Source organism: Tachypleus tridentatus, chromosome 13 (genome assembly GCF_004210375.1).
Source record: "Tachypleus tridentatus isolate NWPU-2018 chromosome 13, ASM421037v1, whole genome shotgun sequence".
NCBI classification, from domain to species: Eukaryota; Metazoa; Arthropoda; class Merostomata; order Xiphosura; family Limulidae; genus Tachypleus; species Tachypleus tridentatus.
This window is the reverse complement of record NC_134837.1, coordinates 58,715,320-58,787,408: the sequence shown is the minus strand read 5'-3', so window position 1 is coordinate 58,787,408 and position 72,089 is coordinate 58,715,320. Positions and strand designations below refer to the sequence as shown.

General features: G+C 31.9%; 8 non-coding genes across 8 annotated transcripts; all 8 read right to left on the bottom strand.

Moving 5' to 3' along the window:
• Nucleotides 1–37,562: 37,562 nt before the first annotated feature.
• On the bottom strand, nt 37,563–37,648 carry TRNAY-GUA (transfer RNA tyrosine (anticodon GUA)). Its single transcript is given in 2 exon segments — nt 37,563–37,598; nt 37,612–37,648. It is a non-coding gene; the product is annotated as a tRNA-Tyr (tRNA).
• A 3,774-nt stretch (nt 37,649–41,422) lies between these two features.
• Nucleotides 41,423–41,508, bottom strand: TRNAY-GUA (transfer RNA tyrosine (anticodon GUA)). Its single transcript is given in 2 exon segments — nt 41,423–41,458; nt 41,472–41,508. It is a non-coding gene; the product is annotated as a tRNA-Tyr (tRNA).
• Nucleotides 41,509–45,281: 3,773 nt separating this feature from the next.
• Nucleotides 45,282–45,367, bottom strand: TRNAY-GUA (transfer RNA tyrosine (anticodon GUA)). The gene is given in 2 exon segments: nt 45,282–45,317; nt 45,331–45,367. It is a non-coding gene; the product is annotated as a tRNA-Tyr (tRNA).
• Nucleotides 45,368–49,144: 3,777 nt separating this feature from the next.
• TRNAY-GUA (transfer RNA tyrosine (anticodon GUA)) lies at nt 49,145–49,230 on the bottom strand. Its single transcript is given in 2 exon segments — nt 49,145–49,180; nt 49,194–49,230. It is a non-coding gene; the product is annotated as a tRNA-Tyr (tRNA).
• A 3,765-nt stretch (nt 49,231–52,995) lies between these two features.
• TRNAY-GUA (transfer RNA tyrosine (anticodon GUA)) lies at nt 52,996–53,081 on the bottom strand. Its single transcript is given in 2 exon segments — nt 52,996–53,031; nt 53,045–53,081. It is a non-coding gene; the product is annotated as a tRNA-Tyr (tRNA).
• A 3,769-nt stretch (nt 53,082–56,850) lies between these two features.
• Nucleotides 56,851–56,936, bottom strand: TRNAY-GUA (transfer RNA tyrosine (anticodon GUA)). Its single transcript is given in 2 exon segments — nt 56,851–56,886; nt 56,900–56,936. It is a non-coding gene; the product is annotated as a tRNA-Tyr (tRNA).
• Nucleotides 56,937–60,706: 3,770 nt separating this feature from the next.
• On the bottom strand, nt 60,707–60,792 carry TRNAY-GUA (transfer RNA tyrosine (anticodon GUA)). Its single transcript is given in 2 exon segments — nt 60,707–60,742; nt 60,756–60,792. It is a non-coding gene; the product is annotated as a tRNA-Tyr (tRNA).
• A 3,775-nt stretch (nt 60,793–64,567) lies between these two features.
• On the bottom strand, nt 64,568–64,653 carry TRNAY-GUA (transfer RNA tyrosine (anticodon GUA)). Its single transcript is given in 2 exon segments — nt 64,568–64,603; nt 64,617–64,653. It is a non-coding gene; the product is annotated as a tRNA-Tyr (tRNA).
• Nucleotides 64,654–72,089: the final 7,436 nt, after the last annotated feature.

Genomic DNA, 72,089 nt, shown 5'->3' with positions numbered 1-72,089 from the left:
ATCATCTGTATGTAAGGAAGGCAACCAGTATGAGCTGTCAGTAGTAAACTATGCACCACATTACCCAGAAGCAATAACATAGCCGAAAATAGAAATAGATAAAGTTGCAGAAGCCCTCCTAGAAGAGTTCTGCAGAGTAGATTTCCCAGAAGAATTCTGAAGGACAGAGAAACCCAGTTTACCTCACAGTTGAAGCAAGAACTGTGCAGTCTCATCAGGACTAGTCAACTCTTAACCACCTCACACAACCCCAGGTGTAACACACTTGGTGAGAGATTCAGTGAAGTATGCTGAAAAAGACTTGACCGAGTAAGATACCTTTAAGAAGTGTTTCTTACTTAACAACAAGTCTCACAAGCAAATACAGGGTTTTCACCTGATCGAGTTGCTATACAAAAAAACAAAAAAAATACGTGATTTGATGTAGATTCTGAAAAAGATGTGGAAAGGAGAAAAAGAGTCAGATGTCAGAAACATATACCAGCATGCGTTAGACATCAGGAAGCGATTAGAGGAAGCCTTTCAACTTGCCCAGGAACATTTGTATGGAGCTCAAGGCATTCAGTAAAGGCTATCTGACAAAAAGACGAACAACTGACGTTTAAAAGCTGAACAGAAGGTCTTAGTTTTATTCTCTACACATAACAACAAACTCATGTTGCAGTGATTGAGCCCTTTGAAGTACTAGAAGTGGTTAAGGGAACGGACTGTAAAGTGAAGGTGGACGGAAGATCAAGATATATGTTACCAATCTGTTGAAAAGAAAATATTCTACAAGAGGGAAGAAGACATAGTAGTGGCAGCTATTGAGGCAAAGATAGACATTACAGATGTAGTTGTCATAGAAGTAGAACCAGAAAGTCGTAAATGTTTCATAAAATATGAAGATCAATTAGATATAAAAGTGCTGGGTAGAGATGGTACGTACACAGATGCTCAAATGAGTGAAAAAACTGACTGGCAAGCTGATGAGAGACCTACAAGTGCAACTCTGCCAGGATAAAAATGTCTTCACAGAGAGACCAGGCAAGACAGACCTCTTAAAACACAAGATCGGGACCATAACCAGTGATCCAGTCAGAGTAAAGCCCTATCATACTTCCTACACAATGAGAGACCAACAGGGAAACTGCAAATTTTGGTGCAATTGTAAATAGTGTAAAAAATACTGTAAATACTTTTCTTGAAGAGGGGTTTATTATAAGATATACACGACTGTTCCATTTAAACGTAATCGAGAATTATGATATAACGATTATTAAGTTTCGTATATTAAAACTGGCAGTTTACTGCAGGTTTGTTTAAGAATAATTAGCTGTGTAGTTAAATTGTTTTGAATTTAGATCGTGTGATTTGAATATTTTGAAATTTTCTCGTTGCTTTAACTGAGTATTGTTACATCATAATGTCTCATATTTTGTAAAAAGTCTAGGCCTCAGCTGTGCAATATATATAAATTACTTAGTTAGTGCAAGTAAGGAAGTTAAGTAAAAGTTAGTGAGAGATGAAAATATATATAGCCTTAGTTATTACAAGTTTGACCATAAACTGTGTATAGTGGTGACATTTAAAATGTAATAACCGCATATTGTGTTCTAATAGCCTACATGAGAAGAATAATTCATCTTGTCAAATAGGATCTAAAGTAACTGAAGCAACCTGTGTGGACTATTGTGTAAAAGAGAACTATTCAATGTTTTGAATTCAACTGTGGTAATCGACATATATATGTTTAACACATACACCTACTGTAAAAAGTCGAGGCCTTATACAGGGTGTTCGGAAAGTCACTGTGTAGTTTTGTAATCATATTTTATTCAGTCTATTTCAAGCCAGCAACTGATAGCAGTGTTTAGAAACAAAATAAGAAGGATCCAAGCCTGTATTGATGCCAACGGGTGTCACTTTCACCATTGTTTATAATTGTCATTCATATTTACCTCCTGTATTCTATATTGAAACATGTCTGTTAATAAATATATAAGTGCACAGTGACTTTCCGAACACCCTGTATATATTATCAGAATGATAATTCTGATATTTATAATATAAAACAATAATCTATTTGAAAGCTTTGTGATATTTAGAAAAATATCCTTCTATTACTTTCACTACGAGTGTGATCACAATTCATCGTTAGGATAGATACAAAGACAAAAATCACAGATGTTTATCACAGAATAACGACTGATAATCACCACTTCTATAGTTAAAAGTGCTGAATAACTGCAACTCTACCAACGATAGAAACGAGTCATTTGTATCATAAGCTATAATTTCAAATTATAATGTCTTGAAAATACTTAGATTTTAAATAAAAGAGTGAATAATAATCTATACTTCTCCCGACATCATCCTCTATTTATTTTAGTGAATGCAAGACAAAATACAAGATCTATAGAATTTTCCTTTGTTAAATTACAACTAATGATGACAAATAAATTATGTTACAACAATATGTTTGATACTGGTGCTTTCAGAAAGTTTAACAGAGTTAAACTTAGGTTTAATATTTATGTATTTATAAAGTGTTTTTAATGTTTATTTTTTGAATTGCTAATTAGCTATTTAATTCTCAGCCGAAAGCTGTCGGACCTCCAAACAGCTAAGTTTACTTTTTAACCATAAGAAAAGTTTGATAATTTATCGCTCCATATATAATGGCTGGGTAGGAGAAACAAATGATTTAGTTAGTCTGCCATGGGGACAGCACTATGATCAGAATCCTCATCTGAAAGAGAATGCAGTATAAATTGATATAGTATTCAGCAGGAAAGATTAATATAATATTGTATTTTATTAAGTTCACGTTCTCCACTAAGACAGAGGTAAGTTTTCGAATTTAGAATGCTAAAATCGGGGGTACGATTCCCCTAGGTGGACAAAGCAGATAGCCTGATGTGGATTTGCTATGAGAAAACACACACATACACTCAATACGTTTAGAAAGATGGCGTGACGGTGAAACAAACATAGGGTGTTGAATTTTAGGACATAAAATATGTAGATTAGTATACGGTAGGACTAAATACTTTAATATGAGAGTCTAACCATAGTACATGTTACTCTAAAATATGTAATTGATCATAATGATGGATAATAAATCTAAATTGTATGGTTGTACGTTAGGAAGGGACAAAAATATTCTATAATGGTGGAAAACCAATGGAGAATTGAAACAACAGGGAGAACAAATTCAGTAAATTCTACCGAACAGTTGACATTTGGAAATTTAACTTGTGAAAAAATAACATCTGTATACTTAACTGTATCAAAGAGCTTCAGTATATTTATTTCTTATGATTCTATTCCAGCTCGCGAGGCTGGCGGGACATCAAGATAAGCCAACAAATTAATGAGCCTCATGATTGATGATAAATCACGGACACCTAAACGTATCATTGAATACATAAAGACAGGCGTGTGGATTGTGTTACAATTTGGAAATTAAAAATTAACTTTATTTGTATGTAAAGACAGAATAATTTTAAAAAGATAGAAAAATAGAAACATTTTGTTAAACGAATAAGCAGAAACAAGTAAATTTCACATAATTAGGATCATCAACTCGTAAAGTAGGTAAATATTTTGCAGGACAATAGAAACAAATTAAAGAATGTCTTTTATGGCTGGGAGTTAAGAGAGGGAATTTGAAGGAGAAACACCTACAGTAACGAAATTATCAGATTTTCAAGGTGGTGTTCATCAGCATTTGTATGAATGTGTAGAATGCTCTAGCCAGAGATATTCATATGGTGAAAGTCTAATTTAGTACGTTGTCTAACATGTTGAAAACACCATCTAAATTATTTTATACACTTTATTGTTGGATGATTATTGTAGCACAGGCACCTATAGCAGCAAAAAGATTTGGACGTAAAGGTTTTAGAAACTTTCATTCGATATCATTACTTAGAGTTGGAAGTACAATTCTGAAGAAATTGGTCAACTACATCAATGGCTTCTGCTAAAACTTAATTAATGAAAGTTGGTCCATGATTATGTCAATGTTAATGTTTATATATTGGTTGGCTAATTCTTCCTTCAAGTAGTTCTAAAATTATTATCATGTTTTTTAGAAATAGATAGGAAAGCGATGTAGTTTAATGAGGTAAAGTTGTTGTTTCATATAAGTAGGTCCGAACTTTAAGATAGTAGCGTTTTAGTCTAAATTTGAAGTCCTCATTTTGGAACAAAGGATGAAAATTATATGTATTAACGATATTTCTCTCATGAATTAGTGCAAATAGGTGAATATCTGCCCAGATACAAATGCTCACGTATTCCCGAAAACAGCGTACAGCTCATATTGAATTTAGAGTTCATCTGAGATACGAAAAAATAGATAAGTTGGATACAGAACTGGTATTCATAGAAACCTATGTCGAAAGTAGGCTGGACTTTAAAAATGCTCTGGCTGAACTTGCAGTGTTTGACACTATAATAATAGAAGGAAGAACGTCAAGTGATGTTCGAGATGTAACTTTAGTATAGAATAGCGTGGTAGCAACTTCAATTATTGTAGTTTTGAATTTACTTAGAATCGTGTAGTTCCAGTGTAGCAGTCTATAAAGTAGCAGCATTTAAGGCCATAAGTTTTTGGAACCATTGTCACGCCTGGGATAGCTCTAATAGTAAGAAACATGCCTCTTAGTTCAGCCATGCCATGATAGACCACAACAACAGATAAAATAGATTGCGTCCATTAAAAATATAAATACAAACATTTAATGCCTAATGATCCAGATAAAATAATAAAACTAAATATGATATTTTAACAGTAGTAAGACAAACGTTTAGTTCACCAACAGGATAACTTTCTTCTGTAGTCACAATCGCCATTGATGTCTGATAAACTGTATAGAATGTTTCATGACGTTTAATTCCAGTGTTTAGAAAGAAACTAACATACCACCAGAAGTTTGTATCCTCTTTTATGGCTAAGAAAGTATTGAAATTGTAGGAGAGAGTTAGAAGCTACTATACTAAAGAAACAAATAGGTGAAGAAAAAGTAGACAGAAATGATAGTAACATTCATCATATATCCAAAATGTAACAACTCTCAATGAAAATTATAATGGCTTAAAATGCCTAGATAAAAGATGGCAGAAATAACATTGGGTAATTTCAACATTTGGATCATCAATTGGACGAGACATCAGATAAATGTTAAGAAGATACTGAACAGTTGGAATGAGCTTCCAGGGTAAACTTACAGACAAATCCAGCAAGTCTACAAGGATAATATTATTTATGAAGCAATGGTGTATGTAATTTTAACGAAGATAATGAAAGTATGAAATTTTGGTGGAAATATAAAGACAAATTAAAAAAGCTGATGTGAGATGAAACTCCAAAATCATTATATGATCATGATATCTAGAAGAAGCTAAAGCCCATGCACTATTAGCATTGCTGAAATATAGATGAATTAAAGGTTTATAAGTATAACGTAGGAGTGGAGAATTTAGTTTCCAGTAGGTTCCAAGTATAATGATCCTCGATCCTCTTGATGACTACTGAGTAGATGGCTGTGAGGCTAGGTTTTCATGAGACACTTATTAAAGTTAATGCTCAAATACCTGACAAACTTCGAAAGCGGAATGGTAAAATAATCATGATAAAATGGAAAAGAAGAGGTTCACAACAAGCCCGAAATTTCCTACGGTTTGGATATTAGAAGTGTTCAATGTAAGTTCCAGATTTTAGGCCATCAGAAAAAATGAATGACTGAACGATACTTGTGTAAGAAGATCAAAACTGTTTATCATACTGTTATTAAACTCAACTCAGGGTAAAGAAGAAATTAAGTTTGATGAAACTGTTAATTAGAGATCAGTTATTTTTTATTATAAACGTTTAACCGCTATTACTGATAAATTTATGAAAGTTTGTTTTCGTTAAATTCCACGTAAACCTACGACGAAAATATTTGCACTAATTTTGGGGTGATATAATAGGGGAGAGGCAACAAAATCCACCCCAACTCTTGGGCTATTCTTGTTAAACTGTACAATTGATTGTTACTTTTATGACGCACCGATAACTCAAAAGCGTTGAGTGCGAATTTTCTTTTTCTAGCAGTAATAGTAAGCAAATCATTGAATGCAATCGGCCTCAAATCTCTGCTAGAAAATATATTTAGTTATTTGGCACTTCGATAGAATTCCTCAAATTAAACAACAAATATTTTATTTGTTTATAAATAAGTACAAAGTTAAACAAAGGCTTATCTGTACTTTGCTCACCACGGGTATTGGGTATCGAAATTTGGTTTCTAGCATTGAAGTCCGCTGACATACAGCTGTGTAATTATTGGCAATATACATTGAATAATTTTATAAAAGTAAAGATACTTCATAAAGCTTGACAATTCTAAAACCACAAAAATTAAATCTCACTATTTTACAAAATGTTTACTTTTCTTGTTCCTGGGCAGAAAGTGTTATTTCCCAATTGCCTAAAGTAAATGGAAAAGACCTATTTTACTCTTCAAGCTTTACTTTTGTGACCTGGATAATGAAATTTTCAAATTTATCTATTTTCCAGAACATTCCAGGTAGATTCAGTGCTAAGTAGCTAATAGAGAATTTTCTCGAACTTTCTAGAATGTTGTAGAACTTACAAGAATTTTCAAGAACCTTTTAGAATTTTCTATAACTTTCCATAGTAATATATATACAGGGATTCACTACTCACCACTTCAGTTTAGTTCTCGCTGCCTAAGTGAACACATAAACTTATCTGATTTTATCAGAGATAGCATCAAGAAGCTGCAAGCATTCTCCAGACCCATTCTGCTATGTATATGACCAATTTATCAAGAAAAGAGCAAAAACGTACTCTGTGACAGCATGTGCTAAAATGTGTGGAGCCTACAAGGCATATTTCGGCATGTTTCTCGGGAATCAAGTCAAATTCTAAGCACCTCTTCATTGATAGCTCACGGGAACAAGTATCCGTCTCTTATCCTGGCTCATTCGGTGAACCTCAAAAATGAATACAACAGCGTCAAGACTTTGCTAGAAGCCTTACTGTATGATGAGTATGGCTGGGAGGTTATTGGAAACTTCAAAATGGTGGCATTCTTGATGGGTATCCAAGGAGGCTTTACCAAGTTCCCTGATATCTTTGCCTTTGGGACAGCAAGGACACCGCAGCCCACTATAATAGGAAGCACTGACCACAACGGACCGAGTTCTCTGTGAGGAGGCACAATGTCAAGTGTGAGCCACTACTGGACCTCCTGAAGCTGTTGTTCCCACCATTGCACATAAAATTGGGTCTTATGAAACAATTTGTCACAGCTCTTGTTAAAGAGTCTACAGCCTTCAAGTACCTTCGAGACTTTTTCCCTAAGCTGTCCAAAGCCAAGGTCAAAGCTGGTGTCTTTGTTGGACCACAAATAAAGAAGATCCTGGAGTGCACAGAATTTCCCAAGAAGCTCAGTAGGAAGGAAAGAAGCCTGGGGCAGCTTTGTCGCAGTGGTTTGGGGCTTCTTGGGCAATCACAGGGTTAAAAATAATGTGGAACTGGTTGAGGCTCTGGTGAAGAACAACAGCAAAATGGGCTGCAGGATATCCCTGAAAGTCCATGTCCTTGATGCTCATCTTGTTAAATTCAAGGAGAACATGGGAGCATATTCAGAGAAGCAAGGCGAGTACTTCCACCGCAATATATTGGACTTTGAACGCCGCTACCAAGGAGTGTGTAACGAAAACATGATGGGAAAATATATTTGGGCTGATACGTGAAAGCGATTTACATTAAAGTCGAAAAAGTCGAAATCTCGAAAAAGTACCCACTTCTAAACATTTATGCTCATATGTGTATAGCTTTAGTATAAATACACGTAAATCTTGATTCATATATTGTTTTATTTAAACCTTATGTAATGTGCAAATTTGCCCGTTTTTTACATAGAAAATAGGTTAATTTTTAAATTTCATTATCCAAGTCACAAAAGCAAAGTTTGAAGGAAATAATGACTATTTTCTCTACTTTTACAACATAAGCAATTAAGACATAACACATACTATCCAGGAACAAAATTTGTGTTACATAGTGTCTGCAAACTATCAATATCAAACTAACAAATACCGCTAGTATTAAAAATTCTAAAATCATTTTGCAATATAATTTATTTTCCAATTATTAGGTATCTTTTTATCGCAATAAAATTAGATAGATCGTGTATTCTCTGTCGTATTTAGTAAAGTAAAGTAATACATTGGAAAAAAGGTATTGATTTTTATGCAGTCCTTTATTTAGAATATGACGATTTTAAAGATATATTTTGCATAAAGGAAATTTGTTTGTTTGTTTTTGAATTTCGTACAAAGCTACTCGAGAGCTATCTGTGCTAGCCGTTTCTAATTTTGCAGTGTAAGGCTAGAGGGAAGGCAGCTAGTCATCACCACCCACCGCCAACTCTTGGTCTACTTTTTTACCAACGAATAGTGGGATTGACCGTCACATTATAACGCCCCCACGGCTGAAAGGGCGAGCATGTTTGGCGCGACGGGGATGTGAACCCTCAGATTACGAGTCGCACGCCTTAACACGCTTGGCCATGCCGGGCCTAATAAAGGAAATAGGACACCTATAGTGATAACATAAGCTTAAAAGTATTCTTAACTTCTCATTTTTTAAATAAAAACAAAGACATGATTAGGCTTAATCTATGAGCATATCTATGAGGATAATGAAAGTATTCAAGGATGTATTAAAGGATGGATTATTTTCTTTCTAGCCATCGTTATTTTTATTCGGAATACTTTTCCACGTTATGAACGTTTTAGGTTGCCTTATTTTATCTGACGAAAAGAAAAAGTTCTCGCCCCTATTAACAGGAAGAGTTTACCTTAATTTATCAATTTAAATTATTTCATGAAACTTAAAAAAGGTTTATTATGCTGGAAACTTGATTTCACTCAGAGCTACTAAAACCGCTAACTGTGAGAAATAATACTAAAAAACCGTTCAACTGTAACATACCGCAAATCTACAACTATTATGTTTTAAATTACCTTAAATTTTTAAATATGAGCGATAGTGTGATTACTTCCTAACAATTTAGTGTAGAAAATCATGGTTGCCTGTCCTCCCGTCATTTCAAAAGTTCATTGTCTGTGTGCGCAGCTTTTGAAACGGGAGAAAGATGAACACATGCAAAAATATCATGATTTGTGATATATGTACATAATATCTAGTAGTTAATTTTATAATATCCACAGATATGTTTTTTGCTACCTTGCCTTCTGAGGTTTAAAAAAGTATCCCTAATTAATTTGCAGTATTCTGTTTGAATACCGTGGGTGAACTGCAATGTGATTTTATTCACTACTCTCAGTAAAAGCTCATATCAGTAATGCTCAATCGTTAAAAACCTAAATATGCCTTGTTTCTGATTCTGCGGATGAAATTCAGTTTGTTTGTTGTGAAGGACAAAGCTATGTGTTCTGCACCGACTGCAAGTATCGAAACGGAATATTTTAAAGTTATAATTTTAAAGAATCACTCTGGGGCGATAAGATACTGATTTTATCGTTCTAAGTCAGAGTAAAAAAAGTTCGTTCATGTTTCTTCATTTTCTTTCAATATTCTCCCTAGCCACAAACAGGTAAAACCGACATATTGAACTAATTAAAATAATAAAGGATAAATAATGTAATGTATTAAACTCCATATGCATCTCAGTATCGTAGAACGTTAATTTTATTTCGATGTTGTCGACGTTATGATGTTTCCAGTAACTGTGGAAAAAACAACAACCTTTGTTCCATTAAGCAATTTGTGTGGATGACCTGCTCTCGCATTCATTATGATTTATACGGGAAAAGTAACGTTCAAAGTGTCTTTCTCTGCCGTGTTAACAAGTGAAATTAAAATCGATACCTTTTAGAGACCTCACAGTATTTCCAAGTGTTATGTTTACATAGTGACAGGGACACAATGACGAGGGGTTTTAAAGTAAGTTGGTAGTCAAGGCAGTATATTAACCTGCAATGCTCGTTTCCATGGTGATTAATCTTTCTTCACGGTCTTTGTGTTTCAAAGAAAACATAGGTTTGAATAGTCTGTGTGTCGTGTGACGCATTAACCGTTTATCCAAGATGAAATGTGATATACTGACGAGTTATAATCTACGTAGGCATTCAACTGGCTGTTATAAGTTGTTTTTTGATGGTTGCTTTTCACAAGCATGAATACTTCATGCGTGTGACGAAAGAACACCGTAAAAGCGTAACCCATTTGTCGAAACATTAATGGATTTCTAACTCTGTCGTGGTTGTTGGAAAGTTTCTACTTTCAGTAACTTAGAAACCAACCTTAAAAATTGGTTACTCCAATGAAACTTTTGTTAAAGTAATATTATTAATATTACATTACACAAAACAAACTTTCGCGACATATTATTAACACGCAGAATTTTTATCATTCGTATTACAGTATTTTACGCATACACTTAACACGAATCTAAGGTTAAATAAATAATAATGAAATGTTATTTAAGAGGCAGATTGAAAATACTCAGCAAGTAAGGTTTGTGATGAGCACCGTGAAAAGCATTTATCCTGAAAATTTTCCACACATCCTAAAAATAACTAGAAACCCTCCCCTCTCTATAAGTTTGTTGTATTTTCCATTAAAAATTACAATGTTTTTATGACTTGGCTTAAACATTAAATATTCAGTATTTTCCCTAACCTCAAACAAGTAAAACTTGAACAACGTTTCATGTAGTTTAATAACTTTTCAGAATTATAGATATAGTACACTTGGATACTCTATTGTTCTAGCATTGTTTCATACAATTTCTGGACTGGTGAACAGGCTGACGCCTTTTAACTTGTAGAACGTGACGAGGCATGATTTTACACCAAGTACAGATAAATTGTCTGAACAAAGCATTGATCTCTTTCGAAAAATATTATATCAAAAGAACATATTTACACACATAACAGGTACGTACGTGTGTTTTGATGAGCAGGTATTCAAAACAAGTTATATAGACCAAAATAACAATACATACATGTTTCTTCGATCACACGCTACCTTCTCTGTCACTACTTGATGTTTACTCAATAAATACTCATGCATGTAGACAATAACATCGATACAGAACAGAATACAAGTATTTTGGCAAAGACTGTATTATACCAGATAAAATTTCTTATCATATCTCAATTATTAACATACTAATTTTCAATTTTGACATTTTAAACGTTCTATCTCTCAGCGGATTAACATTATATATTCAGATTCATAACGTTAAAATTTTGGATTATATTTTTTGTGGTAAACAGAGTTGAGGTAGCATATTGCACAAATTTGGAGTGAGAAAACAACAGAGACACTTTAACAGTGCTTCTACAAGTTAGGAACCCAAGCTAAGGAACAAAACTTAATTCTTTAAGCCATTCCAGATTATTTGTTTATTGGCTAACAGTTTTATCAAAACCTGTTTGAACAAAATACAATCAATTGCTGCGCCCTTTGTGAAAACCGGATCCATGCATGATCACAAAACGTGTATCATGGGATTCAAAACTTGCAACTTAAATCTGCTAATGTTTTCGTAAAACTTTGTGTAGAACTTGAATTCAACATGAAAACGCTAATAATAGAGATTTAGCTCATTCCGAAATGATATTACATATTAGGGTCTGCCATACAGCCCAAATCCTGTGCGATTGACCTGTGGAAGTACTGTTAAAACATTCTAATTTTCAATGAAACTCTTCTACATAAAACAATATTAGCATTATCATCAAGATATTTCTCTCCTTTTATTTAAAGGAAAATTGACATAAATAAATCCCAGCACCAATGAAATATTTTAAAACGTCACAACTGAATGTTTATAGCATTTTCCTAAGTAGTGTTACCATTAGGCCTTCCATGGTCTTGTAGCAAGAATGATCGACTAGCAATCTGCGGGTGGCTAGCTTGTATCCTCCAAGTATAATGTTAAACAATAGTTTAATAGCCTTATGTTTTTGCCCTTTGTTTCGTTTAAAAACGTCAATGTGTTGTGATCATTGTAAGTGACATCAGTTTGTTATGATGCAGTTACATATACATTGAAATATTCTAAAGCTAATACTAGAGCCAAATTTTTTTTCTACAGTTGAAGTATGCTTCTGGTGACCATTAATCATCTTAAAGAAATAACAGACAAACCTTTGCCATCTTACTGTAATAGAATGGCACCAACACCACGATCGCAAAATGATTATCAAAGTCGGGTGCCATCTATACAGGGTAAGTGCACATTAAAGATTTGATCTTTTCAGAAACATCCTCCAATATGTCTTTGTACAAATATTCACTCTACTCTGCAAAAGCTTGTACATAATATAACCAAGCCGTCAGATTTGGGATCCAGTACACAAGATGAAGTCTAATCATCTCTATTGGGTTTCATAATACAGTTTTCCAGCATATAAGATATTTCATTAAGCATTTTATCAACTTCACTAGATCCATATGATATGGATGTTGTTTCACAAGAAAATCATCACCTATATCTATTATAAACAGCAATGTTGTTTGATTAGGAATATCCAGTAATATACATTCATATTCATTCCATAAATTAGCAAGTTGATTTTTCTTTTCCAGAGGCAAGTGATCGAGTTTTGATTCAAGATTGGCCAGAATGTCAGAATTACTCAGTTAGCTGTTGCATTAGTCTCCAAAATTTTCAAATTTATGGATGTCTGAGTCTAAGGAAATGTAATCAGTATCAGGAGAACAATCAATGGCTAAAATGTTTTTAGATGAATGTCAGATATGATAAGGCTTTAATATATTGATATGACAGGTGGTAGCCTTTCGACGATCATGTGTTGTTACAACACAGTCCACTTCATATACTTTATGAACGACCTCACAGGGAACTATGGTGCCTAGCCTTGAACGGATGTTTCCTAGTGGGTAACAATATTAAGACCATGAGATAAGTTTCAAGGAGCAACGGAAATTTTGTGGTTGTGTTTTCCGACTAATTGACATATATGACAAATTTTACAAAATTGAAAAAATCCTGTCTAATTTTGGACCAAAAGGAATATCTCATAATTTTGTCACATATCCTCTCATGTGGAGTTCATTGGCAACTTTCAATATTTCAGAACAATATGCTTTGGAAACAACTATCTAATAAGCTACAGTCCTGTCCTCTGAAGCTGAAACATCTGTGGGCTCCATTCTCTCATATGTATACCATTTTTGAAAAAAAATCACCATTTGGAACCTTCTCCAGTTCATCTTTTGGGAGTGTATATTTAAATAGTGAGGAGAAATGCGAATCATATATGTAAAAACGGCTCGTTTGGGTTGAGAAATTGTTTTGCGCAGCGACCAGTTCATTTCTCGCAAACAGAACTTCACTAGATGAACCAGATTGTTTACATCCATCATTGTCACTCACCAAGGAATTGTCAGTAGGAAAATCATTCACAAGAGCTATGTCAGACGAATGTCTGAAATGAATCTATAATATTATTCTCTGAATACATTTCTATTATTTGTTTTTGTCTTAATTTCTTAGTCTAAGCTCGAGTCACAGCACACAAGAGAGACACATCTGTATTCTTCTCGACGACAACACCATTCTTAGATAAAACAGTGATCGATTCGGTAACCATTTTCGGTTCGATAACAACTTTTCCCCCCGCCGAAAATATGGAATAAACTTCTTGTACTTTATCACTTGAAACACTCTGTAATAGCAATGACCATTTTCGGTGGTCCATTCCATGATTTTGGTAGTTTTCTCACAATCTGAGAAATAATCATCAACTTCATTTTCATCAAATGGTAATACTTTAATATATTGCACTGCACAACAAAGTTTTTGCTACTTAAACGCTGTTGGGTGTTCATAATAGATTTTTGGCTGCTGATCACGAAAATCACATCCAAATTTGCCCATCACGTGCCGTTTCATCGAAATCTTCAGTTTCACCAGGACATTGCTACAATGGTAAAACGATATCAGGACAACTGGAATCTGTCAATACTTGCTGACTACTGTTGGACACAGCAACGTGATGCACCGAACATTGAATACAAATGAAACTCAGGAGCAAAAAACTTTTAATTATGTTGAACTTAATAGCGTAATAGAAACATAAACGCAATTAAATGCGTTATAGCCAGTAAACAATTAACATTCTATTTCTTAGAGTTCCTATGTGATGAAGCAAAACCAAAACTATATTTGTGCATACCCAACAGGTACCTGCCACAATCAACAAAACCTTTTTAGGAAGCAAAACTTTAAAAAAAATTGTTGTGCAGTGTTGCCTAAATTTAAAGTTGTCATTTTGTTTTTTCGATCGGAGTTGGGTCAATTTTCTCTTCTTTCAGCGTAATTTCTTTCTCGGCTTTGATACATCTTGTTCCTTTTCTTTTTTCAGCTTAAATGCAAATTTGCTCTTTCTCGGCTTTAATACGAGATTGTTCAAGTCTATTTGTCTGAGATTTAGCTGGATTTCTAACTTATTTTTTATCACTCATCTCTGATTTGCTTGTGGAGATACTAGAGTATTCCCCTAATGCTTTCTCAGACAACACATCATCATCGTCTAGTATTTCGATAATACGCTTATTTATTTCATTTTTTATCTTGCTGAACAGGTCAGTACAATAGCATGAAACAATATTTTTAAATGAATCTGATATTCAAATTGAATTTAATATTAAAGAATGAATATGCATTTTATAATATAAAAAACATTTCTATGTTAAATAGACATGGTGATAATTCAGAGTTTTGGAAGTAAATATTAACTTCTTATGTGTACTATTTATACCTCCCTCATAAGTTACAGTGAGTTAATTCTTTATCTTATAAAACTACCTGCTTGTCATATAGTTCTTTTTATTCCTGATGTTGGTAACGTCAAACTATCAAAACACATAGTCTTTTAATTTTGGCCATCGGACAATTAAAATTATAGTTTACGTTTTAAACGTTGATCCTGTTCTCATTTTTAAATGTTTCTTAATTGTGCTTATAAATCGTTGTTTGCTAGCTTATTATATCAGCACAATACTTTTATACTCAAGTAACATGTGCAGCTTTATAACTAAACGTAGAGTGTTTTTATTACCGCCTAATGAGCACAAAATAACTGTTATTAAATAGAACGACAAACACAAATGATAAGATGATCTGAACAAAATTAAACAATTTATAATAATTAAAGGATTATTTGGAGGTTATTGACATATTCTTCATCGTGTAATGGGATAATAAATTAAAAACAGTGTAAATATTATACTTAGTATTTGCAAAAAAATGGAAATAAATATAGAAAACTTTATTACAAATCGTTTAACTTCAGAGAATGGATTTCAGACATTTGTATTGCTATGAGAGCGCTAGAAATTTTCATTGGTGAAAACCTTACGTGTGCTTAGTTAAGCAGCTAGCTACCATTCGAGTGAACTGTACAAATATCAACGCGAAATTTATTCGCTCATCGTGAACTAGGTATATCAGGTTATTCCAGATTGTAATACATAACACAATAATTTGTAAACTCAGCCAGGATAAATTATAATACACAACAGTATTTTATAGAGAGGTGTGCTGCCGTTGTGGTGTCAGCATAAAAATCCATCAGAACTTTACAATAATTCGAATTTATACAATTTTCTGATAGAGAGAGTGGCATAAGCTTTGTGTGCTTTACCAGTTGAAACACTGTAGTAATAATGAACATTTTTCGGTTGGTCATTCCATGGTTTTGACAACCTTTTCAAAATGTTGGAAATATTTATCAACTTCATTTTATTAAATTATGGTAGTTTAATATATTGCCTGAATTTGTTTGAAGATTACAAAATGTTTAACTTCGGACATTAGTATTGCTACAAGGACATTAGATATTCCTTTAGTAGAAGCAGTATGACAAGTAGTATGATAATGTAAATCCACCGAAACATATAGTATTTTAATTTTAGTAATCGGCCAAATAAAATTATATTGTACATTGTAAACGTTCATATATATCGACATTCGATGCATTTAAAAGATTGTTTAGAGGGTACTGACATACACGTATCTTCATCATATAAACAGATAATAAACAACGTATATCTAAGTGTTTGAATTATGAATGCTCATTCCATTCTACTAAAGAATAGACAAGTTGACCCTTCGAAATTCTGCAAAATAAAATGATTTTATTTACTTTATCATGGGAGGAAACATAGGCATGATAAAAATTTCTGACACTGATTGTGAAACTCGGTGTAAAATGTCGAGAACAATAAAAAACAATTCTTATTGCCAATCACAAGCAGCAACATGTATGCAAAATAAACGATAGAATAAGACTCCATAAGAAAGAGAAGGACACCTTAACCACCAACAAAGAAGGAAAACGGCACATCATCAACCTGAGACTGAGCAATGGCGACAATTTCGCAGAGACAGTTATGAGATTCGCAAGAAACATCAAGAACACAAGATGTTCGTCTGGTCCTTTCTGTTTAAAAATAGCTAAATATTTGCTCTATTTTCAGAGATACACATCGAACTTAGCAATGCCGAGTGGAGAAGTCCAGTACAACCGTAAAACTTGTTTGGCTATTAGGTTTTTATTGGTTCCATTAGTTATAGAATAAATTGTCTCTTTAAAAGTATTCTAATTATCAACGTAGTAATTACTGTTATTTAAGAAATGTAGAAACAATATTAATTCTTATTTTTCTACATGATATATAACTGCAGGTGTATACTGGAGCAGTTTTTAAAGATATGATGAAACATGCTATAAATCTATCTTATTTATAAAGTCAAATATTTATTAAACTATTTAACACTGCTTAATAATTCGTAAAATATTAAAAAACACAATAAATTTAAATTAGTAATACTACAGCATATAATATAATATTCGCCAATTTATACATGAATCATACAGAAATTTCTCTAACTGTAATAAGAAACATTTGAAAAATTAAATAGACGGATAATTTTCTTCAATTTAACTATATAAAGAAAGACGTATATAGTATAATAGTAAGGGATGTTTTATATTTTAAACAATTTTGTTTCTGTTCTACGAAAAGTATCTGCAAGATGGAATTAGAAATGAGTAGGAACAAACAAAACCGAAGAACTATAACACAATGTATCACAAATTTTGTTCCTGGATAGTATGCGTTATTTCTTAATTGCTTATGTTGTAAAATTGCAGAAAATGGCCATTATTCCCTTCAAACTTTGTTATTGTGATCCTGGATAATGAAATTTAGAAATTAACATATTTTCTATGTAAAAACAGGCAAATCTGCACATTTTCATTTACATAAGGCCTGAATAAAACAACATATGAATCAAGATTTACAGTCACGCGAAAAGTTAGGACATCCTATGAAAGCCTGTGTATTTTTGTAACATTTTTGGATATATAGATATTTAATCTAATTTTAACAATACTGAGAAATTATAGGAATATAACTAAACAATTAAAACTGAAGAAAAGACTTTTCAAGATCTTTTGTAAATGTAATTCTACAAAACTGCATATTCTAACTGAGGAAAAAAGTTAGGGCACCCCCACATTTATTTCCACTTAAAATGGCTCAACTCACACACAGGTGTATCTCACCAAATGCACATGATTAGAAGATCGTTACTGAGCATTTTGAATGAGGCTTGCCCTATTTAAATCTCAGACATTTAGTTTGATGTGCTCCTAACTGTTGAAGTGAGAGTGAGCACCATGGTGAGACCAAAAGAGCTGTCTGAGGCCTTCAGAAAGACAATTGTAGTAGCTTATGAGTTTGGTAAGGGTTTTAAAAATATCCCAAAATATTTTGAAATCAGCCATTTCACTGTCTGGAAAATAGTCAACAAGTAGAGGGCTTTCAAAACAACTGCCAACCTGCCCAGGTCTGGTCATCCAAGCAAATTCACCCAGAGAGCAGACCGCAAGATGCTAAAAGAGGTCTCCAAACACCCTAACATGTCATCACGAGACCTACAGCAGGCTTTGGCTACTGTTGATGTAAAAGTGCATGCCTCTACAATCAGAAAGAGACTGCACAAGTTTAACTTGCATGGGAGGTGTGCAAGGAGAAATCCTTTGCTCTCTAAGAGAAACATCAAGGCCAGACTAAAGTTTGCCATAGAGAATGTAGACAAAGACCAGGACTTCTGGAATAATGTTCTTAGAACAGATTAGTCCAAAATTGAATTATTTGGACACCAGAACAGAGAACATGTTTGGCATAAACCAAATACAGCATTCCAGGAAAAGAACCTAATACAAACTGTGAAGCATGTAGGTGGAAGTGTCATGGTTTGAGGCTGCTTTGCTGCAGCAGAACCTGGACAGCTCACAATCATAGAAACCACCATGAATTCTACTGTGTATCAGAGGGTGCTTGAGAATCATGTAAGACCATCTGTAAGAAAATTAAAGCTGAAGCGGAACTTGACCCTGCAACACGACAATGACCCAAAACATACCAGTAAATCCACCAAGAACTGGCTGAAAACTAAGAAATGGAGAGCACTGGAATGGCTGAGTCAAAGCCCAGATCTTAATCTTATTGAGATGCTGTGTGGTGACTTGAAACGGGCTGTGCATTCAAGAAACCCCCTCACACAACTCACAGCTGAAAGAATTCTGCATTGAGGAGTGGGGCAAACTTTCTTCAGACCGATGTCAGAGACTAGTAGATGGCTACAAGAAGCGTCTCACTGCAGTTATTTCAGCCAAAGAGGGTAACACTAGCTATTAGGGGTAGGGTGTCCTAACTTTTTCCTCAGTTAGAATATGCATTTTTGTAGAATTACATTTACAAAAGATCTTGAAAAGTCTTTCCTTCAGTTTTAATTGTTTAGTTATATTTCTATAATCTCTCAGTATTGTTGAAATTGAGATTAAATATCTATATATCCTCAAATGTTACAAAAATACAAAGGCTTTGATAGGGTTTCCTAACTTTTTCACATGACTGAACATGTATTTACACTAAAGTTGTACAAAATGAACAAAAATGCTTAGAACTGATTAGTTTTTCCATATTTGCGACTATAATGTAAATCACTTTCACGTATCAGCTCCCAAATATAGTTTCGGCATTAGACTTTGTTGGATTAAGATCTCTGACCAACTCATTGAGGTTTCTTTGAATTCCCGTCACACTAAACATTCTCAACCTGTCAGTCGTGTGGGCTTTATGATATAACAGTCAATCACACTCTTCGTTTGTAAAAGAGAAACACAAGAGTTGGAGGTAGGTAGTAATGACTAGCTACCTTTTTTCTAGTCTTACACTACACACCTGGGAACGGCTAGCGGAGATATCTCTCTTGTAGCTTTGCTTCAAATTCAAAAACAAACTTGTCTGGAAAAATTGATTACCCAGTTTATAAATGACTGTAAATATAACTTAAAATAGCTTCATTTTCAAAAAATAAGAGATTAATGATATTTGAATGTAGATTCAAATAATTCTAATAATAGTTTAAGCTAAGTTTCTATTTGTTGCGTAACTGAAAGTAACGGTAGATATTAAAACCGATTGTGGCAGATGTATTATATTTACAACAATGGCATTTTTGTATTTCGTGTGTCATTTAGTCGTCTTTTTATGCCAGTGATATTTAGATTCATGACCAAGGTGACTTTGCTTTTAGTTTATTGCATATTTTCGAAGAACTTACGTGATCACGTTTTGAAATATTCTTTCAACTGGAGAAAGGAAAACCAATGTTTGCTACTATTACATGATAATCTGGCAATCATTACAATAAATTATTATGTTGTTCAGAGGAATTTTCCAGTGCTACTACTAAACCAAAAGCGAAAAGAACATAATTCAATTGTCATGAAATTTAAAGTAAGAGAGATCAGGTGGAGAAACAATTTCTAGGTGGCCTATGTTGCCCTATGATTTTTTTTTCCGGGGAAGAGGTAAAACATAGTTTGTAAGCAACGTTTTGGCCAATCATCAGGATGTTATCTATTCAATTTCTGAAAACAGTGTTTGGTTTTATAGTGAATTTCATTACTGTGCACTAAAGATATTCCGACATTGAATTTGTCAAAGCAATACCTCAACATTGCCATGGTTACGTGCAGTTCGATAAACCAAATATTTTTGTCATTAATGATCTTTTGAGTGGAAGCTGGGATAAATATAATCAGTTTTATTAAAGTAGAGAAATCCATAATACAAGTTTGAGTTCTCGATATATTATTGTGCTTGATAATGTCAAAATCACAGCTCAGATGAACGTTTCAGCAAGACAAAAGTTTCTTACTCTTGTCAAATGTTTTGAAGAAATTTATAAAGATTTGACACAGCAATTCTGTGATTAACAGATGGCGTGCTGCATTAAACCCTAACAAAACTTAAAGAATTATATTTCACTGAGGCTTTAAAAGGAAGGAGAAGATTAGACAAACAAAACTTACATTATTAGACACCAACATTAATTCACTAAGTTGATAAAATTCCTCGGAGTCACATTCAACAAGACACCACACTGGACAATCCATTTCATCAAAACTTATAAATCAGCGAAACAACGCTTCATTTTCCTGAAACTGATCGGTGGCATTCATAAAGGGTGCTCACTAGATACCATCATAATCATTTGTAAAGCGTATATCAGGCCACTCAAAGAATATGGATGCATTGTCACGTGCATCATGTTCAGTTACCTCAGGAAACAATTAGAAAATGTACAATAGCAGTTAGTGAAAGAATAAAAAATTTCGCTAATACTACCATACGACCAGAATGAGAAACACACTAACGAGACGATTTCCAACACTAACCGAAACACCTGACACATGGCGCACTCACTTATTACATACGTATTGTTTACTATCGACAATACATGCTATTTTTCTTTTTTCAGACAAAGAGCTCTGACCAATATGTCCACTTCAAGCACATATCTCAGACAATTTCGGGAATAATCAGATCCCAGGGAATGAAAGTGAGTTTTCTTGGGATTCTACCGTTTCCCCCACATCAAAATCTTGGCATATGATCTACAAATCCCCCGCCGCCCTGAAAGACCCTAAGTCCCATATCAGTGGATGATCTTTGTGATACTCACTGGTCGTTACTTGTCATCGGTTTTTCTGTTGCTGCTTGCTTGCAAATTTAATGTAATTTAACCAAATCAGGTATTGAGAATGTACTACATGGGTTTCGTTTTTTATTTCAGATTTTTTTCAAAACTATAGCTTTTCCCACGAGCTCTAAATGTTTAGGTTCACAAAAAATCACCACCAAGCACCTCCTCTTATATCTCATCCTGAGATCCAACATGTGGTCAGATAAACAAAATATTGTCACTTTCTCTCTCTTTCCTGTGATTAAATGAAGCTACAAGTTCCAGAAAGCATGCCATAGAATTGTGGTGAATGTACCCAAGTAAGATAAAAGGTGATAGATACTTTACTTAGTATACGCACATTGATTAACACAAAAGGATAGAACTAGAACGATTTTAACTGAAGAACAGGCTTTGTTGATTAAAGATCTTATATTCAAATGTTTAATGATGGGAAATATAGATGCAGGTGAATGGGCTCTTTGCTGTATTCATTATATTTCCTGGGAAAGTGGAAACATCAACTAGCTATGGCCAGGGTGCTGAGAGAGAGAATTTCATAACATTCTACAATGTAAAGAGAAAACCAACATACTAGGAAACTTCCTGAACCGTGTATGCTATGATATGGAATTATGTGGATGTCCCTGTTTTAATCAAACCCCAGTATCAACTCTATTCCGTCAACATGAGTAAACATAGCTATTATTGTCTGAAAAAACTAGTAAGTATATTTAATTGGATGTACGGTATTGTATAAATAAATATACTTTCTTATCTTAGGTTTATTTTTACATGTAAGCATAATATATTTAATCATCAATACTTTTGAGAGTTATAAAACATCAAGAGATGCTCCACTAATTACCTTATAAAATATTAAAAGAGGAATAATGGTCACAGCTAAAATTGATGTTATTGTATGCATTTGTAAATGAGTTTGAGTGGTTCAAAGCATTATATTCGTAGGACAAACATACAAAAAAAACAAACTTAGTCGACACAGGTCATTCCCGAGAGACCTGGCAGCTAATAAAACTTTAATTAAGCAGAAAGTAAACTTATTAATACAGAAATGAGAGTTTCTCTCTACTTTCATTACTTAGTGATTTGGCAGAATATACTGATATTATTAGAAAAACTGTCAGAATCTAAAAATATATAATACATAAAATAAATAATTCGTGTTTTTGAAGAGCTCATTCATTCAACTTTCCATTCAACATTTATAAAAAACAAGTGCATAAAGTGTGAAAGTCACTAAACAGCGAGATACATTATGTCCTACAAAATGATATGTTACATATAGATGATACGGTGAAGCTAATAAATCGTTTGCAATAACATTATCAATCCTTTCATTTACAAGCTACATAGTCCACTAAACTCAAAATGTAATAGTTATCTCATGAAAAATTTAGAAATCATTGAAAACATTCCTCAAAATTATAAAAAGAAAGCTGGACACCTATTTAATAAAATCGACTCCAATACTTTTCTGTCATAAAATGATAAAAGAGAATTAATTATTATTGAAAGATCCATCTGGGACAGTAATATAATTGGCACTATCAACAGTGTCTTTTGCAGATTAAAAGTTGTAACACCCTACTCGATGGAAAAAATATGACTACTCCAGAAGAGTTTGTGAAACACACTAACAGATGGCAGCATATAAAGCTTGGAAATCTAGAGCAATCAAGATCTGAACATGTTTTATCTAAATGGGCTCCTAGTGTTAACTATTCGTTAGTGTTAGGCGGTTATCATGGATTGTTGTCGAACCATTAAGCTTAGTAGTATTTTTGAGTCGAATAATAATTACTCTCACTTGTTGTAATGGACATGTTAATACTGCTGGTAGAGAATGAATTGACGGCACGTCGGTACCTGCTGTTACATGAAATATTTATTTGAAGCGAGGATGTAGTGGTTGAATGAGCACACAAGCACTAACTCGAGGGTTTATAGCTAAACAAAGCGAAGAAATCTGAGACTAGGACTTCCAATAACACTTTTTATTTAAGTCATTAGACATTTAATATTTACACATATATGTATATATAGAGTTTATCTTTTCATGTTTATCACAGGCAATCATTTTAACTTTATTGACATGATGACTGATGTTTAAGAAAGAATGGCATTAAAAATACTTACAATGAGCTTGAGCGAGACATGATGTTTCAACTAACGGTAAGAGACATTTTTTCTCCTCCTATGAGATGAGCTGAGATGTGAATGATCAGACCAGTTTGGATTGCTTACTAGATTTTGAATATTCTGGCGTCGGTTCTAGAACCTTTTATACTACCTGAGGGAGGAAATGTCGGCCTATTCATAATACCATGATGTCAACTGACTTCCTGTTTGTGATTCTTAAGCTCATGTCGTAATAATAACTTATACTAATGCGTCGTCAAACGGTCAGAGTTTCTTCTTGTTTATGAACTCCAAAACATGTGAGTTACATTGGTTATCCAACCACCTTAGCCCATACTGTCACGTTGTCCCACTGTCCAAGGTTTTTTTTGGTTTCAACCTCCAAGTTTGCTTATCCTCTTTCAACCTCAATAGCGTCTATTCGCTTCAACTCAAACATACAACGGACAGTTTCTCATCTTTAGTTTATAGCTTGAATAATTCCTTCTAACCCTGATAGTGTCTATCTTTTCCCATCTAAAGAAATAGCGGATGTTTTTCAGCGGCTTGATAGCATTAGTTCTTCATAAACTAGCTATAACTTAATCACATGGCAACAAGTTTCTAGGCATGTCTCCTTGAGTTGTCTTTACTTTATAAACATCATTACCTTGAACGTGTTTTCTTATACTTCACTATTTTCTGTTTATTATTACAATTACTTATACGATTATCCACATATCTCGTGACGCCTCATTGGATTTGTTTTTGAGTTGTAAAAAAATGAAATATTCTAAGGACTCACCATCTTCGTGTTAATATATTCACACATGAGTCAGCGGCAAGTTTACTGACATAAAACGCCAAAAGTCGGGGATCGGTAAGCCTCTGCGGACAGAGTACAGATAATCCTTTGTTAAGTATTGCGTTAAAGTAACAACTCTTTTCCTAGTTTATTATCTGGATATTTTCAGAGCAAGTCGTATTATTTTACCAACTATAAACAAAATTTTACTCTTTAATATTAATTACATCGTCCATCCTTTATTTTATTTTATAGTTTTACCTGTTTTTTTTTGTTTCTTTTGAATGCATTTAGTGGCGCTCAGTTCCAAAAAATATTAATTTTAAAATTGAAACAATTGTGATAATGTATGGTCCGACACGTCCAGGTGATTAGGACTCTCGACTTGTATTTTGAGGGTGGTCGGTTTGAATCCCCGCCACACCAAACATGCTCGCCCATTCAGCTGTGAGGGTCGTTATTGTGTGACAGTCAGTTCGTAGGTAAAAGAGTAACCAAAGAGTTGGTGGAGGGTGGTGAAGACTAGTTGCCTTCCATCTAGTCTTACACTGCTAATTTAGGGAAGGCTGGAGAAGTTAGCCCTCGTATTGCTTTGCGCGAAAATCAAAACAAATTAATGGTAATGTTTTAGATGAAAATTAATTAGATAAACGTAAACCTTTATATACAGGGTGTTCGGAAAGTCACTGTACACTTATATATGTATTAACAGACATGTTTCAATATAGAATACAGGAGGTAAATATAAATGACAATTATAAACAATGTTGAAAGTGACCCCCGTTGGCATCAATACAGGCCTGGATCCTTCTTATTTTGTTTCTAAACACCGCTTTCAGATGCTGGCTTGAAATAGACTGAATAAAATATGATTGCAAAATTGCACAGTGACTTTCCGAACATCCTGTACTTTATAATCGTACTTTAGGAAGTATTATTAATTTACAGTAGTTTCTGGAAATAATATTATTATTAGATTACAAAATAAATTTTGATATCAGTAACTTAAGGACAAAGAAGTAGATTATGACTAATAGCACAATTTTTACTACATTTTAAAAATTTTCACGTCGCTTCGTGACATGTAAATGTCAATACAACCTAAGGTAAAATCTAACTGTCGTTCAGCAAAAGCCAATTTTTTATATTAAGCTTAATAATTCGAGTTTACTCAGGACCGTGGTTAATATAACACATAAAAGTGAATAAATCCTTAATATATATTTGTGTATGCGTGCGTTAAAATTAGAACACAAAAGAAAACTATGTGAAGTAACACAATTATTAGTTCTCAATAGTATCTAAGTACATTGGTGTTAGTTTTGTTATATTTTAACTGTGAATGTAGTAAGATGAAATGGGAATGTTGGAGAATACTACTCTTACTTTCATATCGTTTTTGGATGGAGCATTTTATCATTACAATTTGTTCCTGTGGAGAAACAAATGACAGCGAAAAAAAAATGACTGTGATTTATCTTAATTTCTTCTCAATGAACGTCTAGATAAATCTTTACTTAAATTAATGTAAGCGTTATCCTCGTCCCTCCATATGGTGAGAAAAGGATAAGTGGAAAGGTAGCTGAGGTACAGACACCAATATTGTTGTAAAATAAACGAGTGAAGTAATCAGCTGCAAGGAACATGATTTTAAAAAGTTGGTAGCAATTTCTTTAGTGCAGGCAATCAGATAAGTCATAGCCACCAAATTACTCTCAGGGTTTGATATAACTTACAACCTAGTTAAGCTTCATGATACAAATTAACCTGTGATACATGTTCAACTAAATCTAGTTGTGTGCATAAAATATGCATACATATTACTTAATTATAAATAGGTAAGAAAGTAGAACTACAAATCTGTAATTATAATCCATCATAACTACATTCAAATCACTCAAAGAACAGTTGTAAATCTGAGAGTTTAACAATTGGCTAATTCGTGGGAAAGATGGTAGAACAAACTAAAATCACAGTAATCCTATACGATTTCATAATTTTCAAATTCTCCATGGAGCTACAAAGATTTTGGAGAGTGACGAGCACGGAAACACCGCCAAAATGTTATTGTATCTTATTTCTTTAAAATACGGTCCAAACCGAAAACAAGACCTCCACTGGGACAGCAGTAAGTATACGAACTTACAACACTAATATCAGAGGTTCGATTCCCCTCGGTAGACAAAACGATAGCCCGATATGGTTTTACTTTAAAACACACAAATACACGCACTAAATACAAAGAAAGAACAATTAACTATGACTCTCCAAGATGATTTACCATTTATCATTTCAAGTTGCGCTTGAATATCAGTTGATGAAGATCATGTGCATGAAGAGTATGCACTTTGGCTTTGTTTGTTATTGTGTTTCTTTGATTTACTTATTCAAGACTCTTCAATTTTAGGCAGATTTTGATAATATTTTAGCTCTGATTTAGTTTCTCTTCGAGTGAGAATCAACATAAAAGTTTTCTTCCCTCTTCTCCAACACATCCATTATAAATACTTATCACTTGTTTTGTGTCATTGTGGTTGTTGTTTTGTACGTGTGTGTGTGTATATGTATGTTTAATAATAAAAACTGTATCGTTTACATTATTATATATTGGCTACATTTTTATTACAAATTTATTCAAAGTTCAGAAAGTAAGAAGTCCATATTTTCCAAGAAGGCTCTGACTCACTTCTCTGAGAAACTATGAGCACCAAAGTTTACTACAAAGTGTCGTTTCTGGGTGCTCAGGAACAGGTGCTATAAAACAAAATACTTTGGTCTGTAAACACAGATATTTTTATTGAATTAATGACTCGTGTTTCAGTTGCTTATTACAGCTGGCAATTATTTTCTTTCACAAACTAACAAAATTGTTTTAAAACAAAATGGCATACACATTATGAATAAAACAATTTCTAATAACAGCGGAAATTTAACAATTTGTGTAAAGTAAAGTCAGTATTAATTTTTAGTTAAAAAAAATTAAAAGGTCACAATGATGTTTTTAATCTCCAATAACAATTTTTTCTAGCATCACCTTACCTGGTTGTCACTTAAGGTTCCCGGAAAGACGTCGCGAAAATGATGTCATACGATACTTTCCAATCAATGACGTATTTTCCGAGTGTCTAACTATAGCACTTATGTAAACTTTATTCTATTTTAACATATATTTATTATCATCCTAAATACAGGTTCTCATTTTATCATTATAATTTCTATTAACTATGAAAAGTGCAAGGACTATACTTGTGATAAGACAATTTTTAAAATTGGCTTAGTAAGAGTTTACTTTGATGATTAAAACTTTCTGGTCAATGATAAATGAAATTAACCGAAACCAAGAAATTAATAAAAATGTTAACTTTTAAAGGAAAACACTTTTATAACAAATATTCAGTTTTTTTTTCAATCAATGAGAATCTTTGTACCGTAAAAAAAAAAAAAACTTCTAGGAAGAATGTTGTTATTGTTTGCTATTAAGCACGAAGTTGCACATAGGGCTCCATGTGTTCTGCTCACCACTCGTATTGAAACACGGTTTATAGCGATATAAATACGCAAGCACACAACTGTACTATTGAGGGGCTTCTTGGAACAAACTGAATACATTCACTTCTAATACATTTTTTCATCATTTTGAATATAATGATAGTACTGATAATACTGTAAAATACATAAATATTTATTGAGAAGGACAAAAGCAATTTATTTATACAAATCATTTTAATTCTGGGTTAACTTTTTCAAGTATAAGTTAACTGTTGACCAACTTATTTGTTACATGTTACAATTTCAAATGGTCTAAAACTGAGTTAAACTGTAATTTAAATTTACAAGTTAAATACATGTCAATACGTATGGAATTTATTATACTTCCATCGAGATTGAAACACGTAGTTCTTCGTTATAAATAAAAATAGAATGTTAAACTATAACAGGAGACCGGAGATTATCATAAAGGTTTGTTTGAGAGTATAGTGAGCATTTTCAGTTTCTGTTTAACTAAATTCTCTATATATAATACACAACAATGGGTAAATATATACCAAGACTAAAATACGAACCCTATTAAGCGCGTATAAAATATTAGTAGTAGAAAAGCGGCCTGTTCAAATAAAACATAAGCCTACATGACGTTATTAGAAGGGGCATGATTATATGGGTATACGTCCCGACTATGTCTTTACCGTTAGTACTGAAGATGGTATCACAGGGCACTGAAACATAGGTAGCGTGTTTTTAGAGTAAGTTCTTGTTTATAATAACTCTTTATTTTGTAATGATTTTAGTGTTGTATTCCTTTTAATTATAAATTAAACAAGTACTTCTAAAACATCGCTTTAAATAAACTGTCGTGTATTTTAAAGTAGTTATTATATGAATGTGTGTAATAAAATGTAATATCACGTTGACTGATTTTATTTTACTCCTTAAATACGCCGATTGTTAGTGTACAAAGTATTGAGTAACTACGTATTACAGTATTCTAATGTTCATTTATTTTGGCTGGTAATTCCTGTTTTACCTTCTACGTAAGCTTTTTAAAAGAACAGCAGATATTTGTAAGAAAAGTTAACATCAAGCGGTAGTGATGTTGTTTGTTGTTTTTGAATTTCGCACAAAGCTACTCGACGGCTATCTGTACTAGCCGTCCCTAATTTAGCAGTGTAAGACTAGAGGGAAGGCAGCTAGTCATCACCACCCACCGCCAACTCTTGGGCGACTCTTTTACCAACGAATAGTGGGATTGACCGTCACATTATAACGCCCCCACGGCTGAAAGGGCGAGCATGTTTGGGGCGATGAGGATGCGAACCCGCGATTCTCTGTTTACGAGACTTAACACGCTTGGCCATACTGGGTCAGAGGTAATGAGATCGTTATTTATCATAAAATTATGTAAAATATAAAAGAAACAAATCAACTTTTTTGTCAATAACCCTAGGACCTTCGGAGTACTTTATTTAGTATTCTACAAAAGGATTTCTTGTGCGCTGGCAAAATAATAATAATAATTACAAACTGTCGTTTTGAGCGGATTTTCTTTTCCTTGTAAGTTTAACATGCGTGTTTTTTATTTCCACTTTTTTATGTGTACAGCTCTAGTATTCAATAGTAAAGGTTTCAAAGTGTAGTTTGAACGTAATCTTTATTGTTTAAGGTACTTCTTACGCGAACGTTCTGTCAGGGTTTTATAGTTTAAAATATAATAAAACATATTTAGCTATTTTGAAACGACAAATTTCATTGGAAAAATTACAGTTGTGAACTTAGTTTAATCACTTAACACATATATCATAAGTTCAGTTGTCGTGGTTACAAAAAGGGTTATCTCAGCTAACTGTCCTTATTTTGAACAGATACAACAAGAAGAAACTCACCGAAAGGCGAAATGTGATTTTGTGAAAACAGGTCTCGAAAAATAGACCCAGACTCACAACCCAGTACATAAAGTACAAGGTAACGTCCATTCTCCACAAACAGAAACTTCTGTTAACAACCAGAGTGGCAAGTTGAAATGGTCCCTCAGTGAAACAGCGGTATGTCTGTGGACTCACACAGCTAAATACCTGGTTTTAGCACCCGTGGTGGTCAGAGTACAGAGAGCCAATTGTAATTTTGTGTTTAATACCAAAAACAAATAACAAACAAAACAAGTTGAAATATTAAAATCGATTACTTGTTAATATTTGTTTGGCCAAATCAAATAACTGAAAAAGAAATAAATGGAATAAGCAACAGTTATTGAGCAAATTTACAGAGGGTTAAGTACGTTATATTAAAATGTTACTGAATATGGAAATCAGCAAATCATGTGATAACTACAGCTGATATAAAATCGTGAAGCAATGGCAGGTACTAAAATTATATTTTGACATTTTAATACACTTTACAGATTTTATAGTATGTAAGATTAGTTTTTAGAACAGGTGTGATCGATGGTACGATCACTATCAAGTACACAGTGATGAAACTCACGAACCCCTTGCATAGCCATGACACGTGAATTTAAGGCAAATGACTGCTTAGAAATTTACATAAATTATTTATTCTCAAACATGGTTTCTATTGAAGCGAAGGTATTTTTTATTTATTGATTTGTATGTTTTTGTAGTTTTATATTGAGTTTGTACCACAGTTTGTGCCACAGATCATGGATCGATCTTCCTCCTATAGCTTTACAACACAAGTCTCTTTAAATTGCTACGCAATTTTGTATTTAAATTTTATATTGCTTAATATAAATTGTTTACTTATTCAAGTTAACTATTTCAGTAATATCTGTAATATAAAAAGGTTTCCAAAATATAGTTCCTTTCTTCGAATTTTGATCATTAGATATATAGAAACGACAAAAGTACTTACCAATTGACTAATTTTCTTCATTTTGGAATTTTAGAGAAAATGTCACCGACAAAAAGCCATTCAGATTGCAAGCTCAGCTTACTTAACCTTTTGAACACATAATTAAATGTTTACTGACTTGTTCTTGAAAATACTGTTTATAAGTCACATTTATTTTGATAAAAATGGATTGAAGAAAATTTAAATAATACACCATCCTATTGTAGACTTTAGAATCTTTAAATTAAATTAGCTTTGGAATTTTTTTTGTTTTTAAATGAACCACATAATTTCATTATCAACTTAATGATCTAGGCTTGTAATAAAACATTCATTTTAATATTTATCCTTGTTTTCAGACATTTAGCTGTTATATATTATAACAGTAGAAATAAATCTTTCAACTTGAGAATAACATAATGCTCCGACTGATAAGTAGTTGTATCAAAATCAAAGAAAATGCGAACAGAAAATTGTAACTTGCATTTCAACTTGAATGACAACTTATTCACGCGTGGACTGAATGTTCACGACCCTCCAGTGGCTCAGTAAATCTGAAGGATTATGACGCTAACAAATGGGTTTCGATATATTTTATGAAAACAGTGCGGTTACCATATTTCGTAGTTTAGTGCTTAAAAAGAAAAAAAACAAATAAACATCCACACCACACATTCTGTGGTTGCGTATTATTTCTTCTGAGTATTGTATTAGTAACCTGAAGAAGTGCAACTAATCAGCAGCACTTGTCACTACAAGGGTTTTGAATTGAATAATCAGGTTGATTATCTTTTTACGACGTACACATAGCTCACTCTGTAATGTGTTCAGACAACCTTAAATTATTCAATACGCAGTTTAGCACGCTAATGTATCATTAGCTAAGAGACAGTATAAAAAGAACTATATTAACAATGATAATATTATTTATAGAGCTAAAAAAAGATTTGACACTTACATACGAAAACACATATTATTGACCATCTTCTATAGTTAAACAACGACAAACTTATACCCGAATGTGTTTCCAAATAAATTAGAATGCATAGATATCATAATAAAATAATTTATGTTTTTTTTTGTCTATAATAATATCAGATATTGGCATTTATAATCGCACTTTGGCTGAATTTTTCAGCCAAATTGAAATGTATTCAAGATGACAAATAATGAATTCACAGTTCAATATAGTTTTAAGTTGTATAAAGCCAGATTTGATGTAAGCTCTCTATATCAGTTTTTCCTTTGCAGAAAGCAGTCGATATGTGCACAAAATAAATTTTCTGGTCATCAAGCATAGTTACTTTATTTTAGAGTTGACTTTTACAGTTGAGGAAATATGTTTTATGTTTAACGGCTTTTTTATTATTAATATCATGATTTAAAATGAAATTAAAGATTGTCACTGCCATTCTTGAATAAGTATTTGAAGATATTATGAGAACACAACGATTGAAAAATGTTTTTTAAATAACTTTCTTTTCAGAAGTGTTATGTCGAAAACGTAATCATTTTTCAACCATAAAGTTGTGATAATTTCTTTTGTTTTTTGTAGTATTAAAACAGTAAACTAGCAAGTTTATATTTATCTTTCAGTCTTATATAAATATACATTACATTTCGTTAATGCATTGGATAACGATCAGCAAAATAGTTTTGAAGCTGATAAATAGTATTACCAAAACTTATGGAAGTGTTCAAATGATCCACTCACATAAGTATAAAACAATGAGTAATTGGAACTAAATGGTCAGTTTAACATTTGTGCAATACATTATTACAAAAAGAAAAAAAAAATACAGAAAAGAAATTATTTCTGAAACACCAATAAATTTCGTACTTATGGTACAATAAGTTAACAATGTACAATTTTGAAATAATTTTAAAATGTCATGTATTCTTCCTCATAAATTGTCAAGTTGTTCAGTTGCTCTTTTGACCTTCTCACTTTTTATAGAAGCTCATGATGCCTTAATAATATTTGTATTTAGATTTTACACAGGCCAATGCCTCACAGATATCGTTTCACCACATTTGTTGCCTGCTTGGATTCACTGTTTTGCTAGAAAATGAGACTTGTTCTTGAGCCTCGTTCATTACGGATAAGAAAGAAAATGTACCTGTCAGCATTCATTATACTATTATTTCTGGAGAGTTCCACTACAATTGACTAGAATGCAGCCCACAGTTGTACTGGTCCTTTAACAAACCTCAAGGTAGCTGTAGTACGTTAACATTATACCATGTCATCGAACAATCTAGATTTTGTTTCCAAGCAACTTAAATTTGGTATCAACTGATGAAAAGTACTCTCCTCCAGTTCTATTCATCATATTCTTTCAACTTTGATGATCATTTTACTCTTTTGTTTAGATTATTTTTTCTAAGCAATGGTTTATGATCAGCTGTTATTTCTCTGAAGCTACTTCATGCTATTTTGTATCATACTATTTTGGAAATAGCATTCACTACTGTACTTACAGTTTTATTATTGAATATATTTCTATAAAATTGTCTTATTACTTGACTGTATTACCTAACATCACTTTTGAGGAGTTGACTCCCTCTACCTTGACTGCTTCTATTATCAACATTACCAGTTTTACATATTTTTTCAAAGTTTCCATGCAGCTCCTTCTGAAGCATAAAATTTATCACATGAAATTTTTATCTTACACCAAGCAGAACATAGATTTCTACTTGTCTGTCATGTGGTATTTTTCCTTGAAGCCATGCGTGAATGTATTATACTAACTCTGGAAATAATATGATTATTATTATGACTGCAGTGTTCGAGTGGCACTGCTTGATTGATTAAATGACAATCGTTTACATTGTAAAATGTACTCTAGTGCAATACATTATCCAACAAAAAAGAGAAAAATTCCAATATTATATGCATTTTATGCCTTTCATTAATTTTTTATGACTACTTCAAATATAACATAAACTAACGATTTGTGGCTACATGTCCATTTTGATAGGTTTGCTTAGCCTATCTTTATAGTTAATTTAGAGGAGATTTTAATGAATCATACTTAAATTGTTCTAAATAATTATTCTTTATTTTAAATGTATTTGGTAGAAAGCAATACTTGTAAAATCTACTATATAATGATGAAAAACTATCCGTCTCTTACGCCGATATTTCGATTTTTGCGATACTTGCGCTAAACGACAGAAACAAGACAAGTTTGTCTTTTTAATATTACTCCAGTGGAGAGTGTGTGTGACTTTGGGCATATAATTAGATATGGATGTATATTTATAGTGATCTTGATGAGTAATGAAGTAGAATCTGGTATACTCGTGTGCAAAAATTCTAATCATTGGCTGAAATTCACCATTATGTTTGATTTGTTGTCCAAAAAGACATTAACGCAACATTACCCAATTTTGTTCAATCTAAACCCTCAACTATAACTATAATAATCCGTATGTGTTATAAGCATATTCCGAATGTGAAAATGCTCATATGATTCTTCAGCTCACAAAGCCAAAACAAGGAATACAATCTAGAATGATTTGTTTGTTTGGGAATTTCGCACAAAGCTACTCGAGGGCTATCTGTGCTAGCCGTCCCTAATTTAGCAGTGTAAGACTAGAGGGAAGGCAGCTAGTCATCACCACCCACCGCCAACTCTTGGGCTAATCTTTTTTTACGAATAGTGGGATTGACCGTAACATTATACACCCCCACAGCTGGGAGGGCGAGCATGTTTAGCGCGACGCGGGCGCGAACCCGCGACCCTTGGATTACGAATCGCACGCCTTACGCGCTTGGCCATGCCAGGCCCATCTAGAATGAAGATCCCAAATTTCATAATAAAATTCACTTGTATTTACCATCACATTTAATAATTTGCACATTCCGACAGTTGACTAAGTAAGAATATGTTTTTTAAAATCTGTTTTTCGCATTTTTCAATTTTAAGGATTAATCAAAAAAACTTTGTAACATAACTTAAAATATTCAAAAGTGAAAATGATAATCAGGCAATAAACATAAAAATGTTTTGTTTTAAATACTTGAAATAGGATAGGCATTCCTTATACGTATATTATTACTAGATAATGCGACGGATATGTTATTACATATTTATTTAAATACTGATGGTTTTTTTCAGTTTAATATATATTTACAAATGCAGGTAACTTAAACTGTATTACAAAATCATAACCTATTCACCAACTAATGTTGTGGAAGATTCTTGACTATAAGAATCAACAATGTGTATGCGTATATAAAAGCCATTATTATTGTATTAACTCAAATCCCTAGAATGTCACCTAACGCTTATAAAAGGTAACCAACGCAAAGTGCGGAGAGACAGTATATATTAATGGTTTATTACAGTAGGTACAGTGTAAACATCGGAAGTTATTACTGTGATTAGCTTCAGATATCTGACCAAGAAAGTTTATATATTTCGAACATCACAAATCGTTGACTTCTGCGTATTGACGTTGGATGTAAGTATTTTCATGAAGACGTTATATAACTTCAGCTGTGACAAACTCACGTATGATCAGCGAAAAGCCAACTAGCTCCCTGTTAAGAGAATTTTACCAATATCAACGCGAAATTAATTCACCAATCGTGAGCCTTGCATAGGAAGTTCCAGATCAGGTAGGAGACTCAGTATTGTTCATAAGTTTTAAAACTTTTCAAAATAAATCATTATTTCTAATAACAGTTAAGAGAAATTGTATTACTGTTTGTATATAATAAATATTTTTATTAAGAAAATACTGTGTGTATCAGTTTTCTTAGGAAATATCATAAAAATGATACATATCGAAATTTATTTAACTTCTCAATCTAAATTACAATTTAACTCAGTTTTAGGTTATTTGAAGTCGTAATACGTAACAGTTATAACTAATATTTGGAAAACATATCCAAAAACATTTATTTAGCAATAAGTTTCTTAAGAAAAATATTAATAATTATTTTCTGTCACATTACATGTATTCAGCTCATGTTTGATAAACTGACTATATGGAATTTAGCAACTAAAGTATATTTAACGAAAGTCTCAGGGAAGAACCAAAATTTAAAGTAATTCAATTTCAATCTTAAATCAAGCATAAATTTGGATTAAATGACTTAAATTGACATTCAGTGGACTTTAGAAGCGCTGATATTTGAGAATAACCAAATGATCATTGTGTTGAATATAAGAGTGATGATGTGATATAATAACTCAATAACTTAAACTGACATTGAGTTGAATAAAAGGACATTAAATCAATTTTTTTTCCAAAATTTTAGTTGTGGTTGTTTATGTTAAGTCTGTCTGTATAAAGCATCTCGCAAAGATTCAGAAATGCATATATAATATTTGCTGTGGATATGTTCTATTCATCTTTGTCACAACGTTTCAGCGTTATTTATTACGACATATCAATATATTTCTGTAATTTTACGTTGGTTTTATTCATTTAAACACAAACTTGAACAAATTACCGTTGGTGCCTAAGTCTGTATGTGTATAGTTTTATTTTTTACATGTGATATATATTGTTGACTGTGTATTGCTCAAGTCCCGCCTTTTCTCGAATTGTTTAGAACGTTCGTTAGTGTGCGTAAGAATCGACAATGTACTAGGTGTGTATGAAATACCAATAAATGAAAGTATTGTCGCGAACTTTGATGAAGGTTCTTAAGTGAATTTGTTCCGACATTAGGTATACTACGAGGAATTAAATATCTCTCTCGGCAAAAAGTAGGTTTTAACGGTACAAAGCCAACCGAACTAGCTATTTCAAGCGAGATGCAACAATATCAACTCAGAATTAATTTGCTCATCGTGGACTTGAATCAACTATAATATATTTAGTTCTAGACTAGGTATAATATTCACTGTTGTCTGTAAATTTGTAAAACTTGTATATAAACTAAAACTATTACTAATAAACGTTATTGTAAATTGTATTATCTTCATATTTCTATAGTAAAAAATATGTGTCAAAAACGAAAATTGTGTGAATGAATCTCGTTGAGAAATATCACAAATTTAATACATATTAATAGATTTGATTAACTACTATTAAAATTTCCGATTATGTGAAGTAGTATTACGCAACGTATGTAACATAATAAATCCGAAACTGAAATACGTAACAGTACACGCATACTGTGCAAAACAGTTAAAGAATAATCGTAACTTGTGAGTCTTAGCTATCGCAAAGCCAAACCAGTTATAAAATAATTTTAATCATCCTCGCTTTCCTTTGTTTATTCTTATGCGTATTAAGTTCCTGCTAATTACTCATGTGATAAAATTCGAACAATTTATTATCCAGCTATAGGGTCTTCCCTACCATCTTATTTCTTAGTGTAATGAAAACGAGTGATAATTTAAAAATAGGATATATTTTAAAAGTAGATTTAGAATATCCAAAAAATCTACATAACTATCGTTCAGTTATAACCCTAGCACCAGAAAACTGAATAGCTACTAAATGTATAAAACGACAATTTTATTTGATAAGAATAATTACGTTCTTCACTATAAAAATCTTAAACGAGTTTTATCAATGAGAGTAAAGCAAAAAAATGTTAGGGTTCAAACAGTCTGATTGACTAAGAAATATATTAATCTAAATGCATAAATTATAACCAAATGTAATTATAATTTTCAAAAAATAAATAAAATGTTAAATAATTATCTGTTTGGAAATACTGTGGAAAATATCAAAACACGAGTTGATACAAAAACGTGTTCCGATCCAAACAAAGTTTAATAATTAATAACTACACCAAACTTCAGGGACAGAATAATATTTACAGAAGGTTAAATAAACAAATTTATGTTGGTATGAGCATCATAGCTCTTTCGAAATCACTTAAAATTGATATATCATGTTGCCTATTCTTATATTTAAGAAATCGAAATAGATGATCTCTTTTTTTATTGTAATACGAAGGCTATAATTTACCAGTGTTAGACTAGAGAAAAGGTACCTAGTCATCAACAACCACCGCCAGTTTTTGGGCTGCTCTTTTACCAACGAATAGTGGGATTGGGCGTCACGTGATAACGCCGCCTCGGTTGAAAGTGCGAGCATGTTTAGTGCCACGGGATTCAATCCCGCGACGCTCGGATTTCGAGTCGAACGCCTCAAAACGCTTCGTTATGCCGGGCAAAACAACATCCGACGAGGCGGATTTGAACCACCGACCTATGGATAACTATAAGCCTACTACAGTCCACCGCTCTACCAACTGAGCTATCGTCGGACCGTCAGACACAAACACTACCATTTGATATTTCTAATTAACCCCGTAGGTATAAACTCTTATTTCATCTGTCATTATTTTTTATGATTTTAAAGCTTTTTCCTATGGATTTGTCTGATATATAATGAGCACCCAATCCATTTGTTTTTGGGTTTTCATATTCTTTTCTATTAGATTAGGAGCTCACCCAGTTTTTGTATATTCATCCGATGAATCAGGTTCTAATATTAACTCATTAATTAAATATATTCAAATTTATTTCTTTTGGCTTATTTAAGTCCTTCCTATAAAATCAGATTTTAGGTTATGCATCATATTTCTCCTTTCCCAGTCTATTACACTTACAAACTCGAATGTTCACTGTATAGATTAAACCATTCCATCAATTCACCACTCCATCTAGCCAATTTTGTCCCACTCTATTAGATTTATGTATAGTACTCTTTACCATCTTATAAGTCTTCAATTACACTTTTACTTCTTATAATTATCTTGTAATGTACACTTTACAATACGTTTTTGTGAAAGAAATAGAAAAAACACCGCATGGCACCATCCATAAACAACAAAGTAGTTTATCGTTCTCGGAAGAAGCTTAAATGTTAACCTAATGTAAATGACAAAAGATTCGAATTAGAAAAGACGTGTTTTTTTCTCCTGAATAAAGTAAACAATCTTTCTTGTTGTGCTTTGAAGAAGTTATTTGAAGTGCAAGCTTAGAATTGAGTTTTATTATGCTTTTTACCTTGTTATTGTTTTTATACTGTATTATGGTATAATTAAATTTTTTGAATTCTTTTGGCTTTTTACATGTTTTAAACGTTTTTGTGGTACGCAAAATAAACACAACGATTAACACTGCGCATGCAAGTAGTGACTGCGCATGTTGTTTGATTTTTATCTCTTATGATCGGGGATATCTTATGCAAGTTTAGGGCAATAACAAAATTAGAAATACACGATAGATTGGCAAGTTTTATTTAAATTAGCAAGCTAGATATTAACGAAACATTACAATTCATTCTGGGAAACGAAAATAAAACCTATGTTTATCACAGAATGCTAAAGATCAAAGCATAAAAAAATTAAAACTTATTGGATGCTTGTAATACATTCTTCAGAGATATAAAAGGCTGTTATGTGTATTAAACACAAAGTTCTCTAATAACCAGCTGGGTAGGACAGACTAAAAGTATTATAATGTACTATAAAATAACGGAATAATAAAAACAACGGTTCATTGGTTTTATCTCAGGGATGGCCAGTAAGCATTATGAAGCATTATCCTATTGGAAAAAATATTCCACGTAAGAAAAAATACATATATCATGTGGCCCTTATGAGTTCGACGAGAAGAGTATATCCATGTCACCAATACGGCCGTTCTATTTCTTAACTAAACAAATATGCTATCTACCTTGAATCACATAGTGTCAGACAGATGCTAACGAATGTCCATTCCACTTGAAGGATCATAAAATCGCTCTTGCACAACGCTTACATACAGATATGATTAATAATAATTGTGCACGCAAAATGATACTGCTGATGGATATCATTCACAGCCAGTGAATTGGTAAATTTTCGTATAATAACCATTCAAATTATATTCCCACAGTTCTTCTGACTTAATTGGTACTTAGATCTAAACACCTACTAAAATTAATTTCAGATTTAATAAATGACGTCAACAGATTCTAAAACACAATTTAAACAATCATTAGATGAATAATCAAATGCAAATTAACACGCAATAGAATTAATGCAATTCTTTTTTCTGTTTTCAGAATACTTAACTGGAAGGATATTAGCCTCAGAGAAATAATCAACCAAAATGACTTTTATGTATAAAAGATATATCTATACACACTAAAGAATGAAATAGTATTAATACAAGAAATTCTATCCTCTATAGAAGGTATGTATTTATTTCTGTGCTTATAAATAAAACAAAAACATTGCCAATCGAATAGTAAACATATCTTGACGTTTAGGGACTATTAATTTATTACGATAAATCAATATATTTCTGTAATTTTACGTTGGTGTTATTCATTTAAACACAAACTTGAACAAATTTACCGTTGGTGCCTAAGTCTGTATGTGTATAGTTTTATTTTTTACATGTGATATATATTGTTGACTGTGTATTGCTCAAGTCCCGCCTTTTCTCGAATTGTTTAGAACGTTCGTTAGCGTGCGTAAGAATCGACAATGTACTAGGTGTGTATCAAATACCAGTAAATGAAAGTATTGTCGCGAACTTTGATGAAGGTTCTTAAGTGAATTTGTTCCGACATTAGGTTTACTACGAGGAATTAAATATCTCTCTCGGCAAGAAGTAGGTTTTAACGGTACAAAGCCAACCGAACTAGCTATTTTAAGCGAGATGCAACAATATCAACTCAGAATTAATTTGCTCATCGTGGACTTGAATCAACTATAATATATTTAGTTCTAGACTGGATATAATATTCACTGTTGTCTGTAAATTTGTAAAACTTGTATATAAACTAAAACTATTACTAATAAACGTTATTGTAAATTGTATTATCTTCATATTTCTATAGTAAAAAATATGTGTCGAAAACGAAAATTGTGTGAATGAATCTCGTTGAGAAATATCACAAATTTAATACATATTAATAGATTTGATTAACTACTATTAAAATTTCCGATTATGTGAAGTAGTATTACGCAACGTATGTAACATAATAAATCCGAAACTGAAATACGTAACAGTACACGCATACTGTGCAAAACAGTTAAAGAATAATCGTAACTTGTGAGTCTTAGCTATCGCAAAGCCAAACCAGTTATAAAATAATTTTAATCATCCTCGCTGTCCTTTGTTTATTCTTATGCGTATTAAGTTCCTGCTAATTACTCATGTGATAAAATTCGAACAATTTATTATCCAGCTATAGGGTCTTCCCTACCATCTTATTTCTTAGTGTAATGAAAACGAGTGATAATTTAAAAATAGGATATATTTTAAAAGTAGATTTAGAATATCCAAAAAATCTACATAACTATCGTTCAGTTATAACCCTAGCACCAGAAAACTGAATAGCTACTAAATGTATAAAACGACAATTTTATTTGATAAGAATAATTACGTTCTTCACTATAAAAATCTTAAACGAGTTTTATCAATGAGAGTAAAGCAAAAAAATGTTAGGATTCAAACAGTCTGATTGGCTAAAAAATATATTAATCTAAATGCATAAATTATAACCAAATGTAATTATAATTTTCAAAAAAATAAATAAAATGTTAAATAATTATCTGTTTGGAAATACTGTGGAAAATATCAAAACACGAGTTGATACAAAAACGTGTTCCGATCCAAACAAAGTTTAATAATTAATAACTACACCAAACTTCAGGGACAGAATAATATTTTTAGAAGGTTAAATAAACAAATTTATGTTGGTATGAGCATCATAGCTCTTTCGAAATCACTTAAAATTGATATATCATGTTGCCTATTCTTATATTAAAGAAATCGAAATAGATGATCTCTTTTTTTTATTGTAATACGAAGGCTATAATTTACCAGTGTTAGACTAGAGAAAAGGTACCTAGTCATCAACAACCACCGCCAGTTTTGGGCTGCTCTTTTACCAACGAATAGTGGGATTGGGCGTCACGTGATAACGCCCCCTCGGTTGAAAGTGCGAGCATGTTTAGTGCCACGGGGATTCAATCCCGCGACGCTCGGATTTCGAGTCGAACGCCTCAAAACGCTTCGTTATGCCGGGCAAAACAACATCCGACGAGGCGGATTTGAACCACCGACCTATGGATAACTATAAGCCTACTACAGTCCACCGCTCTACCAACTGAGCTATCGTCGGACCGTCAGACACAAACACTACCATTTGATATTTCTAATTAACCCCGTAGGTATAAACTCTTATTTCATCTGTCATTATATATTTTATGATTTCAATTATTTTTCCTATGGATTTGTCTGATATATAATGAGCACCCAATCCATTTGTTTTTGGGTTTTCATATTCTTTTCTATTAGATTAGGAGCTCACCCAGTTTTTTGTATATTCATCCGATGAATCAGGTGCTAATATTAACTCATTAATTAAATATATTCAAATTTATTTCTTTTGGCTTATTTAAGTCCTTCCTATAAAATCAGATTTTAGGTTATGCATCATATTTCTCCTTTCCCAGTCTATTACACTTACAAACTCGAATGTTCACTGTATAGATTAAACCATTCCATCAATTCACAACTCCATCTAGCCAATTTTGTCCCACTCTATTAGATTTATGTATAGTACTCTTTACCATCTTATAAGTCTTCAATTACACTTTTACTTCTTATAATTATCTTGTAATGTACACTTTACAATACGTTTTTGTGAAAGAAATAGAAAAAAACACCGCATGGCACCATCCATAAACAACAAAGTAGTTTATCGTTCTCGGAAGAAGCTTAAATGTTAACCTAATGTAAATGACAAAAGATTCGAATTAGAAAAGACGTGTTTTTTTCTCCTGAATAAAGTAAACAATCTTTCTTGTTGTGCTTTGAAGAAGTTATTTGAAGTGCAAGCTTAGAATTGAGTTTTATTATGCTTTTTACCTTGTTATTGTTTTATACTGTATTATGGTATAATTAAATTTTTTGAATTCTTTTGGCTTTTACATGTTTTAAACGTTTTTGTGGTACGCAAAATAAACACAACGATTAACACTGCGCATGCAAGTAGTGACTGCGCATGTTGTTTGATTTTTATCTCTTATGATCGGGGATATCTTATGCAAGTTTAGGGCAATAACAAAATTAGAAATACACGATAGATTGGCAAGTTTTATTTAAATTAGCAAGCTAGATAATAACGAAACATTACAATTCATTCTGGGAAACGAAAATAAAACCTATGTTTATCACAGAATGCTAAAGATCAAAGCATAAAAAAATTAAAACTTATTGGATGCTTGTAATACATTCTTCAGAGATATAAAAGGCTGTTATGTGTATTAAACACAAAGTTCTCTAATTACCAGCTGGGTAGGACAGACTAAAAGTATTATAATGTACTATAAAATAACGGAATAATAAAAACAACGGTTCATTGGTTTTTTCTCAGGGATGGCCACTAACCATTATGAAGCATTATCCTATTGGAAAAAATATTCCACGTAAGAAAAAATACATATATCATGTGGCCCTTATGAGTTCGACGAGAAGAGTATATCCATGTCACCAATACGGCCGTTCTATTTTTTAACTAAACAAATATGCTATCTACCTTGAATCACATAGTGTCAGACAGATGAAAACGAATGTCCATTCCACTTGAAGGATCATAAAATCGCTCTTGCACAACGCTTACATACAGATATGATTAATAATAATTGTGCACGCAAAATGATACTGCTGATGGATATCATTCACAGCCAGTGAATTGGTAAATTTTCGAATAATAACCATTCAAATTAGATTCCCACAGTTCTTCTGACTTAATTGGTACTTAGATCTAAACACCTACTAAAATTAATTTCAGATTTAATAAATGACGTCAACAGATTCTAAAACACAATTTAAACAATCATTAGATGAATAATCAAATGCAAATTAACACGCAATAGAATTAATGCAATTCTTTTTTCTGTTTTCAGAATACTTAACTGGAAGGATATTAGCCTCAGAGAAATAATCAACCAAAATGACTTTTATGTATAAAAGATATATCTATACACACTAAAGAATGAAATAGTAGTAATACAAGAAATTCTATCCTCTATAGAAGGTATGTATTTATTTCTGTGCTTATAAATAAAACAAAAACATTGCCAATCGAATAGTAAACATATCTTGACGTTTAGGGACTATTAATTTATTACGATAAATCAATATATTTCTGTAATTTTACGTTGGTGTTATTCATTTAAACACAAACTTGAACAAATTTACCGTTGGTCCCTAAGTCTGTATGTGTATAGTTTTATTTTTTACATGTGATATATATTGTTGACTGTGTATTGCTCAAGTCCCGCCTTTTCTCGAATTTTTTAAAACGTTCGTTAGAGTGCGTAAGAATCGACAATGTACTAGGTGTGTATCAAATACCAGTAAATGAAAGTATTGTCGCGAACTTTGATGAAGGTTCTTAAGTGAATTTGTTCCGACATTAGGTTTACTACGAGGAATTAAATATCTCTCTCGGCAAGAAGTAGGTTTTAACGGTACAAAGCCAACCGAACTAGCTATTTTAAGCGAGATGCAACAATATCAACTCAGAATTAATTTGCTCATCGTGGACTTGAATCAACTATAATATATTTAGTTCTAGACTGGATATAATATTCACTGTTGTCTGTAAATTTGTAAAACTTGTATATAAACTAAAACTATTACTAATAAACGTTATTGTAAATTGTATTATCTTCATATTTCTATAGTAAAAAATATGTGTCAAAAACGAAAATTGTGTGAATGAATCTCGTTGAGAAATATCACAAATTTAATACATATTAATAGATTTGATTAACTACTATTAAAATTTCCGATTATGTGAAGTAGTATTACGCAACGTATGTAACATAATAAATCCGAAACTGAAATACGTAACAGTACACGCATACTGTGCAAAACAGTTAAAGAATAATCGTAACTTGTGAGTCTTAGCTATCGCAAAGCCAAACCAGTTATAAAATAATTTTAATCATCCTCGCTTTCCTTTGTTTATTCTTATGCGTATTAAGTTCCTGCTAATTACTCATGTGATAAAATTCGAACAATTTATTATCCAGCTATAGGGTCTTCCCTACCATCTTATTTCTTAGTGTAATGAAAACGAGTGATAATTTAAAAATAGGATATATTTTAAAAGTAGATTTAGAATATCCAAAAAATCTACATAACTATCGTTCAGTTATAACCCTAGCACCAGAAAACTGAATAGCTACTAAATGTATAAAACGACAATTTTATTTGATAAGAATAATTACGTTCTTCACTATAAAAATCTTAAACGAGTTTTATCAATGAGAGTAAAGCAAAAAAATGTTAGGGTTCAAACAGTCTGATTGACTAAGAAATATATTAATCTAAATGCATAAATTATAACCAAATGTAATTATAATTTTCAAAAAAATAAATAAAATGTTAAATAATTATCTGTTTGGAAATACTGTGGAAAATATCAAAACACGAGTTGATACAAAAACGTGTTCCGATCCAAACAAAGTTTAATAATTAATAACTACACCAAACTTCAGGGACAGAATAATATTTACAGAAGGTTAAATAAACAAATTTATGTTGGTATGAGCATCATAGCTCTTTCGAAATCACTTAAAATTGATATATCATGTTGCCTATTCTTATATTAAAGAAATCGAAATAGATGATTTCTTTTTTTTTGTAATACGAAGGCTATAATTTACCAGTGTTAGACTAGAGAAAAGGTACCTAGTCATCAACAACCACCGCCAGTTTTGGGCTGCTCTTTTACCAACGAATAGTGGGATTGGGCGTCACGTGATAACGCCCCTCGGTTGAAAGTGCGAGCATGTTTAGTGCCACGGGGATTCAATCCCGCGACGCTCGGATTTCGAGTCGAACGCCTCAAAACGCTTCGTTATGCCGGGCAAAACAACATCCGACGAGGCGGATTTGAACCACCGACCTATGGATAACTATAAGCCTACTACAGTCCACCGCTCTACCAACTGAGCTATCGTCGGACCGTCAGACACAAACACTACCATTTGATATTTCTAATTAACCCCGTAGGTATAAACTCTTATTTCATCTGTCATTATTTTTTATGATTTTAAAGCTTTTTCCTATGGATTTGTCTGATATATAATGAGCACCCAATCCATTTGTTTTTGGGTTTTCATATTCTTTTCTATTAGATTAGGAGCTCACCCAGTTTTTTGTATATTCATCCGATGAATCAGGTGCTAATATTAACTCATTAATTAAATATATTCAAATTTATTTCTTTTGGCTTATTTAATTTCTTCCTATAAAATCAGATTTTAGGTTATGCATCATATTTCTCCTTTCCCAGTCTATTACACTTACAAACTCGAATGTTCACTGTATAGATTAAACCATTCCATCAATTCACCACTCCATCTAGCCAATTTTGTCCCACTCTATTAGATTTATGTATAGTACTCTTTACCATCTTATAAGTCTTCAATTACACTTTTACTTCTTATAATTATCTTGTAATGTACACTTTACAATACGTTTTTGTGAAAGAAATAGAAAAAAACACCGCATGGCACCATCCATAAACAACAAAGTAGTTTATCGTTCTCGGAAGAAGCTTAAATGTTAACCTAATGTAAATGACAAAAGATTCGAATTAGAAAAGACGTGTTTTTTTCTCCTGAATAAAGTAAACAATCTTTCTTGTTGTGCTTTGAAGAAGTTATTTGAAGTGCAAGCTTAGAATTGAGTTTTATTATGCTTTTTACCTTGTTATTGTTTTTATACTGTATTATGGTATAATTAAATTTTTTGAATTCTTTTGGCTTTTTACATGTTTTAAACGTTTTTGTGGTACGCAAAATAAACACAACGATTAACACTGCGCATGCAAGTAGTGACTGCGCATGTTGTTTGATTTTTATCTCTTATGATCGGGGATATCTTATGCAAGTTTAGGGCAATAACAAAATTAGAAATACACGATAGATTGGCAAGTTTTATTTAAATTAGCAAGCTAGATATTAACGAAACATTACAATTCATTCTGGGAAACGAAAATAAAACCTATGTTTATCACAGAATGCTAAAGATCAAAGCATAAAAAAATTAAAACTTATTGGATGCTTGTAATACATTCTTCAGAGATATAAAAGGCTGTTATGTGTATTAAACACAAAGTTCTCTAATTACCAGCTGGGTAGGACAGACTAAAAGTATTATAATGTACTATAAAATAACGGAATAATAAAAACAACGGTTCATTGGTTTTTTCTCAGGGATGGCCAGTAAGCATTATGAAGCATTATCCTATTGGAAAAAATATTCCACGTAAGAAAAAATACATATATCATGTGGCCCTTATGAGTTCGACGAGAAGAGTATATCCATGTCACCAATACGGCCCTTCTATTGCTTAACTAAACAAATATGCTATCTACCTTGAATCACATAGTGTCAGACAGATGCTAACGAATGTCCATTCCACTTGAAGGATCATAAAATCGCTCTTGCACAACGCTTACATACAGATATGATTAATAATATTTGTGCACGCAAAATGATACTGCTGATGGATATCATTCACAGCCAGTGAATTGGTAAATTTTCGTATAATAACCATTCAAATTATATTCCCACAGTTCTTCTGACTTAATTGGTACTTAGATCTAAACACCTACTAAAATTAATTTCAGATTTAATAAATGACGTCAACAGATTCTAAAACACAATTTAAACAATCATTAGATGAATAATCAAATGCAAATTAACACGCAATAGAATTAATGCAATTCTTTTTTCTGTTTTCAGAATACTTAACTGGAAGGATATTAGCCTCAGAGAAATAATCAACCAAAATGACTTTTATGTATAAAAGATATATCTATACACACTAAAGAATGAAATAGTATTAATACAAGAAATTCTATCCTCTATAGAAGGTATGTATTTATTTCTGTGCTTATAAATAAAACAAAAACATTGCCAATCGAATAGTAAACATATCTTGACGTTTAGGGACTATTAATTTATTACGATAAATCAATATATTTCTGTAATTTTACGTTGGTGTTATTCATTTAAACACAAACTTGAACAAATTTACCGTTGGTCCCTAAGTCTGTATGTGTATAGTTTTATTTTTTACATGTGATATATATTGTTGACTGTGTATTGCTCAAGTCCCGCCTTTTCTCGAATTTTTTAAAACGTTCGTTAGAGTGCGTAGAAATCGACAATGTACTAGGTGTGTATCAAATACCAGTAAATGAAAGTATTGTCGCGAACTTTGATGAAGGTTCTTAAGTGAATTTGTTCCGACATTAGGTTTACTACGAGGAATTAAATATCTCTCTCGGCAAGAAGTAGGTTTTAACGGTACAAAGCCAACCGAACTAGCTATTTTAAGCGAGATGCAACAATATCAACTCAGAATTAATTTGCTCATCGTGGACTTGAATCAACTATAATATATTTAGTTCTAGACTGGATATAATATTCACTGTTGTCTGTAAATTTGTAAAACTTGTATATAAACTAAAACTATTACTAATAAACGTTATTGTAAATTGTATTATCTTCATATTTCTATAGTAAAAAATATGTGTCAAAAACGAAAATTGTGTGAATGAATCTCGTTGAGAAATATCACAAATTTAATACATATTAATAGATTTGATTAACTACTATTAAAATTTCCGATTATGTGAAGTAGTATTACGCAACGTATGTAACATAATAAATCCGAAACTGAAATACGTAACAGTACACGCATACTGTGCAAAACAGTTAAAGAATAATCGTAACTTGTGAGTCTTAGCTATCGCAAAGCCAAACCAGTTATAAAATAATTTTAATCATCCTCGCTTTCCTTTGTTTATTCTTATGCGTATTAAGTTCCTACTAATTACTCATGTGATAAAATTCGAACAATTTATTATCCAGCTATAGGGTCTTCCCTACCATCTTATTTCTTAGTGTAATGAAAACGAGTGATAATTTAAAAATAGGATATATTTTAAAAGTAGATTTAGAATATCCAAAAAATCTACATAACTATCGTTCAGTTATAACCCTAGCACCAGAAAACTGAATAGCTACTAAATGTATAAAACGACAATTTTATTTGATAAGAATAATTACGTTCTTCACTATAAAAATCTTAAACGAGTTTTATCAATGAGAGTAAAGCAAAAAAATGTTAGGGTTCAAACAGTCTGATTGACTAAGAAATATATTAATCTAAATGCATAAATTATAACCAAATGTAATTATAATTTTCAAAAAAATAAATAAAATGTTAAATAATTATCTGTTTGGAAATACTGTGGAAAATATCAAAACACGAGTTGATACAAAAACGTGTTCCGATCCAAACAAAGTTTAATAATTAATAACTACACCAAACTTCAGGGACAGAATAATATTTACAGAAGGTTAAATAAACAAATTTATGTTGGTATGAGCATCATAGCTCTTTCGAAATCACTTAAAATTGATATATCATGTTGCCTATTCTTATATTTAAGAAATCGAAATAGATGATCTCTCTTTTTTTTTGTAATACGAAGGCTATAATTTACCAGTGTTAGACTAGAGAAAAGGTACCTAGTCATCAACAACCACCGCCAGTTTTTGGGCTGCTCTTTTACCAACGAATAGTGGGATTGGGCGTCACGTGATAACGCCCCCTCGGTTGAAAGTGCGAGCATGTTTAGTGCCACGGGGATTCAATCCCGCGACGCTCGGATTTCGAGTCGAACGCCTCAAAACGCTTCGTTATGCCGGGCAAAACAACATCCGACGAGGCGGATTTGAACCACCGACCTATGGATAACTATAAGCCTACTACAGTCCACCGCTCTACCAACTGAGCTATCGTCGGACCGTCAGACACAAACACTACCATTTGATATTTCTAATTAACCCCGTAGGTATAAACTCTTATTTCATCTGTCATTATTTTTTATGATTTTAAAGCTTTTTCCTATGGATTTGTCTGATATATAATGAGCACCCAATCCATTTGTTTTTGGGTTTTCATATTCTTTTCTATTAGATTAGGAGCTCACCCAGTTTTTTGTATATTCATCCGATGAATCAGGTGCTAATATTAACTCATTAATTAAATATATTCAAATTTATTTCTTTTGGCTTATTTAAGTCCTTCCTATAAAATCAGATTTTAGGTTATGCATCATATTTCTCCTTTCCCAGTCTATTACACTTACAAACTCGAATGTTCACTGTATAGATTAAACCATTCCATCAATTCACCACTCCATCTAGCCAATTTTGTCCCACTCTATTAGATTTATGTATAGTACTCTTTACCATCTTATAAGTCTTCAATTACACTTTTACTTCTTATAATTATCTTGTAATGTACACTTTACAATACGTTTTGTGAAAGAAATAGAAAAAAACACTGCATGGCACCATCCATAAACAACAAAGTAGTTTATCGTTCTCGGAAGAAGCTTAAATGTTAACCTAATGTAAATGACAAAAATTCGAATTAGAAAAGACGTGTTTTTTTCTCCTGAATAAAGTAAACAATCTTTCTTGTTGTGCTTTGAAGAAGTTATTTGAAGTGCAAGCTTAGAATTGAGTTTTATTATGCTTTTTACCTTGTTATTGTTTTTATACTGTATTATGGTATAATTAAATTTTTTGAATTCTTTTGGCTTTTTACATGTTTTAAACGTTACGCAAAATAAACACAACGATTAACACTGCGCATGCAAGTAGTGACTGCGCATGTTCTTTGATTTTTATCTCTTATGATCGGGGATATCTTATGCAAGTTTAGGGCAATAACAAAATTAGAAATACACGATAGATTGGCAAGTTTTATTTAAATTAGCAAGCTAGATATTAACGAAACATTACAATTCATTCTGGGAAACGAAAATAAAACCTATGTTTATCACAGAATGCTAAAGATCAAAGCATAAAAAAATTAAAACTTATTGGATGCTTGTAATACATTCTTCAGAGATATAAAAGGCTGTTATGTGTATTAAACACAAAGTTCTCTAATTACCAGCTGGGTAGGACAGACTAAAAGTATTATAATGTACTATAAAATAACGGAATAATAAAAACAACGGTTCATTGGTTTTTTCTCAGGGATGGCCAGTAAGCATTATGAAGCATTATCCTATTGGAAGAAATATTCCACGTAAGAAAAAATAAATATATCATGTGGCCCTTATGAGTTCGACGAGAAGAGTATATCCATGTCACCAATACGGCCGTTCTATTGCTTAACTAAACAAATATGCTATCTACCTTGAATCACATAGTGTCAGACAGATGCTAACGAATGTCCATTCCACTTGAAGGATCATAAAATCGCTCTTGCACAACGCTTACATACAGATATGATTAATAATATTTGTGCACGCAAAATGATACTGCTGATGGATATCATTCACAGCCAGTGAATTGGTAAATTTTCGTATAATAACCATTCAAATTATATTCCCACAGTTCTTCTGACTTAATTGGTACTTAGATCTAAACACCTACTAAAATTAATTTCAGATTTAATAAATGACGTCAACAGATTCTAAAACACAATTTAAACAATCATTAGATGAATAATCAAATGCAAATTAACACGCAATAGAATTAATGCAATTCTTTTTTCTGTTTTCAGAATACTTAACTGGAAGGATATTAGCCTCAGAGAAATAATCAACCAAAATGACTTTTATGTATAAGAGATATATCTATACACACTAAAGAATGAAATAGTATTAATACAAGAAATTCTATCCTCCATAGAACGTATGTATTTATTTCTGTGCTTATAAATAAAACAAAAACATTGCCAATCGAATAGCAAACATATCTTGACGTTTAGGGTCTATTAATTTATTACGATAAATCAATATATTTCTGTAATTTTACGTTGGTGTTATTCATTTAAACACAAACTTGAACAAATTTACCGTTGGTGCCTAAGTCTGTATGTGTATAGTTTTATTTTTTACATGTGATATATATTGTTGACTGTGTATTGCTCAAGTCCCTCCTTTTCTCGAATTGTTTAGAACGTTCGTTAGTGTGCGTAGAAATCGACAATGTACTAGGTGTGTATGAAATACCAGTAAATGAAAGTATTGTCGCGAACTTTGATGAAGGTTCTTAAGTGAATTTGTTCCGACATTAGGTTTACTACGAGGAATTAAATATCTCTCTCGGCAAGAAGTAGGTTTTAACGGTACAAAGCCAACCGAACTAGCTATTTTAAGCGAGATGCAACAATATCAACTCAGAATTAATTTGCTCATCGTGGACTTGAATCAACTATAATATATTTAGTTCTAGACTGGATATAACATTCATTGTTGTCTGTAAGTTTGTAAAACTTGTATATGAACTAAAACTATTACTAATAAACGTTATTGTAAATTGTATTATCTTCATATTTCTATAGTAAAAAATATGTGTCAAAACGAAAATTGTGTGAATGAATCTCGTTGAGAAATATCACAAATTTAATACATATTAATAGATTTGATAAACTACTATTAAAATTTCCGATTATGTGAAGTAGTATTACGCAACGTATGTAACATAATAAATCCGAAACTGAAATACGTAACAGTACACGCATACTGTGCAAAACAGTTAAAGAATAATCGTAACTTGTGAGTCTTAGCTATCGCAAAGCCAAACCAGTTATAAAATAATGTTAATCATCCTTGCTCTCCTTTGTTTATTCTTATGCATATTAAGTTCCTACTAATTACTCATGTGATAAAATTCGAACAATTTATTATCCAGCTATATGGTCTTCCCTACCATCTTATTTCTTAGTGTAATGAAAACGAGTGATAATTTAAAAATAGGATATATTTTAAAAGTAGATTTAGAATATCCAAAAAATCTACATAACTATCGTTCAGTTATAACCCTAGCACCAGAAAACTGAATAGCTACTAAATTTATAAAACGACAATTTTATTTGATAAGAATAATTACGTTCTTCACTATAAAAATCTTAAACGAGTTTTATCAATGAGAGTAAAGCAAAAAAATGTTAGGGTTCAAACAGTCTGATTGACTAAGAAATATATTAATCTAAATGCATAAATTATAACCAAATGTAATTATGATTTTCAAAAAAATAAATAAAATGTTAAATAATTATCTGTTTGGAAATACTGTGGAAAATATCAAAAGACGAGTTGATACAAAACGTGTTCCGATCCAAACAAAGTTTAATAATTAATAACTACACCAAACTTCAGGGACAGAATAATATTTACAGAAGGTTAAATAAACAAATTTATGTTGGTATGAGCATCATAGCTCTTTCGAAATCACTTAAAATTGATATATCATGTTACCTATTCTTATATTTAAGAAATCGAAATAGATGATCTCTTTTTTTTTGTAATACGAAGGCTATAATTTAGAAGTGTTAGACTAGAGAAAAGGTGCCTAGTCATCAACAACCACCGCCAGCTTTTGGGCTACTCTTTTACCAACGAATAGTGGGATTGGGCGTCACGTGATAACGCCGCCTCGGTTGAAAGTGCGAGCATGTTTAGTGCCACGGGGATTCGAGAACCCGCGACACTCGGATTTCGAATCGAACGCCTCAAAACGCTTCGGTATGCCGGGCAAAACAACATCCGACGAGGCGGATTTGAACCACCGACCTATGGATAACTATAAGCCTACTACAGTCCACCGCTCTACCAACTGAGCTATCGTCGGACCGTCAGACACAAACAATACCATTTGATATTTCTAATTAACCCCGTATGTTTAAACTCTTATTTCATCTGTCATTATTTTTTATGATTTTAAAGCTTTTTCCTATGGATTTGTCTGATATATAATGAGCACCCAATCCATTTGTTTTTGGGTTTTCATATTCTTTTCTATTAGATTAGAAGCTCACCCAGTTTTTTGTATATTCATCCGATGAATCAGGTGCTAATATTAACTCATTAATTAAATATATTCAAATTTATTTCTTTTGGCTTATTTAAGTCCTTCCTATAAAATCAGATTTTAGGTTATGCATCATATTTCTCCTTTCCCAGTCTATAACACTTACAAACTCGAATGTTCACTGTATAGATTAAACCATTTCATCAATTCACAACTCCATCTAGCCAATTTTGTCCCACTCTATTAGATTTATGTATAGTACTCTTTACCATCTTATAAGTCTTCAATTACACTTTTACTTCTTATAATTATCTTGTAATGTACACTTTACAATACGTTTTTGTGAAAGAAATAGAAAAAACACCGCATGGCACCATCCATAAACAACAAAGTAGTTTATCGTTCTCGGAAGAAGCTTAAATGTTAACCTAATGTAAATGACAAAAATTGGAATTAAAAAAGACGTGTTTTTTCTCCTGAATAAAGTAAACAATCTTTCTTGTTGTGCTTTGAAGCAGTTATTTGAAGTGCAAGCTTAGAATTGAGTTTTATTATGCTTTTTACCTTGTTATTGTTTTTATACTGTATTATGGTATAATTAAATTTTTTGGATTCTTTTGGCTTTTTACATGTTTTAAACGTTCTTCTGGTACGCAAAATAAACACAACGATTAACACTGCGCATGCAAGTAGTGACTGCGCATGTTGTTTGATTTTTATCTCTTATGATCGGGGATATCTTATGCAAGATTAGGGCTATAACAAAATTAGAAATACACGATAGATTGGCAAGTTTTATTTAAATTAGCAAACTAGATATTAACGAAACATTACAATTCATTCTGGGAAACGAAAATAAAACCTATGTTTATCACAGAATGCTAAAGATCAAAGCATAAAAAAAATAAAACTTATTGGATTCTTGTAATACATTCTTCAGAGATCTAAAAGGCTGTTATGTGTATTAAACACAAAGTTTTCTAATAACCAGCTGGGTAGGACAGACTAAAACTATTATAATGGGCTATAAAATAACGCAATAATAAAAAAACTGTTCATTGGTTTTATCTCAGGGATGGCCAGTAAGCATTATGAAGCATTATCCTATTGGAATAAATATTCCACGTAAGAAAAAATAAATATATCATGTGGCCCTTATGAGTTCGACGAGAAGGGTAGATCCATGTCTCCAATACGGCCCTTCTATTGCTTAACTAAACAAATATGCTATCTACCTTGAATCACATTGTGTCAGACAGATGCTAACGAATGTCCATTCCTCTTGAAGGATCATAAAATCGCTCTTGCACAACGCTTACATACAGATATGATTAATAATAATTGTGCACGCAAAATGATACTGCTGATGGATATCATTCACAGCCAGTGAATTGGTAAATTTTCGTATAATAACAATTCAAATTATATTCCCACAGTTCTTCTGACTTAATTGGTACTTAGATCTAAACACCTACTAAAATTAATTTCAGATTTAATAAATGACGTCAACAGATTCTAAAACACAATTTAAACAATCATTAGATGAATAATCAAATGCAAATTAACACGCAATAGAATTAATGCAATTCTTTTTTCTGTTTTCAGAATACTTAACTGGAAGGATATTAGCCTCAGAGAAATAATCAACCAAAATGACTTTTATGTATAAGAGATATATCTATACACACTAAAGAATGAAATAGTATTAATACAAGAAATTCTATCCTCCATAGAACGTATGTATTTATTTCTGTGCTTATAAATAAAACAAAAACATTGCCTATCGAATAGTAAACATATCTTGACGTTTAGGGTCTATTAATTTATTACGATAAATCAATATATTTCTGTAATTTTACGTTGGTGTTATTCATTTAAACACAAACTTGAACAAATTTACCGTTGGTCCCTAAGTCTGTATGTGTATAGTTTTATTTTTTACATGTGATATATATTGTTGACTGTGTATTGCTCAAGTCCCTCCTTTTCTCGAATTGTTTAGAACGTTCGTTAGTGTGCGTAGAAATCGACAATGTACTAGGTGTGTATGAAATACCAGTGAATGAAAGTATTGTCGCGAACTTTGATGAAGGTTCTTAAGTGAATTTTTTTCGACATTAGGTTTACTACGAGGAATTAAATATCTCTCTCGGTAAGAAGTAGGTTTTAACGGTACAAGGCCAACCGAACTAGCTATTTTAAGCGTGATGCAACAATATCAACTCAGAATTTTTTGCTGATCGTGGACTTGAATCAACTATAATATATTTAGTTCTAGACTGGATATAACATTCATTGTTGTCTGTAAGTTTGTAAAACTTGTATATGAACTAAAACTATTACTAATAAACGTTATTGTAAATTTTATTATCTTCATATTTCTATAGTAAAAATTATGTGTCAAAAACGAAAATTGTGTGAATGAATCTCGTTGAGAAATATCACAAATTTAATACATATTAATAGATTTGATAAACTACTATTAAAATTTCCGATTATGTGAAGTAGTATTACGCAACGTACATAACATAATAAATCCGAAAATGAAATACGTAACAGTACACGCATACTGTGCAAAACAGTTAAAGAATAATCGTAACTTGTGAGTCTTAGCTATCGCAAAGCCAAACCAGTTATAAAATAATTTTAATCATCCTTGCTCTCCTTTGTTTATTCTTATGCATATTAAGTTCCTACTAATTACTCATGTGATAAAATTCGAACAATTTATTATCCAGCTATATGGTCTTCTCTACCATCTTATTTCTTAGTGTAATGAAAACGAGTGATAATTTAAAAATAGGATATATTTTAAAAGTAGATTTAGAATATCCAAAAAATCTACATAACTATCGTTCAGTTATAACCCTAGCACCAGAAAACTGAATAGCTACTAAATTTATAAAACGACAATTTTATTTGATAAGAATAATTACGTTCTTCACTATAAAAATCTTAAACGAGTTTTATCAATGAGAGTAAAGCAAAAAAATGTTAGGGTTCAAACAGTCTGATTGACTAAGAAATATATTAATCTAAATGCATAAATTATAACCAAATGTAATTATGATTTTCAAAAAAATAAATAAAATGTTAAATAATTATCTGTTTGGAAATACTGTGGAAAATATCAAAACACGAGTTGATACAAAAACGTGTTCCGATCCAAACAAAGTTTAATAATTAATAACTACACCAAACTTCAGGGACAGAATAATATTTACAGAAGGTTAAATAAACAAATTTATGTTGGTATGAGCATCATAGCTCTTTCGAAATCACTTAAAATTGATATATCATGTTACCTATTCTTATATTTAAGAAATCGAAATAGATGATCTCTTTTTTTTTGTATACGAAGGCTATAATTTAGAAGTGTTAGACTAGAGAAAAGGTGCCTAGTCATCAACAACCACCGCCAGCTTTTGGGCTGCTCTTTTACCAACGAATAGTGGGATTGGGCGTCACGTGATAACGCCGCCTCGGTTGAAAGTGCGAGCATGTTTAGTGCCACGGGGATTCGAACCCGCGACACTCGGATTTCGAATCGAACGCCTCAAAACGCTTCGCTATGCCGGGCGAAACAACATCCGAAGAGGCGGATTTGAACCACCGACCTATGGATAACTATAAGCCTACTACAGTCCACCCCTCTACCAACTGAGCTATCGTCGGACCGTCAGACACAAACAATACCATTTGATATTTCTAATTAACCCCGTATGTTTAAACTCTTATTTCATCTGTCATTATTTTTTATGATTTTAAAGCTTTTTCCTATGGATTTGTCTGATATATAATGAGCACCCAATCCATTTGTTTTTGGGTTTTCATATTCTTTTCTATTAGATTAGAGCTCACCCAGTTTTTTGTATATTCATCCGATGAATCAGGTGCTAATATTAACTCATTAATTAAATATATTCAAATTTATTTCTTTTGGCTTTTTTAAGTCCTTCCTATAAATCAGATTTTAGTTTATGCATCATATTTCTTCTTTCCCAGTCTATAACACTTACAAACTCGAATGTTCACTGTATAGATTAAACCATTTCATCAATTCACAACTCCATCTAGCCAATTTTGTCCCACTCTATTAGATTTATGTATAGTACTCTTTATCATCTTATAAGTCTTCAATTACACTTTTACTTCTTATAATTATCTTGTAATGTACACTTTACAATACGTTTTTGTGAAAGAAATAAAAAAAACACTGCATGGCACCATCCATAAACAACAAAGTAGTTTATCGTTCTCGGAAGAAGCTTAAATGTTAACCTAATGTAAATGACAAAAAATTGGAATTAAAAAAGACGTGTTTTTTCTCCTGAATAAAGTAAACAATCTTTCTTGTTGTGCTTTGAAGCAGTTATTTGAAGTGCAAGCTTAGAATTGAGTTTTATTATGCTTTTTACCTTGTTATTGTTTTTATACTGTATTATGGTATAATTAAATTTTTGAATTCTTTTGGCTTTTACATGTTTTAAACGTTCTTCTGGTACGCAAAATAAACACAACGATTAACACTGCGCATGCAAGTAGTGACTGCGCATGTTTTTGATTTTATCTCTTATGATCGGGGATATTTTATGCAAGTTTAGGGCTATAACAAAATTAGAAATACACGATAGATTGGCAAGTTTTATTTAAATTAGCAAACTAAATATTAACGAAACATTACAATTCATTCTGGGAAACGAAAATAAAACCTATGTTTATCACAGAATGTTAAAGATCAAAGCATAAAAAAAAATTAAAACTTATTGGATTCTTGTAATACATTTTTCAGAAGATCTAAAAGGCTGTTATGTGTATTCAACACAAAGTTCTCTAATAACCAGCTGGGTAGGACAGACTAAAAGTATTATAATGGGCTATAAAATAACGCAATTTAAAAAAAAACGGTTCATTGGTTTTATCTCAGGGATGGCCAGTAAGCATTATGAAGCATTATCCTATTGGAAGAAATATTCCACGTAAGAAAAAATAAATATATCATGTGGCCCTTATGAGTTCGACGAGAAGGGTAGATCCATGTCACCAATACGGCCGTTCTATTGCTTAACTAAACAAATGTGCTATCTACCTTGAATCACATAGTGTCAGACAGATGCTAACGAATGTCCATTTCTCTTGAAGGATCATAAAATCGCTCTTGCACAACGCTTACATACAGATATGATTAATAATAATTGTGCATGCAAAATGATACTGGTGATGGATATCATTCACAGCCAGTGAAATGGTAAATTTTCGTATAATACCATTCAAATTATATTCCCACAGTTCTTCTGACTTAATTGCTACTTAGATCTAAACACCTACTAAAAATAATTTCAGATTTAATAAATCACGTCAACAGATTCTAAAACACAATTTAAACAGTCATTAGATGAAAAATCAATTGCAAATTAACACGCAATAGAATTAATGCAATTCTTTTTTCTGTTTTCAGAATACTTAACTGGAAGGATATTAGCCTCAGAGAAATAATCAACGAAAATGACTTTTATGTATAAAAGATATATCTATACACACTAAAGAATGAAATAGTATTAATACAAGAAATTCTATCCTCTATAAAACGTATGTATTTATTTCTGTGCTTATAAATAAAACAAAAACATTGCCTATCGAATAGTAAACATATCTTGACGTTTAGGGTCTATTAATTTATTACGATAAATCAATATATTTCTGTAATTTTACGTTGGTGTTATTCATTTAAACACAAACTTGAACAAATTTACCGTTGGTGCCTAAGTCTGTATGTGTATAGTTTTATTTTTTACATGTAATATATATTGTTGACTGTGTATTGCTCAAGTCCCTCCTTTTCTCGAATTGTTTAGAACGTTCGTTAGTGTGCGTAGAAATCGACAATGTACTAGGTGTGTATGAAATACCAGTGAATGAAAGTATTGTCGCGAACTTTGATGAAGGTTCTTAAGTGAATTTGTTCCGACATTAGGTTTACTACGAGGAATTAAATATCTCTCTCGGTAAGAAGTAGGTTTTAACGGTACAAGGCCAACCGAACTAGCTATTTTAAGCGTGATGCAACAATATGAACTCAGAATTAATTTGCTCATCGTGGACTTGAATCAACTATAATATATTTAGTTCTAGACTGGATATAACATTCATTGTTGTCTGTAAGTTTGTAAAACTTGTATATGAACTAAAACTATTACTAATAAACGTTATTGTAAATTGTATTATCTTCATATTTCTATAGTAAAAAATATGTGTCAAAAACGAAAATTGTGTGAATGAATCTCGTTGAGAAATATCACAAATTTAATACATATTAATAGATTTGATAAACTACTATTAAAATTTCCGATTATGTGAAGTAGTATTACGCAACGTACATAACATAATAAATCCGAAACTGAAATACGTAACAGTACACGCATACTGTGCAAAACAGTTAAAGAATAATCGTAACTTGTGAGTCTTAGCTATCGCAAAGCCAAACCAGTTATAAAATAATGTTAATCATCCTTGCTCTCCTTTGTTTATTCTTATGCATATTAAGTTCCTACTAATTACTCATGTGATAAAATTCGAACAATTTATTATCCAGCTATATGGTCTTCCCTACCATCTTAATTCTTAGTGTAATGAAAACGAGTGATAATTTAAAAATAGGATATATTTTAAAAGTAGATTTAGAATATCCAAAAAATATACATAACTATCGTTCAGTTATAACCCTAGCACCAGAAAACTGAATAGCTACTAAATTTATAAAACGACAATTTTATTTGATAAGAATAATTACGTTCTTCACTATAAAAATCTTAAACGAGTTTTATCAATGAGAGTAAAGCAAAAAAATGTTAGGGTTCAAACAGTCTGATTGACTAAGAAATATATTAATCTAAATGCATAAATTATAACCAAATGTAATTATGATTTTCAAAAAAATAAATAAAATGTTAAATAATTATCTGTTTGGAAATACTGTGGAAAATATCAAAACACGAGTTGATACAAAAACGTGTTCCGATCCAAACAAAGTTTAATAATTAATAACTACACCAAACTTCAGGGACAGAATAATATTTACAGAAGGTTAAATAAACAAATTTATGTTGGTATGAGCATCATAGCTCTTTCGAAATCACTTAAAATTGATATATCATGTTACCTATTCTTATATTTAAGAAATCGAAAGAGATGATCTCTCTTTTTCTTTTATACGAAGGCTATAATTTAGAAGTGTTAGACAAGAGAAAAGGTGCCTAGTCATCAACAACCACCGCCAGCTTTTGGGCTACTCTTTTACCAACGAATAGTGGGATTGGGCGTCACGTGATAACGCCGCCTCGGTTGAAAGTGCGAGCATGTTTAGTGCCACGGGGATTCAAACCCGCGACACTCGGATTTCAAATCGAACGCCATAAAAACGCTTCGCTATGCCGGGCAAAACAACATCCGACGAGGCGGATTTGAACCACCGACCTATGGATAACTATAAGCCTACTACAGTCCACCGCTCTACCAACTGAGCTATCGTCGGACCGTCAGACACAAACAATACCATTTGATATTTCTAATTAACCCCGTATGTTTAAACTCTTATTTCATCTGTCATTATTTTTTATGATTTTAAAGCTTTTTCCTATGGATTTGTCTGATATATAATGAGCACCCAATCCATTTGTTTTTGGGTTTTCATATTCTTTTCTATTAGATTAGGAGTTCACCCAGTTTTTTGTATATTCATCCGATGAATCAGGTACTAATATTAACTCATTAATTAAATATATTCAAATTTATTGCTTTTGGCTTATTTAAGTCCTTCTTATAAAATCAGTTTTTAGGTTATGCATCATATTTCTCCTTTCCCAGTCTATAACACTTACAAACTCGAATGTTCACTGTACAGATTAAACCATTTCATCAATTCACAACTCCATCTAGCCAATTTTGTCCCAATCTATTAGATTTATGTATAGTACTCTTTATCATCTTATAAGTCTTCAATTACACTTTTACTTCTTATAATTATCTTGTAATGTACACTTTACAATACGTTTTTGTGAAAGAAATAAAAAAAAACACTGCATGGCACCATCCATAAACAACAAAGTAGTTTATCGTTCTCGGAAGAAGCTTAAATGTTAACCTAATGTAAATGACAAAAAATTGGAATTAAAAAAGACGTGTTTTTTCTCCTGAATAAAGTAAACAATCTTTCTTGTTGTGCTTTGAAGCAGTTATTTGAAGTGCAAGCTTAGAATTGAGTTTTATTATGCTTTTTACCTTGTTATTGTTTTTATACTGTATTATGGTATAATTAAATTTTTTGAATTCTTTTGGCTTTTACATGTTTTAAACGTTCTTCTGGTACGCAAAATAAACACAACGATTAACACTGCGCATGCAAGTAGTGACTGCGCATGTTCTTTGATTTTTATCTCTTATGATCGGGGCTATTTTATGCAAGTTTAGGGCTATAACAAAATTAGAAATACACGATAGATTGGCAAGTTTTATTTAAATTAGCAAACTAAATATTAACGAAACATTACAATTCATTCTGGGAAACGAAAATAAAACCTATGTTTATCACAGAATGTTAAAGATCAAAGCATAAAAAAAAATTAAAACTTATTGGATTCTTGTAATACATTTTTCAGAAGATCTAAAAGGCTGTTATGTGTATTCAACACAAAGTTCTCTAATAACCAGCTGGGTAGGACAGACTAAAAGTATTATAATGGGCTATAAAATAACGCAATAATAAAAAAAACGGTTCATTGGTTTTATCTCAGGGATGGCCAGTAAGCATTATGAAGCATTATCCTATTGGAAGAAATATTCCACGTAAGAAAAAATAAATATATCATGTGGCCCTTATGAGTTCGACGAGAAGGGTAGATCCATGTCACCAATACGGCCGTTCTATTGCTTAACTAAACAAATGTGCTATCTACCTTGAATCACATAGTGTCAGACAGATGCTAACGAATGTCCATTCCTCTTGAAGGATCATAAAATCGCTCTTGCACAACGCTTACATACAGATATTATTAATAATAATTGTGCATGCAAAATGATACTGGTGATGGATATCATACACAGCCAGTGAAATGGTAAATTTTCGTATAATAACCATTCAAATTATATTCCCACAGTTCTTCTGACTTAATTGCTACTTAGATCTAAACACCTACTAAAAATAATTTCAGAGTTAATGAATGACGTCAACAGATTCTAAAACACAATTTAAACAGTCATTAGATGAAAAATCAAATGCAAATTAACACGCAATAGAATTAATGCAATTCTTTTTTCTGTTTTCAGAATACTTAACTGGAAGGATATTAGCCTCAGAGAAATAATCAACGAAAATGACTTTTATGTATAAAAGATATATCTATACACACTAAAGAATGAAATAGTATTAATACAAGAAATTCTATCCTCTATAAAACGTATGTATTTATTTCTGTGCTTATAAATAAAACAAAAACATTGCCTATCGAATAGTAAACATATCTTGACGTTTAGGGTCTATTAATTTATTACGATAAATCAATATATTTCTGTAATTTTACGTTGGTGTTATTCATTTAAACACAAACTTGAACAAATTTACCGTTGGTGCCTAAGTCTGTATGTGTATAGTTTTATTTTTTACATGTGATATATATTGTTGACTGTGTATTGCTCAAGTCCCTCCTTTTCTCGAATTGTTTAGAACGTTCGTTAGTGTGCGTAGAAATCGACAATGTACTAGGTGTGTATGAAATACCAGTGAATGAAAGTATTGTCGCGAACTTTGATGAAGGTTCTTAAGTGAATTTGTTCCGACATTAGGTTTACTACGAGGAATTAAATATCTCTCTCGGTAAGAAGTAGGTTTTAACGGTACAAGGCCAACCGAACTAGCTATTTTAAGCGTGATGCAACAATATGAACTCAGAATTAATTTGCTCATCGTGGACTTGAATCAACTATAATATATTTAGTTCTAGACTGGATATAACATTCATTGTTGTCTGTAAGTTTGTAAAACTTGTATATGAACTAAAACTATTACTAATAAACGTTATTGTAAATTGTATTATCTTCATATTTCTATAGTAAAAAATATGTGTCAAAACGAAAATTGTGTGAATGAATCTCGTTGAGAAATATCACAAATTTAATACATATTAATAGATTTGATAAACTACTATTAAAATTTCCGATTATGTGAAGTAGTATTACGCAACGTACATAACATAATAAATCCGAAACTGAAATACGTAACAGTACACGCATACTGTGCAAAACAGTTAAAGAATAATCGTAACTTGTGAGTCTTAGCTATCGCAAAGCCAAACCAGTTATAAAATAATGTTAATCATCCTTGCTCTCCTTTGTTTATTCTTATGCATATTAAGTTCCTACTAATTACTCATGTGATAAAATTCGAACAATTTATTATCCAGCTATATGGTCTTCCCTACCATCTTAATTCTTAGTGTAATGAAAACGAGTGATAATTTAAAAATAGGATATATTTTAAAAGTAGATTTAGAATATCCAAAAAATCTACATAACTATCGTTCAGTTATAACCCTAGCACCAGAAAACTGAATAGCTACTAAATTTATAAAACGACAATTTTATTTGATAAGAATAATTACGTTCTTCACTATAAAAATCTTAAACGAGTTTTATCAATGAGAGTAAAGCAAAAAAATGTTAGGGTTCAAACAGTCTGATTGACTAAGAAATATATTAATCTAAATGCATAAATTATAACCAAATGTAATTATGATTTTCAAAAAAATAAATAAAATGTTAAATAATTATCTGTTTGGAAATACTGTTGAAAATATCAAAAGACGAGTTGATACAAAACGTGTTCCGATCCAAACAAAGTTTAATAATTAATAACTACACCAAACTTCAGGGACAGAATAATATTTACAGAAGGTTAAATAAACAAATTTATGTTGGTATGAGCATCATAGCTCTTTCGAAATCACTTAAAATTGATATATCATGTTACCTATTCTTATATTTAAGAAATCGAAAGAGATGATCTCTTTTTTTCTTGTATACGAAGGCTATAATTTAGAAGTGTTAGACTAGAGAAAAGGTGCCTAGTCATCAACAACCACCGCCAGCTTTTGGGCTACTCTTTTACCAACGAATAGTGGGATTGGGCGTCACGTGATAACGCCGCCTCGGTTGAAAGTGCGAGCATGTTTAGTGCCACGGGGATTCAAACCCGCGACACTCGGATTTCAAATCGAACGCCTTAAAAACGCTTCGCTATGCCGGGCAAAACAACATCCGACGAGGCGGATTTGAACCACCGACCTATGGATAACTATAAGCCTACTACAGTCCACCGCTCTACCAACTGAGCTATCGTCGGACCGTCAGACACAAACAATACCATTTGATATTTCTAATTAACCCCGTATGTTTAAACTCTTATTTCATCTGTCATTATTTTTTATGATTTTAAAGCTTTTTCCTATGGATTTGTCTGACATATAATGAGCACCCATTCCATTTGTTTTTGGGTTTTCATATTCTTTTCTATTAGATTAGGAGCTCACCCAGTTTTTTGTATATTCATCCGATGAATCAGGTGCTAATATTAACTCATTAATTAAATATATTCAAATTTATTTCTTTTGGCTTATTTAAGTCCTTCCTATAAAATCAGATTTTAGGTTATGCATCATATTTCTCCTTTCCCAGTCTATAACACTTACAAACTCGAATGTTCACTGTATAGATTAAACCATTTCATCAATTCACAACTCCATCTAGCCAATTTTGTCCCACTCTATTAGATTTATGTATAGTACTCTTTACCATCTTAAAAGTCTTCAATTACACTTTTACTTCTTATAATTATCTTGTAATGTACACTTTACAATACGCTTTTGTGAAACAAATAGAACAAAAAACACTGCATGACACAATCCATAAACAACAAAGTAATTTATCGTTCTCGGAAGAAGCTTAAATGTTAACCTAATGTGAATAACAAAAGATTCGAATTAAAAAAGACGTGTTATACTCCTGAATAAAGTAAACAATCTCTCTTGTTGTGCTTTGAAGACGTTATTTGAAGTGCAAGCTTAGAATTGAGTTTTATTATGCTTTTTACCTTGTTATTGTTTTATACTGTATTATTGTTTAATAAAATTATTTGGGTTCTTTTTGCTTCTTACATGTCTTAAAAGTTTTAGTGGTACGCAAAATAAACACAACGATTAACACTGCGCATGCAAGTAGTGACTGCGCATCTCGTTTGATTTTTAATATCTTATGATCGGGGATATTTTATGCAAGTTTAGGGCTATCACAAAATAAGAAATACACGATAGATTGGCAAGTTTTATTCAAATTAGCCAACTAGATATTAACGAAACAATACAATTCAATCTGAGAAACGAAAATAAAACCTATGTTTATCACAGAATGCTAAAGATCAAAGCATAAAATAAATTAAAACTTATTAGATACTTGTAATACATTCTTCAGAGATCTATGAGTCTGTTACGAGTATTAAACACAAAAGTTCTCTAATAACCAGCTTGGTAGGACAGTCTAAAACTATTATAATGGACTATAAAATAACGCAATAACATAAAAAACGGTTCATTGGTTTTAACTCAGGGATGGCCAGTAAGGTTTATGAAGCATTATCCTATTGGAAGAAATATTCAACGTAAAAAAAAATACATATATTATGTGACCCATATGAGTTCGACGAGAAGAGTATATCCATGTTACCAATACGGCCGTTCTATTGCTTAACTAATCATCCAAGTAGACAAATATGCCATCTACTTTGAATCACATAGTGTTAAAATCACAAAGTTAAATAAACAAATTTATGTTGGTATGAGCATCATAGCTTTTTCGAAATCACTTAAAATTATTATATCATGTTACCTATTCTTGTATTTAAGAAATCGTAAGAGATGATCTCTATTTTAAGATATACGAAGGCAATCCGTACCTGATTTAGTAGTGTAAGACTAGAGAAAAGTCAGTTAGTCATCACCACCCACCGCCAGGATTTGGGCTACATTTTTACGAACGAATAGTAATATTGAGCGTAACATGATAACGCCCTTACGGTGGAAATTGCGAGCATGTTTGGTGCCAGTGGGATTCGAAGACGTGACCCTCACATGAGGAGTCGGACGCCTTAAACACCAGTTTTTCAAAAAGGTTTTCTTTCTCGGAACACAAAGTATAATAACTCTTCTAATTAACTATGTTTACACTTGTTGTACAAATACGAAGTCTAGTCATCTTTCCAGTTAACCATCTTGTTTGAAAAAAATGTCTAGTTACAAGTTAGACATCAAAGATTATTTGGTTGCCTGAAACAAAGTCTTCTAACAACTCCAGCCAACTAAGCTTACTTTCTTTTCTAAACACATTTAGGAAACATCCTACTTGATCAAGCTTACAATCTTTCTTTGAATATAACATCTAGTAACCACTCCAGCCAACAAGATATAACCTCTTGTGTGAAAACAAATTCTAGATACTACGTCTGTTAAATTGCTTTATTCTTTTGTTTGAACTAAAACCCTGATAAGAACTTCAAATAATTATACTCATTTTTTCTCATTAGAAAATCCAATAACAACTACAGCTAACCATGTTTACAACCTTTCTGTGAACACATAATCTGAGACAATTTTAACCATACGGTTACTTTCTTGTCTGAACACAAAGACTACTCACTCATTCAATTATCTAACAAATATTTTAGGTCATAAACTACAGCTCTAGGTCGAAGGTTAAGTTCTGTGAACTGCATAGTTTCATTTCCTTTTATTTATTTTTTATTGTTCAACATCTCGTTTCCTGTCATAATATCTGTGATTATATTTATTGTTTTGTTTAGTAGTGTAATAAAGACGTTTGTGTGTATGTTATCAAAAAATCTGTGCTATTTTATTTCACCGTTTCACATATGTTGGGTGCGTACATATATCTAAGTGTTTACTAATAACTTATAAATTTTTCCAGGTATTTTGCTTATATCAGATAATTATCTAAAGTGAATCTCTACAAAGACACCTTCAATAGACACTTGACTTGCAATAGCTATACCTTTTGTGTAGAATTTTGCGAATATAATACTCATGTAAAGAATGTTGACGTAACATACGTTGTGCTCTTATTTGTTGATACATTGTAATCTTTATGTTCAGCGGTTTTCTACAGTTAACTAGTTAATGCCTATGTTAAATTAATAGTTAATAACAGAAACGTGAACGAAATCCAAACAGCAACTCTTACACGAATATACTTTTAAGGCTACTTTACCCACATAAGAGAGCGTGTATCCATATCAAACAAAGCAAAATTATAAACGTATGGTATAGAAATACCTTTTATATCAAATATATATTGAAGAAACAAAGTACACGATTCAAAAAATTAGATAAATACGACATATTTTAGCAAAAAAGAACCTTACACCCCTATCTACTGCAGCTTTCTGAAACTTCTTTGAAAAATTGTTCTAAAGAACTTAAAATTGTCAAATAATTAAATAAAATACCTCAATTGAGGTCATTTTTGAGAGGCAAAATAACATTTAATATAATGGCATCTTATTTAATTAGTTCTTAGAGCATAGTTGAACTAACTTGAATGGTTAATGTGAATAATTATTTTTGAGTGTTTTCAGTTGATTAAAAGTAAAATACACTCTCACTGTAAAACTGTGACCTCAAAGTAAAAAAGATCGATTTTTCTTTCACAAATATTAAATATAAAAATGTTTCTTGAAGGTCGCTTCATGGTTCGATACTGTGTTTGAAGTATCGTAATACGAAAATTCGGAGTTTAATCATTCGGAGCACTAGGCACTGATAGTACAGTGCGTAATTATGTGCTAATTTAAAACGAACAGTTTTCCTTTGAATGTTCTATTATAATTACATATTGTTTCTCTTAATAATCTAGCATTAGTATTTTAAGCTGTTTAGAGGATTTTTTAAAAGAGATTGGTTGATTGTTTTGAATTTCACGCAAAGATACACGAGGGCTCTCTGTGCTAGCCGTCCCTAACTTTGCTGTGTAAGACCAGAGGGGAGACAGCTATTCATCACTACCCACCGCCAATCCATGGGATATTTTTTATCAACGAAAAGTGGGATTGACTGTCACATTATAACGCCCCCACGGCTGATGGGGCGAGAATGTTTGGTGAGACGGAGATTCGAACACGCGATCCTTAGATTACGAGTCAAGTAACTTATCCACCTGGCCATGTCAGACCTTTTTTAAAAGATAATAGAAGTCGGTAAATAAATTTAGCCTTTACTAAAGTCAAAGTTTTGTTTGTGACATTATTGGTATTATGTTTTGTTTTTACATTTAAATATACGTGGATGGAAGATAAGAGCTGTACTAACAATTTAGTTTGAGCTAAGTATAGTAATACTTTAACATCGTCGTATTTACGTTCAAACATCATTATACAAAATAGAATGCCAACTTCAAGGACAGTTTTACTGTTTCCCTCATTATTGTATGCATTCCAATTATTTCTTTCTCCTTAGTGACCATTTTCGTGAGCAGTCTCCTTCCCACATCTGGCTGTAGACAACGAAAAATGGTAAAGATGTGGAAGATTGTAGACTAGAACACTCACATCTATTTTTCTTCTTCTTATCTATAATGTGAGACATGCGGAACTGAGGTTAAATTGGATAAATGGTATAGCTCCAAAGCAATATGGATCTTACTATCGCCAGTACTTCAGAACCAGGGCACATTGTATAACTACTCATCTTAAGGTGTGTTCCTAGGTGATACATGTCTGTTTTGTAGATGTGTTGTTTCTTTTCTACGTACTATTACAACTAATTTCATGTACATACATACACACGTATAGATATATATAGTACAGCCATTATTAGAGAAGCAATACATAAAATTTTGTTTCCAAATAGTAGCTATCTTCATCGATATAACAAACGTTTTATATTTTACTTGAATTATCTGTATCTGCTCATAATGTTTTGTTTCTCCCTGCATGTCAGATTTACGAATAGAAATTAAACATTGTGTGTTCGCATAAATGTATGTCTGCTTACAACTTAAACCACAATCATTATACGTCCTATGTGTTGCTTTTATGTTCATAACAATTTAAATATGTTTCTCCTTCTTCAACAACTCAATCTTTCAACTATAATTATTCGTATTATTACATATATGGGATACTACGTGCGTGTGTCTAACCATGTTAAATGTTAGAGATTATTTTTACTGACATTCTTTCAAAGCCGGCCCGGCATGGTCAAACGTGTTAAGGCGTGCGACTCGTAATCTGAGGGTCGCGGGTTCGCATCCCCGTCGCTCCACATATCCTCGCCCTTTCAGCCGTGGGGGGCGTTATAATGTTACGGTCAATCCCACTATACGTTGGTAAAAGAGTAGCCCAAGAGTTGGCGGTGAGTGGTGATGACTAGCTGCCTTCCCTCTAGTCTTACACTGCTAAATTAGGGACGGCTAGCACAGATAGTTTAATTATCTCAAACCACTTATCCAAGAAAAAAACACTGCATGTATTGTGTTTATTAAATGTTATGTTTTGCTTACTCCTAACCTGAAATATTCATAAGCATGTAGTTCTTTACTGATAAAGATATAAAAGATTTACTAAAATAATCTTAGTCACACGAAATGAGAAACATGATGAACCCATTGATTTCACCGCTTTTGGAAAAGAAATATTTTGCACCTGTAATAACTAGAAATTACGATTTCTGATTTATTCATACAGGAATATGTGTTTTTGTTATAGCAAAGACACATCAGATTATCCGCTGTATCTACAGAGGGGAATCGATTCCATGATTTTAGGGCTGTCTTTATACTGAAAGCAAGTATAGTGTATTTATTGTTTTGTAACCAAGACCTATTCCTATTTCAAAATAAAAGCTACTAAGTGTTTTATCTCAATATTACTTCTAAAGAAAGTAGTTGTTATATGCAAATGTTTCTGTAGACTAAGTTTGTTCGTAGTGCCATAAAATGTTTGTTGGTTATACAAATACTGAATTTAGTTTGTGAAATCATCCATAATTTTACTTACACGTACGGCGTTTTGACGAATTCCGTATCTCGTCTGTTAACCTGAATAAGCGTTATTCATTTATTGATGCAACATAAAAAAATAAATTTCGTGTTTCTTTGTTTTAAATTTTCGCTGTTTTTTAAAGACTGATTCTCTTGAATGCAATGTAGTAACGACATAAAATACCTTCAAAAAGTTAATATACAAAATAAGTACTTCAAGTTTTTGTTTTCTTCTATATATTATGGAGATTATATCTTGGGCCAAATTCTAACTTTCTAATGATATTTAAGTAACCTCTTGGAAAATGAAAATCCTTGTTAAAATTAGGTTTATTTTCAACAACCTATCGCTGTCTACATTTAGTTGTATGCGTGAAATTTTGTGCTTTTCTTTAAAAAACGAAAGCACTTGTCAGGTTGCAGTGTTAAATATTCTTTTGAATTACTGCTTCGATATGCATATGATGAGAATAGGATTATTTTTCTCATGCCTTTACTATTACCTTAGTTATATAAAGCTAGTTTGGTGAGTAAAGAGTTACTTAAAATTATTTCGTTTTATCTTTGTCTAACTTGTGTAGTAAAAAATTGCTGTATGTTTTTGACTGCGATAAAAACATTGCATTTGCCAGGTATTACAGTTCATGAAATTAAGCTAATATAATTGTTAACAATAATTAACTGGATAGAACACAATATTTTCTTCAAAAACCTACTCGTTTAACCTGATAGCTCTGATTTGGGAGAAGACCTCTTCAAATGTGGATATGACAGATTTAATGTGGTTGACATATGAAACTTCTTTATTTTCTTTCACTCATGAAGTTTTAGAATTAACTCTATTTTATTTCATCTTGGTTATTTCACCAACACATATAATCTAATCAGTATAACACAACCTTCACTTCTAACCGTTGATCAAAGATTTTTTTATAAGTAAGTAATTTCTTACTTTTATACTGTTTCTTTTTATCACTTTCTTAACTAGTTTAACCTTTACTTTCATGTCTTTAATACCTGTATGATTGTCAGTTGTTGTTTATTATATGCCAGGGTCACATGAAAACATAATATTACTAAACATCAGTTTGCCACAATAAGCGGTTGTGATAAACTATAACATTTATTTGGCTGGTCTTGGCCTGTTAATTAATTAGCCAAGACTATGAATACGAGGATTTATGGTTTGCGCTTCTCTGCTACAAAAACACACATTACACTTTAATGCCATCCATTACGTCAAACAAGAGTAGCCCAAGAACTGGCTATAGATGTTGTTGGCTAGCTGTCTATACTTTAGTCTCTCCATTAAAAAGTGTAAAGGCGAAAATTTAAAGCAAACAAACATGAAATTTATTTTTTTTATTCCATAGTAAATATTAACGAAATAGAATCTCTTGCTATATCATATTTAATTGTTTAAGGTCATTTATTCATGGTAATGGAAATTCAACTATATAGCATTTACGTCCATACAATAATTTGGATGAACGCTATCCAATGTATAATAGTTAGAACTAAATATTTTCACCCAACAATCAACATTAAAATATTTTTATTCTTGTTGAAAAATAAATGTTAAATTAATATTTAGTTTTAAAGAATAATCACTGAAACACTTTGGTATACTTCTTTTTATACAACGCTCACTGATAGATTTTTTTCTTATCTTTATTTATAAAAAACAACTAATTTTCTCATTCTCATTTAAAAAATATAAAATAAGAAATATTA